The sequence below is a fragment of the Pseudophryne corroboree genome, unplaced genomic scaffold (genome assembly GCF_028390025.1).
Source record: "Pseudophryne corroboree isolate aPseCor3 unplaced genomic scaffold, aPseCor3.hap2 scaffold_325, whole genome shotgun sequence".
NCBI lineage: Eukaryota > Metazoa > Chordata > Amphibia > Anura > Myobatrachidae > Pseudophryne > Pseudophryne corroboree.
The window spans coordinates 1,219-73,307 of record NW_026969934.1 but is presented as its reverse complement, the minus strand read 5'-3'; positions in this window follow the sequence as shown (position 1 = coordinate 73,307).

Genomic DNA, 72,089 nt, shown 5'->3' with positions numbered 1-72,089 from the left:
TCTCTAAGCCCCGGACCCATCGATTTTGGTCAAAAATGAAAATGTTAAAAGTGCCCCTCTTTCTGCTTTAAACTTTAGTTACCATCCCAAAATGAATCCCTGAGATGAAAAAAGTTGATTTCGGAGCATGATTTTTGAACAGGAGCTTCAACGGTTTTGGGGCATATGAGAAATTCCCTAAGCCCCGGACCTATCGATTTTGGTCAAAAATGAAAATTTTAAAAGTGCCCCTATTTCTGCTTTAAACTTTAGTTACCATCCCAAAATGAATCCCTGAGATGAAAAAAGTTGATTTCAGAGCATGATTTTTGAACAGGAGCTTCAACATTTTTGTGGCATATGAGAAATTCCCTAAGCCCCGGACCCATCGATTTTGGTCAAAAATTAAAATTTTAAAAGTGCCCCTATTTCTGCTTTAAACTTTAGTTACCATCCCAAAATGAATCCCTGAGATGAAAAAAGTTGATTTCGGAGCGTGATTTTTGAACAGGAGCTTCAACGGTTTTGGGGCATATGAGAAATTCCCTACGCCCCGGACCCATCGATTTTGGTCAAAAATGAAAATTTTAAAAGTGCCCCTATTTCTGCTTTAAACTTTAGTTACCATCCCAAAATGAATCCCTGAGATGAAAAAAGTTGATTTCGGAGCATGATTTTTGAACAGGAGCTTCAACGGTTTTGGGGCATATGAGAAATTCCCTAAGCCCCGGACCCATCGATTTTGGTCAAAAATGAAAATTTTAAAAGTGCCCCTATTTCTGCTTTAAACTTTAGTTACCATCCCAAAATGAATCCCTGAGATGAAAAAAGTTGATTTCGGAGCATGATTTTTGAACAGGAGCTTTAACGGTTTTGGGGCATATGAGAAATTCCCTAAGCCCCGGACCCATCGATTTTGGTCAAAACTGAAAATTTTAAAAGTGCCCCTATTTCTGCTTTAAACTTTAGTTACCATCCCAAAATGAATCCCTGAGATGAAAAAAGTTGATTTCGGAGCATGATTTTTGAACAGGAGCTTCAACGGTTTTGGGGCATATGAGAAATTCCCCAAGCCCCGGACCTATCGATTTTGGTCAAAAATGAAAATGTTAAAAGTGCCCCTATTTCTGCTTTAAATTTTAGATACCATCCCAAAATGAATCCCTGAGATGAAAAAAGTTGATTTTGGAGCATGATTTTTGAACAGGAGCTTCAACGGTTTTGGGGCATATGAGAAATTCCCTAAGCCCCGGACCCATCGATTTTGGTCAAAAATAAAAATTTTAAAAGTGCCCCTATATCTGCTTTAAACTTTTGTTACATCCCAAAATGAATCCCTGAGATGAAAAAAGTTGATTTTGGAGCATGATTTTTGAACAGGAGCTTCAACGGTTTTGTGGCATATGAGAAATTCCCTAAGCCCCGGACCCATCGATTTTGGTCAAAAATGAAAATGTTAAAAGTGCCCCTATTTCTGCTTTAAACTTTAGTTACCATCCCAAAATGAATCCCTGAGATGAAAAAAGTTGATTTCGGAGCATGATTTTTGAACAGGAGCTTCAACGGTTTTGGGGCATATGAGAAATTCCCTGCGCCCCGGACCCATCGATTTTGGTCAAAAATGAAAATTTTAAAAGTGCCCCTATTTCTGCTTTAAACTTTAGTTACCATCCCAAAATGAATCCCTGAGATGAAAAAAGTTGATTTCGGAGCATGATTTTTGAACAGGAGCTTCAACGGTTTTGGGGCATATGAGAAATTCCCTAAGCCCCGGACCCATCGATTTTGGTCAAAAATGAAAATTTTAAAAGTGCCCCTATTTCTGCTTTAAACTTTAGTTACCATCCCAAAATGAATCCCTGAGATGAAAAAAGTTGATTTCGGAGCATGATTTTTGAACAGGAGCTTCAACAGTTTTGGGGCATATGAGAAATTCCCTACGCCCCGGACCCATCGATTTTGGTCAAAAATGAAAATTTTAAAAGTGCCCCTATTTCTGCTTTAAACTTTAGTTACCATCCCAAAATGAATCCCTGAGATGAAAAAAGTTGATTTCGGAGCATGATTTTTGAACAGGAGCTTCAACGGTTTTGGGGCATATGAGAAATTCCCTAAGCCCCGGACCCATCGATTTTGGTCAAAAATGAAAATTTTAAAAGTGCCCCTATTTCTGCTTTAAACTTTAGTTACCATCCCAAAATGAATCCCTGAGATGAAAAAAGTTGATTTCGGAGCATAATTTTTGAACAGGAGCTTCAACGGTTTTGGGGCATATGAGAAATTCCCTAAGCCCCGGACCCATCGATTTTGGTCAAAAATGAAAAATTTTAAAGTGCCCCTATTTCTGCTTTAAACTTTAGTTACCATCCCAAAATGAATCCCTGAGATGAAAAAAGTTGATTTCGGAGCATGATTTTTGAACAGGAGCTTCAACGGTTTTGGGGCATATGAGAAATTCCCTAAGCCCCGGACCTATCGATTTTGGTCAAAAATGAAAATTTTAAAAGTGCCCCTATTTCTGCTTTAAATTTTAGATACCATCCCAAAATGAATCCCTGAGATGAAAAAAGTTGATTTTGGAGCATGATTTTTGAACAGGAGCTTCAACGGTTTTGGGGCATATGAGAAATTCCCTAAGCCCCGGACCCATCGATTTTGGTCAAAAATAAAAATTTTAAAAGTGCCCCTATTTCTGCTTTAAACTTTAGTTACCATCCCAAAATGAATCCCTGAGATGAAAAAAGTTGATTTCGGAGCATGATTTTTGAACAGGAGCTTTAACGGTTTTGGGGCATATGAGAAATTCCCTAAGCCCTGGACCCATCGATTTTGGTCAAAAATGAAAATTTTAAAAGTGCCCCTATTTCTGCTTTAAACTTTAGTTACCATCCCAAAATGAATCCCTGAGATGAAAAAAGTTGATTTCGGAGCATGATTTTTGAACAGGAGCTTCAACGGTTTTGGGGCATATAAGAAATTCCCTAAGCCCCGGACCCATCGATTTTGGTCAAAAATGAAAATTTTAAAAGTGCCCCTCTTTCTGCTTTAAACTTTAGTTACCATCCCAAAATGAATCCCTGAGATGAAAAAAGTTGATTTCGGAGCATGATTTTTGAACAGGAGCTTCAACGGTTTTGGGGCATATGAGAAATTCCCTAAGCCCCGGACCCATCGATTTTGGTCAAAAATGAAAATTTTAAAAGTGCCCCTATTTCTGCTTTAAACTTTAGTTACCATCCCAAAATGAATCCCTGAGATGAAAAAAGTTGATTTCGGAGCATGATTTTTGAACAGGAGCTTCAACGGTTTTGGGGCATATGAGAAATTCCCTAAGCCCCGGACCCATCGATTTTGGTCAAAAATGAAAATTTTAAAAGTGTCCCTATTTCTGCTTTAAACTTTAGTTACCATCCCAAAATGAATCCCTGAGATGAAAAAAGTTGATTTCGGAGCATGATTTTTGAACAGGAGCTTCAACGGTTTTGGGGCATATGAGAAATTCCCTAAGCCCCGGACCCATCGATTTTGGTCAAAAATGAAAATTTTAAAAGTGCCCCTATTTCTGCTTTAAACTTTAGTTACCATCCCAAAATGAATCCCTGAGATGAAAAAAGTTGATTTCGGAGCATGATTTTTGAACAGGAGCTTCAACGGTTTTGGGGCATATGAGAAATTCCCTAAGCCCCGGACCCATCGATTTTGGTCAAAAATGAAAATTTTAAAAGTGCCCCTATTTCTGCTTTAAACTTTAGTTACCATCCCAAAATGAATCCTTGAGATGAAAAAAGTTGATTTCGGAGCATGATTTTTGAACAGGAGCTTCAACGGTTTTGGGGCATATGAGAAATTCTCTAAGCCCCGGACCCATCGATTTTGGTCAAAAATGAAAATGTTAAAAGTGCCCCTCTTTCTGCTTTAAACTTTAGTTACCATCCCAAAATGAATCCCTGAGATGAAAAAAGTTGATTTCGGAGCATGATTTTTGAACAGGAGCTTCAACGGTTTTGGGGCATATGAGAAATTCCCTAAGCCCCGGACCTATCGATTTTGGTCAAAAATGAAAATTTTAAAAGTGCCCCTATTTCTGCTTTAAACTTTAGTTACCATCCCAAAATGAATCCCTGAGATGAAAAAAGTTGATTTCAGAGCATGATTTTTGAACAGGAGCTTCAACATTTTTGTGGCATATGAGAAATTCCCTAAGCCCCGGACCCATCGATTTTGGTCAAAAATTAAAATTTTAAAAGTGCCCCTATTTCTGCTTTAAACTTTAGTTACCATCCCAAAATGAATCCCTGAGATGAAAAAAGTTGATTTCGGAGCATGATTTTTGAACAGGAGCTTCAACGGTTTTGGGGCATATGAGAAATTCCCTACGCCCCGAACCCATCGATTTTGGTCAAAAATGAAAATTTTAAAAGTGCCCCTATTTCTGCTTTAAACTTTAGTTACCATCCCAAAATGAATCCCTGAGATGAAAAAAGTTGATTTCGGAGCATGATTTTTGAACAGGAGCTTCAACGGTTTTGGGGCATATGAGAAATTCCCTAAGCCCCGGACCCATCGATTTTGGTCAAAAATGAAAATTTTAAAAGTGCCCCTATTTCTGCTTTAAACTTTAGTTACCATCCCAAAATGAATCCCTGAGATGAAAAAAGTTGATTTCGGAGCATGATTTTTGAACAGGAGCTTTAACGGTTTTGGGGCATATGAGAAATTCCCTAAGCCCCGGACCCATCGATTTTGGTCAAAACTGAAAATTTTAAAAGTGCCCCTATTTCTGCTTTAAACTTTAGTTACCATCCCAAAATGAATCCCTGAGATGAAAAAAGTTGATTTCGGAGCATGATTTTTGAACAGGAGCTTCAACGGTTTTGGGGCATATGAGAAATTCCCTAAGCCCCGGACCCATCGATTTTGGTCAAAAATGAAAATTTTTAAAGTGCCCCTATTTCTGCTTTAAACTTTAGTTACCATCCCAAAATGAATCCCTGAGATGAAAAAAGTTGATTTCGGAGCATGATTTTTGAACAGGAGCTTCAACGGTTTTGGGGCATATGAGAAATTCCCTAAGCCCCGGACCTATCGATTTTGGTCAAAAATGAAAATTTTAAAAGTGCCCCTATTTCTGCTTTAAATTTTAGATACCATCCCAAAATGAATCCCTGAGATGAAAAAAGTTGATTTTGGAGCATGATTTTTGAACAGGAGCTTCAACGGTTTTGGGGCATATGAGAAATTCCCTAAGCCCCGGACCCATCGATTTTGGTCAAAAATAAAAATTTTAAAAGTGCCCCTATATCTGCTTTAAACTTTTGTTACCATCCCAAAATGAATCCCTGAGATGAAAAAAGTTGATTTTGGAGCATGATTTTTGAACAGGAGCTTCAACGGTTTTGTGGCATATGAGAAATTCCCTAAGCCCCGGACCCATCGATTTTGGTCAAAAATGAAAATGTTAAAAGTGCCCCTATTTCTGCTTTAAACTTTAGTTACCATCCCAAAATGAATCCCTGAGATGAAAAAAGTTGATTTCGGAGCATGATTTTTGAACAGGAGCTTCAACGGTTTTGGGGCATATGAGAAATTCCCTAAGCCCCGGACCCATCAATTTTGGTCAAAAATGAAAATTTTAAAAGTGCCCCTATTTCTGCTTTAAACTTTAGTTACCATCCCAAAATGAATCCCTGAGATGAAAAAAGTTGATTTCGGAGCATGATTTTTGAACAGGAGCTTCAATGGTTTTGGGGCATATGAGAAATTCCCTACGCCCCGGACCCATCGATTTTGGTCAAAAATGAAAATTTTAAAAGTGCCCCTATTTCTGCTTTAAACTTTAGTTACCATCCCAAAATGAATCCCTGAGATGAAAAAAGTTGATTTCGGAGCATGATTTTTGAACAGGAGCTTCAACGGTTTTGGGGCATATGAGAAATTCCCTAAGCCCCGGACCCATCGATTTTGGTCAAAAATGAAAATTTTAAAAGTGCCCCTATTTCTGCTTTAAACTTTAGTTACCATCCCAAAATGAATCCCTGAGATGAAAAAAGTTGATTTCGGAGCATGATTTTTGAACAGGAGCTTCAACGGTTTTGGGGCATATGAGAAATTCCCTACGCCCCGGACCCATCGATTTTGGTCAAAAATGAAAATTTTAAAAGTGCCCCTATTTCTGCTTTAAACTTTAGTTACCATCCCAAAATGAATCCCTGAGATGAAAAAAGTTGATTTCGGAGCATGATTTTTGAACAGGAGCTTCAACGGTTTTGGGGCATATGAGAAATTCCCTACGCCCCGGACCCATCGATTTTGGTCAAAAATGAAAATTTTAAAAGTGCCCCTATTTCTGCTTTAAACTTTAGTTACCATCCCAAAATGAATCCCTGAGATGAAAAAAGTTGATTTCGGAGCATGATTTTTGAACAGGAGCTTCAACGGTTTTGGGGCATATGAGAAATTCCCTAAGCCCCGGACCCATCGATTTTGGTCAAAAATGAAAATTTTAAAAGTGCCCCTATTTCTGCTTTAAACTTTAGTTACCATCCCAAAATGAATCCCTGAGATGAAAAAAGTTGATTTCGGAGCATGATTTTTGAACAGGAGCTTCAACGGTTTTGGGGCATATGAGAAATTCCCTAAGCCCCGGACCCATCGATTTTGGTCAAAAATGAAAATTTTTAAAGTGCCCCTATTTCTGCTTTAAACTTTAGTTACCATCCCAAAATGAATCCCTGAGATGAAAAAAGTTGATTTCGGAGCATGATTTTTGAACAGGAGCTTCAACGGTTTTGGGGCATATGAGAAATTCCCTAAGCCCCGGACCTATCGATTTTGGTCAAAAATGAAAATTTTAAAAGTGCCCCTATTTCTGCTTTAAACTTTAGTTACCATCCCAAAATGAATCCCTGAGATGAAAAAAGTTGATTTCGGAGCATGATTTTTGAACAGGAGCTTCAACGGTTTTGGGGCATATGAGAAATTCCCTAAGCCCCGGACCCATCGATTTTGGTCAAAAATGAAAATTTTAAAAGTGCCCCTATTTCTGCTTTAAACTTTAGTTACCATCCCAAAATGAATCCCTGAGATGAAAAAAGTTGATTTCGGAGCATGATTTTTGAACAGGAGCTTCAACGGTTTTGGGGCATATGAGAAATTCCCTAAGCCCCGGACCCATCGATTTTGGTCAAAAATGAAAATTTTTAAAGTGCCCCTATTTCTGCTTTAAACTTTAGTTACCATCCCAAAATGAATCCCTGAGATGAAAAAAGTTGATTTCGGAGCATGATTTTTGAACAGGAGCTTCAACGGTTTTGGGGCATATGAGAAATTCCCTAAGCCCCGGACCTATCGATTTTGGTCAAAAATGAAAATTTTAAAAGTGCCCCTATTTCTGCTTTAAATTTTAGATACCATCCCAAAATGAATCCCTGAGATGAAAAAAGTTGATTTTGGAGCATGATTTTTGAACAGGAGCTTCAACGGTTTTGGGGCATATGAGAAATTCCCTAAGCCCCGGACCCATCGATTTTGGTCAAAAATAAAAATTTTAAAAGTGCCCCTATATCTGCTTTAAACTTTTGTTACCATCCCAAAATGAATCCCTGAGATGAAAAAAGTTGATTTTGGAGCATGATTTTTGAACAGGAGCTTCAACGGTTTTGTGGCATATGAGAAATTCCCTAAGCCCCGGACCCATCGATTTTGGTCAAAAATGAAAATGTTAAAAGTGCCCCTATTTCTGCTTTAAACTTTAGTTACCATCCCAAAATGAATCCCTGAGATGAAAAAAGTTGATTTCGGAGCATGATTTTTGAACAGGAGCTTCAACGGTTTTGGGGCATATGAGAAATTCCCTAAGCCCCGGACCCATCGATTTTGGTCAAAAATGAAAATTTTAAAAGTGCCCCTATTTCTGCTTTAAACTTTAGTTACCATCCCAAAATGAATCCCTTAGATGAAAAAAGTTGATTTCGGAGCATGATTTTTGAACAGGAGCTTCAACGGTTTTGGGGCATATGAGAAATTCCCTAAGCCCCGGACCCATCGATTTTGGTCAAAAATGAAAATTTTAAAAGTGCCCCTATTTCTGCTTTAAACTTTAGTTACCATCCCAAAATGAATCCCTGAGATGAAAAAAGTTGATTTCGGAGCATGATTTTTGAACAGGAGCTTCAACGGTTTTGGGGCATATGAGAAATTCCCTAAGCCCCGGACCCATCGATTTTGGTCAAAAATGAAAATTTTAAAAGTGCCCCTATTTCTGCTTTAAACTTTAGTTACCATCCCAAAATGAATTCCTGAGATGAAAAAAGTTGATTTCGGAGCATGATTTTTGAACAGGAGCTTCAACGGTTTTGGGTCATATGAGAAATTCCCTACGCCCCGGACCCATCGATTTTGGTCAAAAATGAAAATTTTAAAAGTGCCCCTATTTCTGCTTTAAACTTTAGTTACCATCCCAAAATGAATCCCTGAGATGAAAAAAGTTGATTTCGGAGCATGATTTTTGAACAGGAGCTTCAACGGTTTTGGGGCATATGAGAAATTCCCTAAGCCCCGGACCCATCGATTTTGGTCAAAAATGAAAATTTTAAAAGTGCCCCTATTTCTGCTTTAAACTTTAGTTACCATCCCAAAATGAATCCCTGAGATGAAAAAAGTTGATTTCGGAGCATGATTTTTGAACAGGAGCTTCAACGGTTTTGGGGCATATGAGAAATTCCCTAAGCCCCGGACCCATCGATTTTGGTCAAAAATGAAAATTTTTAAAGTGCCCCTATTTCTGCTTTAAACTTTAGTTACCATCCCAAAATGAATCCCTGAGATGAAAAAAGTTGATTTCGGAGCATGATTTTTGAACAGGAGCTTCAACGGTTTTGGGGCATATGAGAAATTCCCTAAGCCCCGGACCTATCGATTTTGGTCAAAAATGAAAATTTTAAAAGTGCCCCTATATCTGCTTTAAACTTTTGTTACCATCCCAAAATGAATCCCTGAGATGAAAAAAGTTGATTTTGGAGCATGATTTTTGAACAGGAGCTTCAACGGTTTTGTGGCATATGAGAAATTCCCTAAGCCCCGGACCCATCGATTTTGGTCAAAAATGAAAATGTTAAAAGTGCCCCTATTTCTGCTTTAAACTTTAGTTACCATCCCAAAATGAATCCCTGAGATGAAAAAAGTTGATTTCGGAGCATGATTTTTGAACAGGAGCTTCAACGGTTTTGGGGCATATGAGAAATTCCCTAAGCCCCGGACCCATCGATTTTAGTCAAAAATGAAAATTTTAAAAGTGCCCCTATTTCTGCTTTAAACTTTAGTTACCATCCCAAAATGAATCCCTGAGATGAAAAAAGTTGATTTCGGAGCATGATTTTTGAACAGGAGCTTCAACGGTTTTGTGGCATATGAGAAATTCCCTAAGCCCCGGACCCATCGATTTTGGTCAAAAATGAAAATTTTAAAAGTGCCCCTATTTCTGCTTTAAACTTTAGTTACCATCCCAAAATGAATCCCTGAGATGAAAAAAGTTGATTTCGGAGCATGATTTTTGAACAGGAGCTTCAACGGTTTTGGGGCATATGAGAAATTCCCTAAGCCCCGGACCCATCGATTTTGGTCAAAAATGAAAATTTTAAAAGTGCCCCTATTTCTGCTTTAAACTTTAGTTACCATCCCAAAATGAATCCCTGAGATGAAAAAAGTTGATTTCGGAGCATGATTTTTGAACAGGAGCTTCAACGGTTTTGGGGCATATGAGAAATTCCCTAAGCCCCACACCCATCGATTTTGGTCAAAAATGAAAATTTTAAAAGTGCCCCTATTTCTGCTTTAAACTTTAGTTACCATCCCAAAATGAATCCCTGAGATGAAAAAAGTTGATTTCGGAGCATGATTTTTGAACAGGAGCTTCAACGGTTTTGGGGCATATGAGAAATTCCCTAAGCCCCGGACCCATCGATTTTGGTCAAAAATGAAAATTTTAAAAGTGCCCCTATTTCTGCTTTAAACTTTAGTTACCATCCCAAAATGAATCCCTGAGATGAAAAAAGTTGATTTCAGAGCATGATTTTTGAACAGGAGCTTCAACGGTTTTGTGGCATATGAGAAATTCCCTAAGCCCCGGACCCATCGATTTTGGTCAAAAATGAAAATGTTAAAAGTGCCCCTATTTCTGCTTTAAACTTTAGTTACCATCCCAAAATGAATCCCTGAGATGAAAAAAGTTGATTTCGGAGCATGATTTTTGAACAGGAGCTTCAACGGTTTTGGGGCAGATGAGAAATTCCCTAAGCCCCGGACCCATCGATTTTGGTCAAAAATGAAAATTTTAAAAGTGCCCCTATTTCTGCTTTAAACTTTAGTTACCATCCCAAAATGAATCCCTGAGATGAAAAAAGTTGATTTCGGAGCATGATTTTTGAACAGGAGCTTCAACGGTTTTGGGGCATATGAGAAATTCCCTAAGCCCCGGACCCATCGATTTTGGTCAAAAATGAAAATTTTAAAAGTGCCCCTATTTCTGCTTTAAACTTTAGTTACCATCCCAAAATGAATCCCTGAGATGAAAAAAGTTGATTTCAGAGCATGATTTTTGAACAGGAGCTTCAACGGTTTTGGGGCATATGAGAAAATCCCTAAGCCCCGGACCCATCGATTTTGTTCTAAAATGAAAATTTTAAAAGTGCCCCTATTTCTGCTTTAAACTTTAGTTACCATCCCAAAATGAATCCCTGACATGAAAAAAGTTGATTTCAGAGCATGATTTTTGAACAGGAGCTTCAATGGTTTTGTGGCATATGAGAAATTCCCTAAGCCCCGGACCCATCGATTTTGGTCAAAAATTAAAATTTTAAAAGTGCCCCTATTTCTGCTTTAAACTTTAGTTACCATCCCAAAATGAATCCCTGAGATGAAAAAAGTTGATTTCGGAGCATGATTTTTGAACAGGAGCTTCAACGGTTTTGGGGCATATGAGAAATTCCCTACGCCCCGGACCCATTGATTTTGGTCAAAAATGAAAATTTTAAAAGTGCCCCTATTTCTGCTTTAAACTTTAGTTACCATCCCAAAATGAATCCCTGAGATGAAAAAAGTTGATTTCGGAGCATGATTTTTGAACAGGAGCTTCAACGGTTTTGGGGCATATGAGAAATTCCCTAAGCCCCGGACCCATCGATTTTGGTCAAAAATGAAAATTTTAAAAGTGCCCCTATTTCTGCTTTAAACTTTAGTTACCATCCCAAAATGAATCCTTGAGATGAAAAAAGTTGATTTCGGAGCATGATTTTTGAACAGGAGCTTCAACGGTTTTGGGGCATATGAAAAATTCTCTAAGCCCCGGACCCATCGATTTTGGTCAAAAATGAAAATGTTAAAAGTGCCCCTCTTTCTGCTTTAAACTTTAGTTACCATCCCAAAATGAATCCCTGAGATGAAAAAAGTTGATTTCGGAGCATGATTTTTGAACAGGAGCTTCAACGGTTTTGGGGCATATGAGAAATTCCCTAAGCCCCGGACCCATCGATTTTGGTCAAAAATGAAAATGTTAAAAGTGCCCCTATTTCTGCTTTAAACTTTAGTTACCATCCCAAAATGAATCCCTGAGATGAAAAAAGTTGATTTCGGAGCATGATTTTTGAACAGGAGCTTCAACGGTTTTGGGGCATATGAGAAATTCCCTAAGCCCCGGACCCATCGATTTTAGTCAAAAATGAAAATTTTAAAAGTGCCCCTATTTCTGCTTTAAACTTTAGTTACCATCCCAAAATGAATCCCTGAGATGAAAAAAGTTGATTTCGGAGCATGATTTTTGAACAGGAGCTTCAACGGTTTTGTGGCATATGAGAAATTCCCTAAGCCCCGGACCCATCGATTTTGGTCAAAAATGAAAATTTTAAAAGTGCCCCTATTTCTGCTTTAAACTTTAGTTACCATCCCAAAATGAATCCCTGAGATGAAAAAAGTTGATTTCGGAGCATGATTTTTGAACAGGAGCTTCAACGGTTTTGGGGCATATGAGAAATTCCCTAAGCCCCGGACCCATCGATTTTGGTCAAAAATGAAAATTTTAAAAGTGCCCCTATTTCTGCTTTAAACTTTAGTTACCATCCCAAAATGAATCCCTGAGATGAAAAAAGTTGATTTCGGAGCATGATTTTTGAACAGGAGCTTCAACGGTTTTGGGGCATATGAGAAATTCCCTAAGCCCCACACCCATCGATTTTGGTCAAAAATGAAAATTTTAAAAGTGCCCCTATTTCTGCTTTAAACTTTAGTTACCATCCCAAAATGAATCCCTGAGATGAAAAAAGTTGATTTCGGAGCATGATTTTTGAACAGGAGCTTCAACGGTTTTGGGGCATATGAGAAATTCCCTAAGCCCCGGACCCATCGATTTTGGTCAAAAATGAAAATTTTAAAAGTGCCCCTATTTCTGCTTTAAACTTTAGTTACCATCCCAAAATGAATCCCTGAGATGAAAAAAGTTGATTTCAGAGCATGATTTTTGAACAGGAGCTTCAACGGTTTTGTGGCATATGAGAAATTCCCTAAGCCCCGGACCCATCGATTTTGGTCAAAAATGAAAATGTTAAAAGTGCCCCTATTTCTGCTTTAAACTTTAGTTACCATCCCAAAATGAATCCCTGAGATGAAAAAAGTTGATTTCGGAGCATGATTTTTGAACAGGAGCTTCAACGGTTTTGGGGCAGATGAGAAATTCCCTAAGCCCCGGACCCATCGATTTTGGTCAAAAATGAAAATTTTAAAAGTGCCCCTATTTCTGCTTTAAACTTTAGTTACCATCCCAAAATGAATCCCTGAGATGAAAAAAGTTGATTTCGGAGCATGATTTTTGAACAGGAGCTTCAACGGTTTTGGGGCATATGAGAAATTCCCTAAGCCCCGGACCCATCGATTTTGGTCAAAAATGAAAATTTTAAAAGTGCCCCTATTTCTGCTTTAAACTTTAGTTACCATCCCAAAATGAATCCCTGAGATGAAAAAAGTTGATTTCAGAGCATGATTTTTGAACAGGAGCTTCAACGGTTTTGGGGCATATGAGAAAATCCCTAAGCCCCGGACCCATCGATTTTGTTCTAAAATGAAAATTTTAAAAGTGCCCCTATTTCTGCTTTAAACTTTAGTTACCATCCCAAAATGAATCCCTGAGATGAAAAAAGTTGATTTCAGAGCATGATTTTTGAACAGGAGCTTCAACGGTTTTGCGGCATATGAGAAATTCCCTAAGCCCCGGACCCATCGATTTTGGTCAAAAATTTAAATTTTAAAAGTGCCCCTATTTCTGCTTTAAACTTTAGTTACCATCCCAAAATGAATCCCTGAGATGAAAAAAGTTGATTTCGGAGCATGATTTTTGAACAGGAGCTTCAACGGTTTTGTGGCATATGAGAAATTCCCTAAGCCCCGGACCCATCGATTTTGGTCAAAAATGAAAATTTTAAAAGTGCCCCTATTTCTGCTTTAAACTTTAGTTACCATCCCAAAATGAATCCCTGAGATGAAAAAAGTTGATTTCGGAGCATGATTTTTGAACAGGAGCTTCAACGGTTTTGGGGCATATGAGAAATTCCCTAAGCCCCGGACCCATCGATTTTGGTCAAAAATGAAAATTTTAAAAGTGCCCCTATTTCTGCTTTAAACTTTAGTTACCATCCCAAAATGAATCCTTGAGATGAAAAAAGTTGATTTCGGAGCATGATTTTTGAACAGGAGCTTCAACGGTTTTGGGGCATATGAGAAATTCTCTAAGCCCCGGACCCATCGATTTTGGTCAAAAATGAAAATGTTAAAAGTGCCCCTCTTTCTGCTTTAAACTTTAGTTACCATCCCAAAATGAATCCCTGAGATGAAAAAAGTTGATTTCGGAGCATGATTTTTGAACAGGAGCTTCAACGGTTTTGGGGCATATGAGAAATTCCCTAAGCCCCGGACCCATCGATTTTGGTCAAAAATGAAAATTTTAAAAGTGCCCCTATTTCTGCTTTAAACTTTAGTTACCATCCCAAAATGAATCCCTGAGATGAAAAAAGTTGATTTCGGAGCATGATTTTTGAACAGGAGCTTCAACGGTTTTGTGGCATATGAGAAATTCCCTAAGCCCCGGACCCATCGATTTTGGTCAAAAATGAAAATTTTAAAAGTGCCCCTATTTCTGCTTTAAACTTTAGTTACCATCCCAAAATGAATCCCTGAGATGAAAAAAGTTGATTTCGGAGCATTAATTTTGAACAGGAGCTTCAACGGTTTTGGGGCATATGAGAAATTCCCTAAGCCCTGGACCCATCGATTTTGGTCAAAAATGAAAATTTTAAAAGTGCCCCTATTTCTGCTTTAAACTTTAGTTACCATCCCAAAATGAATCCCTGAGATGAAAAAAGTTGATTTCGGAGCATGATTTTTGAACAGGAGCTTCAACGGTTTTGGGGCATATAAGAAATTCCCTAAGCCCCGGACCCATCGATTTTGGTCAAAAATGAAAATTTTAAAAGTGCCCCTATTTCTGCTTTAAACTTTAGTTACCATCCCAAAATGAATCCCTGAGATGAAAAAAGTTGATTTCAGAGCATGATTTTTGAACAGGAGCTTCAACGGTTTTGGGGCATATGAGAAAATCCCTAAGCCCCGGACCCATCGATTTTGTTCTAAAATGAAAATTTTAAAAGTGCCCCTATTTCTGCTTTAAACTTTAGTTACCATCCCAAAATGAATCCCTGAGATGAAAAAAGTTGATTTCAGAGCATGATTTTTGAACAGGAGCTTCAACGGTTTTGTGGCATATGAGAAATTCCCTAAGCCCAGGACCCATCGATTTTGGTCAAAAATTAAAATTTTAAAAGTGCCCCTATTTCTGCTTTAAACTTTAGTTACCATCCCAAAATGAATCCCTGAGATGAAAAAAGTTGATTTCGGAGCATGATTTTTGAACAGGAGCTTCAACGGTTTTGTGGCATATGAGAAATTCCCTAAGCCCCGGACCCATCGATTTTGGTCAAAAATGAAAATTTTAAAAGTGCCCCTATTTCTGCTTTAAACTTTAGTTACCATCCCAAAATGAATCCCTGAGATGAAAAAAGTTGATTTCGGAGCATGATTTTTGAACAGGAGCTTCAACGGTTTTTGGGGCATATGAGAAATTCCCTAAGCCCCGGACCCATCGATTTTGTTCAAAAATGAAAATTTTAAAAGTGCCCCTATTTCTGCTTTAAACTTTAGTTACCATCCCAAAATGAATCCTTGAGATGAAAAAAGTTGATTTCGGAGCATGATTTTTGAACAGGAGCTTCAACGGTTTTGGGGCATATGAGAAATTCTCTAAGCCCCGGACCCATCGATTTTGGTCAAAAATGAAAATGTTAAAAGTGCCCCTCTTTCTGCTTTAAACTTTAGTTACCATCCCAAAATGAATCCTTGAGTTGAAAAAAGTTGATTTCGGAGCATGATTTTTGAACAGGAGCTTCAACGGTTTTGGGGCATATGAGAAATTCTCTAAGCCCCGGACCCATCGATTTTGGTCAAAAATGAAAATTTTAAAAGTGCCCCTATTTCTGCTTTAAACTTTAGTTACCATCCCAAAATGAATCCCTGAGATGAAAAAAGTTGATTTCGGAGCATGAATTTTGAACAGGAGCTTCAACGGTTTTGGGGCATATGAGAAATTCCCTAAGCCCTGGACCCATCGATTTTGGTCAAAAATGAAAATTTTAAAAGTGCCCCTATTTCTGCTTTAAACTTTAGTTACCATCCCAAAATGAATCCCTGAGATGAAAAAAGTTGATTTCGGAGCATGATTTTTGAACAGGAGCTTCAACGGTTTTGGGGCATATAAGAAATTCCCTAAGCCCCGGACCCATCGATTTTGGTCAAAAATGAAAATTTTAAAAGTGCCCCTATTTCTGCTTTAAACTTTAGTTACCATCCCAAAATGAATCCCTGAGATGAAAAAAGTTGATTTCAGAGCATGATTTTTGAACAGGAGCTTCAACGGTTTTGGGGCATATGAGAAAATCCCTAAGCCCCGGACCCATCGATTTTGTTCTAAAATGAAAATTTTAAAAGTGCCCCTATTTCTGCTTTAAACTTTAGTTACCATCCCAAAATGAATCCCTGAGATGAAAAAAGTTGATTTCAGAGCATGATTTTTTAACAGGAGCTTCAACGGTTTTGTGGCATATGAGAAATTCCCTAAGCCCCGGACCCATCGATTTTGGTCAAAAATTAAAATTTTAAAAGTGCCCCTATTTCTACTTTAAACTTTAGTTACCATCCCAAAATGAATCCCTGAGATGAAAAAAGTTGATTTCGGAGCATGATTTTTGAACAGGAGCTTCAACGGTTTTGTGGCATATGAGAAATTCCCTAAGCCCCGGACCCATCGATTTTGGTCAAAAATGAAAATTTTAAAAGTGCCCCTATTTCTGCTTTAAACTTTAGTTACCATCCCAAAATGAATCCCTGAGATGAAAAAAGTTGATTTCGGAGCATGATTTTTGAACAGGAGCTTCAACGGTTTTGGGGCATATGAGAAATTCTCTAAGCCCCGGACCCATCGATTTTGGTCAAAAATGAAAATGTTAAAAGTGCCCCTCTTTCTGCTTTAAACTTTAGTTACCATCCCAAAATGAATCCCTGAGATGAAAAAAGTTGATTTCGGAGCATGATTTTTGAACAGGAGCTTCAACGGTTTTGGGGCATATGAGAAATTCCCTAAGCCCCGGACCCATCGATTTTGGTCAAAAATGAAAATTTTAAAAGTGCCCCTATTTCTGCTTTAAACTTTAGTTACCATCCCAAAATGAATCCCTGAGATGAAAAAAGTTGATTTCGGAGCATGATTTTTGAACAGGAGCTTCAACGGTTTTGGGGCATATGAGAAATTCCCTAAGCCCCGGACCCATCGATTTTGTTCTAAAATGAAAATTTTAAAAGTGCCCCTATTTCTGCTTTAAACTTTAGTTACCATCCCAAAATGAATCCCTGACATGAAAAAAGTTGATTTCAGAGCATGATTTTTGAACAGGAGCTTCAATGGTTTTGTGGCATATGAGAAATTCCCTAAGCCCCGGACCCATCGATTTTGGTCAAAAATTAAAATTTTAAAAGTGCCCCTATTTCTGCTTTAAACTTTAGTTACCATCCCAAAATGAATCCCTGAGATGAAAAAAGTTGATTTCGGAGCATGATTTTTGAACAGGAGCTTCAACGGTTTTGGGGCATATGAGAAATTCCCTACGCCCCGGACCCATTGATTTTGGTCAAAAATGAAAATTTTAAAAGTGCCCCTATTTCTGCTTTAAACTTTAGTTACCATCCCAAAATGAATCCCTGAGATGAAAAAAGTTGATTTCGGAGCATGATTTTTGAACAGGAGCTTCAACGGTTTTGGGGCATATGAGAAATTCCCTAAGCCCCGGACCCATCGATTTTGGTCAAAAATGAAAATTTTAAAAGTGCCCCTATTTCTGCTTTAAACTTTAGTTACCATCCCAAAATGAATCCTTGAGATGAAAAAAGTTGATTTCGGAGCATGATTTTTGAACAGGAGCTTCAACGGTTTTGGGGCATATGAGAAATTCTCTAAGCCCCGGACCCATCGATTTTGGTCAAAAATGAAAATGTTAAAAGTGCCCCTCTTTCTGCTTTAAACTTTAGTTACCATCCCAAAATGAATCCTTGAGATGAAAAAAGTTGATTTCGGAGCATGATTTTTGAACAGGAGCTTCAACGGTTTTGGGGCATATGAGAAATTCTCTAAGCCCCGGACCCATCGATTTTGGTCAAAAATGAAAATGTTAAAAGTGCCCCTCTTTCTTCTTTAAACTTTAGTTACCATCCCAAAATGAATCCTTGAGATGAAAAAAGTTGATTTCGGAGCATGATTTTTGAACAGGAGCTTCAACGGTTTTGGGGCATATGAGAAATTCTCTAAGCCCCGGACCCATCGATTTTGGTCAAAAATGAAAATTTTAAAAGTGCCCCTATTTCTGCTTTAAACTTTAGTTACCATCCCAAAATGAATCCCTGAGATGAAAAAAGTTGATTTCGGAGCATGAATTTTGAACAGGAGCTTCAACGGTTTTGGGGCATATGAGAAATTCCCTAAGCCCCGGACCCATCGATTTTGGTCAAAAATGAAAATTTTAAAAGTGCCCCTATTTCTGCTTTAAACTTTAGTTACCATCCCAAAATGAATCCCTGAGATGAAAAAAGTTGATTTCGGAGCATGATTTTTGAACAGGAGCTTCAACGGTTTTGGGGCATATAAGAAATTCCCTAAGCCCCGGACCCATCGATTTTGGTCAAAAATGAAAATTTTAAAAGTGCCCCTATTTCTGCTTTAAACTTTAGTTACCATCCCAAAATGAATCCCTGAGATGAAAAAAGTTGATTTCAGAGCATGATTTTTGAACAGGAGCTTCAACGGTTTTGGGGCATATGAGAAAATCCCTAAGCCCCGGACCCATCGATTTTGTTCTAAAATGAAAATTTTAAAAGTGCCCCTATTTCTGCTTTAAACTTTAGTTACCATCCCAAAATGAATCCCTGAGATGAAAAAAGTTGATTTCAGAGCATGATTTTTGAACAGGAGCTTCAACGGTTTTGTGGCATATGAGAAATTCCCTAAGCCCCGGACCCATCGATTTTGGTCAAAAATTAAAATTTTAAAAGTGCCCCTATTTCTACTTTAAACTTTAGTTACCATCCCAAAATGAATCCCTGAGATGAAAAAAGTTGATTTCGGAGCATGAATTTTGAACAGGAGCTTCAACGGTTTTGTGGCATATGAGAAATTCCCTAAGCCCCGGACCCATCGATTTTGGTCAAAAATGAAAATTTTAAAAGTGCCCCTATTTCTGCTTTAAACTTTAGTTACCATCCCAAAATGAATCCTTGAGATGAAAAAAGTTGATTTCGGAGCATGATTTTTGAACAGGAGCTTCAATGGTTTTGGGGCATATGAGAAATTCTCTAAGCCCCGGACCCATCGATTTTGGTCAAAAATGAAAATGTTAAAAGTGCCCCTCTTTCTGCTTTAAACTTTAGTTACCATCCCAAAATGAATCCCTGACATGAAAAAAGTTGATTTCAGAGCATGATTTTTGAACAGGAGCTTCAATGGTTTTGTGGCATATGAGAAATTCCCTAAGCCCCGGACCCATCGATTTTGGTCAAAAATTAAAATTTTAAAAGTGCCCCTATTTCTGCTTTAAACTTTAGTTACCATCCCAAAATGAATCCCTGAGATGAAAAAAGTTGATTTCGGAGCATGATTTTTGAACAGGAGCTTCAACGGTTTTGTGGCATATGAGAAATTCCCTAAGCCCCGGACCCATCGATTTTGGTCAAAAATGAAAATTTTAAAAGTGCCCCTATTTCTGCTTTAAACTTTAGTTACCATCCCAAAATGAATCCCTGAGATGAAAAAAGTTGATTTCGGAGCATGATTTTTTAACAGGAGCTTCAACGGTTTTGGGGCATATGAGAAATTCCCTAAGCCCTGGATCCATCGATTTTGGTCAAAAATGAAAATTTTAAAAGTGCCCCTATTTCTGCTTTAAACTTTAGTTACCATCCTAAAATGAATCACTGAGATGAAAAAAGTTGATTTCAGAGCATTATTTTTGAACAGGAGCTTCAACTGTTATGTGGCATATGAGAAATTCCCTAAGCCCCGGACCCATCGATTTTGGTCAAAAATGAAAATTTTAAAAGTGCCCCTATTTCTGCTTTAAACTTTAGTTACCATCCCAAAATGAATCCCTGAGATGAAAAAAGTTGATTTCGGAGCATGATTTTTGAACAGGAGCTTCAACGGGTTTGGGGCATATGAGAAATTCCCTAAGCCCCGGACCCATCGATTTTGGTCAAAAATGAAAATTTTAAAAGTGCCCCTATTTCTGCTTTAAACTTTAGTTACCATCCCAAAATGAATCCCTGAGATGAAAAAAGTTGATTTCGGAGCATGATTTTTGAACAGGAGCTTCAACGGTTTTGGGGCATATGAGAAATTCCCTAAGCCCCGGACCCATCGATTTTGGTCAAAAATGAAAATTTTAAAAGTGCCCCTATTTCTGCTTTAAACTTTAGTTACCATCCCAAAATGAATCCCTGAGATGAAAAAAGTTGATTTCGGAGCATGATTTTTAAACAGGAGCTTCAACGGTTTTGGGGCATATGAGAAATTCCCTAAGCCCCGGACCCATCGATTTTGGTCAAAAATGAAATTTTTTAAAGTGCCCCTATTTCTGCTTTAAACTTTAGTTACCATCCCAAAATGAATCCCTGAGATGAAAAAAGTTGATTTCGGAGCATGATTTTTGAACAGGAGCTTCAACGGTTTTGTGGCATATGAGAAATTCCCTAAGCCCCGGACCCATCGAATTTGGTCAAAAATGAAAATTTTAAAAGTGCCCCTATTTCTGCTTTAAACTTTAGTTACCATCCCAAAATGAATCCCTAAGATGAAAAAAGTTGATTTCAGAGCATGATTTTTGAACAGGAGCTTCAACTGTTTTGTGGCATATGAGAAATTCCCTAAGCCCCGGACCCATCAATTTTGGTCAAAAATGAAAATTTTAAAAGTGCCCCTATTTCTGCTTTAAACTTTAGTTACCATCCCAAAATGAATCCCTGAGATGAAAAAAGTTGATTTCGGAGCATGATTTTTGAACAGGAGCTTCAACGGTTTTGTGGCATATGAGAAATTCCCTAAGCCCCGGACCCATCGATTTTGGTCAAAAATGAAAATTTTAAAAGTGCCCCTATTTCTGCTTTAAACTTTAGTTACCATCCCAAAATGAATCCCTGAGATGAAAAAAGTTGATTTCGGAGCATGATTTTTTAACAGGAGCTTCAACGGTTTTGGGGCATATGAGAAATTCCCTAAGCCCTGGATCCATCGATTTTGGTCAAAAATGAAAATTTTAAAAGTGCCCCTATTTCTGCTTTAAACTTTAGTTACCATCCTAAAATGAATCACTGAGATGAAAAAAGTTGATTTCAGAGCATTATTTTTGAACAGGAGCTTCAACTGTTTTGTGGCATATGAGAAATTCCCTAAGCCCCGGACCCATCGATTTTGGTCAAAAATGAAAATTTTAAAAGTGCCCCTATTTCTGCTTTAAACTTTAGTTACCATCCCAAAATGAATCCCTGAGATTAAAAAAGTTGATTTCGGAGCATGATTTTTGAACAGGAGCTTCAACGGTTTTGTGGCATATGAGAAATTCCCTAAGCCCCGGACCAATCGATTTTGGTCAAAAATGAAAATTTTTAAAGTGCCTCTATTTCTGCTTTAAACTTTAGTTACCATCCCAAAATGAATCCCTGAGATGAAAAAAGTTGATTTCGGAGCATGATTTTTGAACAGGAGCTTCAACGGTTTTGTGGCATATGAGAAATTCCCTAAGCCCCGGACCCATCGATTTTGGTCAAAAATGAAAATTTTAAAAGTGCCCCTATTTCTGCTTTAAACTTTAGTTACCATCCCAAAATGAATCCCTGAGATGAAAAAAGTTGATTTCGGAGCATGATTTTTGAACAGGAGCTTCAACGGGTTTGGGGCATATGAGAAATTCCCTAAGCCCCGGACCCATCGATTTTGGTCAAAAATGAAAATTTTTAAAGTGCCCCTATTTCTGCTTTAAACTTTAGTTACCATCCCAAAATGAATCCCTGAGATGAAAAAAGTTGATTTCGGAGCATGATTTTTGAACAGGAGCTTCAACGGTTTTGTGGCATATGAGAAATTCCCTAAGCCCCGGACCCATCGATTTTGGTCAAAAATGAACATTTTAAAAGTGCCCCTATTTCTGCTTTAAACTTTAGTTACCATCCCAAAATGAATCCCTGAGATGAAAAAAGTTGATTTCGGAGCATGATTTTTGAACAGGAGCTTCAACGGATTTGGGGCATATGAGAAATTCCCTAAGCCCCGGACCCATAGATTTTGGTCAAAAATGAAAATTTTAAAAGTGCCCCTATTTCTGCTTTAAACTTTAGTTACCATCCCAAAATGAATCCCTGAGATGAAAAAAGTTGATTTCGGAGCATAATTTTTTAACAGGAGCTTCAACGGTTTTGGGGCATATGAGAAATTCCATAAGCCCCGGACCCATTGATTTTGGTCAAAAATGAAAATTTTAAAAGTGCCCCTATTTCTGCTTTAAACTTTAGTTACCATCCCAAAATGAATCCCTGAGATGAAAAAAGTTGATTTCGGAGCATGATTTTTGAACAGGAGCTTCAACGGGTTTGGGGCATATGAGAAATTCCCTAAGCCCCAGACCCATCGATTTTGGTCAAAAATGAAAATTTTAAAAGTGCCCCTATTTCTGCTTTAAACTTTAGTTACCATCCCAAAATGAATCCCTGAGATGAAAAAAGTTGATTTCGGAGCATGATTTTTGAACAGGAGCTTCAACGGTTTTGGGGCATATGAGAAATTCCCTAAGCCCCGGACCCATCGATTTTGGTCAAAAATGAAAATTTTAAAAGTGCCCCTATTTCTGCTTTAAACTTTAGTTACCATCCCAAAATGAATCCCTGAGATGAAAAAAGTTGATTTCGGAGCATGATTTTTGAACAGGAGCTTCAACGGGTTTGGGGCATATGAGAAATTCCCTAAGCCCCGGACCCATCTATTTTGGTCAAAAATGAAAATTTTAAAAGTGCCCCTATTTCTGCTTTAAACTTTAGTTACCATCCCAAAATGAATCCCTGAGATGAAAAAAGTTGATTTCGGAGCATGATTTTTGAACAGGAGCTTCAACGGTTTTGGGGCATATGAGAAATTCCCTAAGCCCCGGACCCATCGATTTTGGTCAAAAATGAAAATTTTAAAAGTGCCCCTATTTCTGCTTTAAACTTTAGTTACCATCCCAAAATGAATCCCTGAGATGAAAAAAGTTAATTTCGGAGCATGATTTTTGAACAGGAGCTTCAACGGTTTTGTGGCATATGAGAAATTCCCTAAGCCCCGGACCCATCGAATTTGGTCAAAAATGAAAATTTTAAAAGTGCCCCTATTTCTGCTTTAAACTTTAGTTACCATCCCAAAATGAATCCCTAAGATGAAAAAAGTTGATTTCAGAGCATGATTTTTGAACAGGAGCTTCAACTGTTTTGTGGCATATGAGAAATTCCCTAAGCCCCGGACCCATCGATTTTGGTCAAAAATGAAAATTTTAAAAGTGCCCCTATTTCTGCTTTAAACTTTAGTTACCATCCCAAAATGAATCCCTGAGATGAAAAAAGTTGATTTCGGAGCATGATTTTTGAACAGGAGCTTCAACGGTTTTGTGGCATATGAGAAATTCCCTAAGCCCCGGACCCATCGATTTTGGTCAAAAATGAAAATTTTAAAAGTGCCCCTATTTCTGCTTTAAACTTTAGTTACCATCCCAAAATGAATCCCTGAGATGAAAAAAGTTGATTTCGGAGCATGATTTTTGAACAGGAGCTTCAACGGTTTTGTGGCATATGAGAAATTCCCTAAGCCCCGGACCCATCGATTTTGGTCAAAAATGAAAATTTTAAAAGTGCCCCTATTTCTGCTTTAAACTTTAGTTACCATCCCAAAATGAATCCCTGAGATGAAAAAAGTTGATTTCGGAGCATGATTTTTTAACAGGAGCTTCAACGGTTTTGGGGCATATGAGAAATTCCATAAGCCCCGGACCCATCGATTTTGGTCAAAAATGAAAATTTTAAAAGTGCCCCTATTTCTGCTTTAAACTTTAGTTACCATCCCAAAATGAATCCCTGAGATGAAAAAAGTTGATTTCGGAGCATGATTTTTGAACAGGAGCTTCAACGGTTTTGGGGCATATGAGAAATTCCCTAAGCCCTGGATCCATCGATTTTGGTCAAAAATGAAAATTTTAAAAGTGCCCCTATTTCTGCTTTAAACTTTAGTTACCATCCTAAAATGAATCACTGAGATGAAAAAAGTTGATTTCAGAGCATGATTTTTGAACAGGAGCTTCAACTGTTTTGTGGCATATGAGAAATTCCCTAAGCCCCGGACCCATCGATTTTGGTCAAAAATGAAAATTTTAAAAGTGCCCCTATTTATTCTTTAAACTATAGTTACCATCCCAAAATGAATCCCTGAGATGAAAAAAGTTGATTTCGGAGCATGATTTTTGAACAGGAGCTTCAACGGTTTTGGGGCATATGAGAAATTCCCTAAGCCCTGGATCCATCGATTTTGGTCAAAAATGAAAATTTTAAAAGTGCCCCTATTTCTGCTTTAAACTTTAGTTACCATCCTAAAATGAATCACTGAGATGAAAAAAGTTGATTTCAGAGCATTATTTTTGAACAGGAGCTTCAACTGTTTTGTGGCATATGAGAAATTCCCTAAGCCCCGGACCCATCGATTTTGGTCAAAAATGAAAATTTTAAAAGTGCCCCTATTTCTGCTTTAAACTTTAGTTACCATCCCAAAATGAATCCCTGAGATTAAAAAAGTTGATTTCGGAGCATGATTTTTGAACAGGAGCTTCAACGGTTTTGTGGCATATGAGAAATTCCCTAAGCCACGGACCCATCGATTTTGGTCAAAAATGAAAATTTTAAAAGTGCCCCTATTTCTGCTTTAAACTTTAGTTACCATCCCAAAATGAATCCCTGAGATGAAAAAAGTTGATTTCGGAGCATGATTTTTGAACAGGAGCTTCAACGGGTTTGGGGCATATGAGAAATTCCCTAAGCCCCGGGCCCATCGATTTTGGTCAAAAATGAAAATTTTAAAAGTGCCCCTATTTCTGCTTTAAACTTTAGTTACCATCCCAAAATGAATCCCTGAGATGAAAAAAGTTGATTTCGGAGCATGATTTTTGAACAGGAGCTTCAACGGTTTTGGGGCATATGAGAAATTCCCTAAGCCCCGGACCAATCGATTTTGGTCAAAAATGAAAATTTTAAAAGTGCCCCTATTTCTGCTTTAAACTTTAGTTACCATCCCAAAATGAATCCCTGAGATGAAAAAAGTTAATTTCGGAGCATGATTTTTGAACAGGAGCTTCAACGGTTTTGGGGCATATGAGAAATTCCCTAAGCCCCGGACCCATCGATTTTGGTCAAAAATGAAAATTTTTAAAGTGCCCCTATTTCTGCTTTAAACTTTAGTTACCATCCCAAAATGAATCCCTGAGATGAAAAAAGTTGATTTCGGAGCATGATTTTTGAACAGGAGCTTCAACGGTTTTGTGGCATATGAGAAATTCCCTAAGCCCCGGACCCATCGAATTTGGTCAAAAATGAAAATTTTAAAAGTGCCCCTATTTCTGCTTTAAACTTTAGTTACCATCCCAAAATGAATCCCTAAGATGAAAAAAGTTGATTTCAGAGCATGATTTTTGAACAGGAGCTTCAACTGTTTTGTGGCATATGAGAAATTCCCTAAGCCCCGGACCCATCGATTTTGGTCAAAAATGAAAATTTTAAAAGTGCCCCTATTTCTGCTTTAAACTTTAGTTACCATCCCAAAATGAATCCCTGAGATGAAAAAAGTTGATTTCGGAGCATGATTTTTGAACAGGAGCTTCAACGGTTTTGTGGCATATGAGAAATTCCCTAAGCCCCGGACCCATCGATTTTGGTCAAAAATGAAAATTTTAAAAGTGCCCCTATTTCTGCTTTAAACTTTAGTTACCATCCCAAAATGAATCCCTGAGATGAAAAAAGTTGATTTCGGAGCATGATTTTTGAACAGGAGCTTCAACGGTTTTGTGGCATATGAGAAATTCCCTAAGCCCCGGACCCATCGATTTTGGTCAAAAATGAAAATTTTAAAAGTGCCCCTATTTCTGCTTTAAACTTTAGTTACCATCCCAAAATGAATCCCTGAGATGAAAAAAGTTGATTTCGGAGCATGATTTTTGAACAGGAGCTTCAACGGTTTTGGGGCATATGAGAAATTCCATAAGCCCCGGACCCATCGATTTTGGTCAAAAATGAAAATTTTAAAAGTGCCCCTATTTCTGCTTTAAACTTTAGTTACCATCCCAAAATGAATCCCTGAGATGAAAAAAGTTGATTTCGGAGCATGATTTTTGAACAGGAGCTTCAACGGTTTTGGGGCATATGAGAAATTCCCTAAGCCCTGGATCCATCGATTTTGGTCAAAAATGAAAATTTTAAAAGTGCCCCTATTTCTGCTTTAAACTTTAGTTACCATCCTAAAATGAATCACTGAGAAGAAAAAAGTTGATTTCAGAGCATGATTTTTGAACAGGAGCTTCAACTGTTTTGTGGCATATGAGAAATTCCCTAAGCCCCGGACCCATCGATTTTGGTCAAAAATGAAAATTTTAAAAGTGCCCCTATTTCTGCTTTAAACTATAGTTACCATCCCAAAATGAATCCCTGAGATGAAAAAAGTTGATTTCGGAGCATGATTTTTGAACAGGAGCTTCAACGGTTTTGGGGCATATGAGAAATTCCCTAAGCCCTGGATCCATCGATTTTGGTCAAAAATGAAAATTTTAAAAGTGCCCCTATTTCTGCTTTAAACTTTAGTTACCATCCTAAAATGAATCACTGAGATGAAAAAAGTTGATTTCAGAGCATTATTTTTGAACAGGAGCTTCAACTGTTTTGTGGCATATGAGAAATTCCCTAAGCCCCGGACCCATCGATTTTGGTCAAAAATGAAAATTTTAAAAGTGCCCCTATTTCTGCTTTAAACTTTAGTTACCATCCCAAAATGAATCCCTGAGATTAAAAAAGTTGATTTCGGAGCATGATTTTTGAACAGGAGCTTCAACGGTTTTGTGGCATATGAGAAATTCCCTAAGCCCCGGACCAATCGATTTTGGTCAAAAATGAAAATTTTTAAAGTGCCTCTATTTCTGCTTTAAACTTTAGTTACCATCCCAAAATGAATCCCTGAGATGAAAAAAGTTGATTTCGGAGCATGATTTTTGAACAGGAGCTTCAACGGTTTTGTGGCATATGAGAAATTCCCTAAGCCACGGACCCATCGATTTTGGTCAAAAATGAAAATTTTAAAAGTGCCCCTATTTCTGCTTTAAACTTTAGTTACCATCCCAAAATGAATCCCTGAGATGAAAAAAGTTGATTTCGGAGCATGATTTTTGAACAGGAGCTTCAACGGGTTTGGGGCATATGAGAAATTCCCTAAGCCCCGGACCCATCGATTTTGGTCAAAAATGAAAATTTTTAAAGTGCCCCTATTTCTGCTTTAAACTTTAGTTACCATCCCAAAATGAATCCCTGAGATGAAAAAAGTTGATTTCGGAGCATGATTTTTGAACAGGAGCTTCAACGGTTTTGTGGCATATGAGAAATTCCCTAAGCCCCGGACCCATCGAATTTGGTCAAAAATGAAAATTTTAAAAGTGCCCCTATTTCTGCTTTAAACTTTAGTTACCATCCCAAAATGAATCCCTGAGATGAAAAAAGTTGATTTCGGAGCATGATTTTTGAACAGGAGCTTCAACGGTTTTGTGGCATATGAGAAATTCCCTAAGCCCCGGACCCATCGATTTTGGTCAAAAATGAACATTTTAAAAGTGCCCCTATTTCTGCTTTAAACTTTAGTTACCATCCCAAAATGAATCCCTGAGATGAAAAAAGTTGATTTCGGAGCATGATTTTTGAACAGGAGCTTCAACGGATTTGGGGCATATGAGAAATTCCCTAAGCCCCGGACCCATCGATTTTGGTCAAAAATGAAAATTTTAAAAGTGCCCCTATTTCTGCTTTAAACTTTAGTTACCATCCCAAAATGAATCCCTGAGATGAAAAAAGTTGATTTCGGAGCATGATTTTTTAACAGGAGCTTCAACGGTTTTGGGGCATATGAGAAATTCCATAAGCCCCGGACCCATCGATTTTGGTCAAAAATGAAAATTTTAAAAGTGCCCCTATTTCTGCTTTAAACTTTAGTTACCATCCCAAAATGAATCCCTGAGATGAAAAAAGTTGATTTCGGAGCATGATTTTTGAACAGGAGCTTCAACGGTTTTGTGGCATATGAGAAATTCCCTAAGCCCCGGACCCATCGATTTTGGTCAAAAATGAAAATTTTAAAAGTGCCCCTATTTCTGCTTTAAACTTTAGTTACCATCCCAAAATGAATCCCTGAGATGAAAAAAGTTGATTTCGGAGCATGATTTTTGAACAGGAGCTTCAACGGGTTTGGGGCATATGAGAAATTCCCTAAGCCCCAGACCCATCGATTTTGGTCAAAAATGAAAATTTTAAAAGTGCCCCTATTTCTGCTTTAAACTTTAGTTACCATCCCAAAATGAATCCCTGAGATGAAAAAAGTTGATTTCGGAGCATGATTTTTGAACAGGAGCTTCAACGGTTTTGGGGCATATGAGAAATTCCCTAAGCCCCGGACCCATCGATTTTGGTCAAAAATGAAAATTTTAAAAGTGCCCCTATTTCTGCTTTAAACTTTAGTTACCATCCCAAAATGAATCCCTGAGATGAAAAAAGTTGATTTCGGAGCATGATTTTTGAACAGGAGCTTCAACGGGTTTGGGGCATATGAGAAATTCCCTAAGCCCCAGACCCATCGATTTTGGTCAAAAATGAAAATTTTAAAAGTGCCCCTATTTCTGCTTTAAACTTTAGTTACCATCCCAAAATGAATCCCTGAGATGAAAAAAGTTGATTTCGGAGCATGATTTTTGAACAGGAGCTTCAACGGTTTTGGGGCATATGAGAAATTCCCTAAGCCCCGGACCAATCGATTTTGGTCAAAAATGAAAATTTTAAAAGTGCCCCTATTTCTGCTTTAAACTTTAGTTACCATCCCAAAATGAATCCCTGAGATGAAAAAAGTTAATTTCGGAGCATGATTTTTGAACAGGAGCTTCAACGGTTTTGGGGCATATGAGAAATTCCCTAAGCCCCGGACCCATCGATTTTGGTCAAAAATGAAAATTTTTAAAGTGCCCCTATTTCTGCTTTAAACTTTAGTTACCATCCCAAAATGAATCCCTGAGATGAAAAAAGTTGATTTCGGAGCATGATTTTTGAACAGGAGCTTCAACGGTTTTGTGGCATATGAGAAATTCCCTAAGCCCCGGACCCATCGAATTTGGTCAAAAATGAAAATTTTAAAAGTGCCCCTATTTCTGCTTTAAACTTTAGTTACCATCCCAAAATGAATCCCTAAGATGAAAAAAGTTGATTTCAGAGCATGATTTTTGAACAGGAGCTTCAACTGTTTTGTGGCATATGAGAAATTCCCTAAGCCCCGGACCCATCGATTTTGGTCAAAAATGAAAATTTTAAAAGTGCCCCTATTTCTGCTTTAAACTTTAGTTACCATCCCAAAATGAATCCCTGAGATGAAAAAAGTTGATTTCGGAGCATGATTTTTGAACAGGAGCTTCAACGGTTTTGTGGCATATGAGAAATTCCCTAAGCCCCGGACCCATCGATTTTGGTCAAAAATGAAAATTTTAAAAGTGCCCCTATTTCTGCTTTAAACTTTAGTTACCATCCCAAAATGAATCCCTGAGATGAAAAAAGTTGATTTCGGAGCATGATTTTTGAACAGGAGCTTCAACGGTTTTGTGGCATATGAGAAATTCCCTAAGCCCCGGACCCATCGATTTTGGTCAAAAATGAAAATTTTAAAAGTGCCCCTATTTCTGCTTTAAACTTTAGTTACCATCCCAAAATGAATCCCTGAGATGAAAAAAGTTGATTTCGGAGCATGATTTTTTAACAGGAGCTTCAACGGTTTTGGGGCATATGAGAAATTCCATAAGCCCCGGACCCATCGATTTTGGTCAAAAATGAAAATTTTAAAAGTGCCCCTATTTCTGCTTTAAACTTTAGTTACCATCCCAAAATGAATCCCTGAGATGAAAAAAGTTGATTTCGGAGCATGATTTTTAAACAGGAGCTTCAACGGTTTTGGGGCATATGAGAAATTCCCTAAGCCCTGGATCCATCGATTTTGGTCAAAAATGAAAATTTTAAAAGTGCCCCTATTTCTGCTTTAAACTTTAGTTACCATCCTAAAATGAATCACTGAGATGAAAAAAGTTGATTTCAGAGCATGATTTTTGAACAGGAGCTTCAACTGTTTTGTGGCATATGAGAAATTCCCTAAGCCCCGGACCCATCGATTTTGGTCAAAAATGAAAATTTTAAAAGTGCCCCTATTTCTGCTTTAAACTATAGTTACCATCCCAAAATGAATCCCTGAGATGAAAAAAGTTGATTTCGGAGCATGATTTTTGAACAGGAGCTTCAACGGTTTTGGGGCATATGAGAAATTCCCTAAGCCCTGGATCCATCGATTTTGGTCAAAAATGAAAATTTTAAAAGTGCCCCTATTTCTGCTTTAAACTTTAGTTACCATCCCAAAATGAATCCCTGAGATGAAAAAAGTTGATTTCGGAGCATGATTTTTGAACAGGAGCTTCAACGATTTTGTGGCATATGAGAAATTCCCTAAGCCCCGGACCCATCGATTTTGGTCAAAAATGAAAATTTTAAAAGTGCCCCTATTTCTGCTTTAAACTTTAGTTACCATCCCAAAATGAATCCCTGAGATGAAAAAAGTTGATTTCGGAGCATGATTTTTGAACAGGAGCTTCAACGGGTTTGGGGCATATGAGAAATTCCCTAAGCCCCGGACCCATCGATTTTGGTCAAAAATGAAAATTTTAAAAGTGCCCCTATTTCTGCTTTAAACTTTAGTTACCATCCCAAAATGAATCCCTGAGATGAAAAAAGTTGATTTCGGAGCATGATTTTTGAACAGGAGCTTCAACGGTTTTGTGGCATATGAGAAATTCCCTAAGCCCCGGACCCATCGATTTTGGTCAAAAATGAAAATTTTAAAAGTGCCCCTATTTCTGCTTTAAACTTTAGTTACCATCCCAAAATGAATCCCTGAGATGAAAAAAGTTGATTTCGGAGCATGATTTTTTAACAGGAGCTTCAACGGTTTTGGGGCATATGAGAAATTCCATAAGCCCCGGACCCATCGATTTTGGTCAAAAATGAAAATTTTAAAAGTGCCCCTATTTCTGCTTTAAACTTTAGTTACCATCCCAAAATGAATCCCTGAGATGAAAAAAGTTGATTTCGGAGCATGATTTTTGAACAGGAGCTTCAACGGTTTTGGGGCATATGAGAAATTCCCTAAGCCCTGGATCCATCGATTTTGGTCAAAAATGAAAATTTTAAAAGTGCCCCTATTTCTGCTTTAAACTTTAGTTACCATCCTAAAATGAATCACTGAGATGAAAAAAGTTGATTTCAGAGCATGATTTTTGAACAGGAGCTTCAACTGTTTTGTGGCATATGAGAAATTCCCTAAGCCCCGGACCCATCGATTTTGGTCAAAAATGAAAATTTTAAAAGTGCCCCTATTTCTGCTTTAAACTATAGTTACCATCCCAAAATGAATCCCTGAGATGAAAAAAGTTGATTTCGGAGCATGATTTTTGAACAGGAGCTTCAACGGTTTTGGGGCATATGAGAAATTCCCTAAGCCCTGGATCCATCGATTTTGGTCAAAAATGAAAATTTTAAAAGTGCCCCTATTTCTGCTTTAAACTTTAGTTACCATCCCAAAATGAATCCCTGAGATGAAAAAAGTTGATTTCGGAGCATGATTTTTGAACAGGAGCTTCAACGATTTTGTGGCATATGAGAAATTCCCTAAGCCCCGGACCCATCGATTTTGGTCAAAAATGAAAATTTTAAAAGTGCCCATATTTCTGCTTTAAACTTTAGTTACCATCCCAAAATGAATCCCTGAGATGAAAAAAGTTGATTTCGGAGCATGATTTTTGAACAGGAGCTTCAACGGGTTTGGGGCATATGAGAAATTCCCTAAGCCCCGGACCCATCGATTTTGGTCAAAAATGAAAATTTTTAAAGTGCCCCTATTTCTGCTTTAAACTTTAGTTACCATCCCAAAATGAATCCCTGAGATGAAAAAAGTTGATTTCGGAGCATGATTTTTGAACAGGAGCTTCAACGGTTTTGTGGCATATGAGAAATTCCCTAAGCCCCGGACCCATCGAATTTGGTCAAAAATGAAAATTTTAAAAGTGCCCCTATTTCTGCTTTAAACTTTAGTTACCATCCCAAAATGAATCCCTGAGATGAAAAAAGTTGATTTCGGAGCATGATTTTTTAACAGGAGCTTCAACGGTTTTGGGGCATATGAGAAATTCCATAAGCCCCGGACCCATCGATTTTGGTCAAAAATGAAAATTTTAAAAGTGCCCCTATTTCTGCTTTAAACTTTAGTTACCATCCCAAAATGAATCCCTGAGATGAAAAAAGTTGATTTCGGAGCATGATTTTTGAACAGGAGCTTCAACGGTTTTGGGGCATATGAGAAATTCCCTAAGCCCTGGATCCATCGATTTTGGTCAAAAATGAAAATTTTAAAAGTGCCCCTATTTCTGCTTTAAACTTTAGTTACCATCCTAAAATGAATCACTGAGATGAAAAAAGTTGATTTCAGAGCATGATTTTTGAACAGGAGCTTCAACTGTTTTGTGGCATATGAGAAATTCCCTAAGCCCCGGACCCATCGATTTTGGTCAAAAATGAAAATTTTAAAAGTGCCCCTATTTCTGCTTTAAACTATAGTTACCATCCCAAAATGAATCCCTGAGATGAAAAAAGTTGATTTCGGAGCATGATTTTTGAACAGGAGCTTCAACGGTTTTGGGGCATATGAGAAATTCCCTAAGCCCTGGATCCATCGATTTTGGTCAAAAATGAAAATTTTAAAAGTGCCCCTATTTCTGCTTTAAACTTTAGTTACCATCCCAAAATGAATCCCTGAGATGAAAAAAGTTGATTTCGGAGCATGATTTTTGAACAGGAGCTTCAACGATTTTGTGGCATATGAGAAATTCCCTAAGCCCCGGACCCATCGATTTTGGTCAAAAATGAAAATTTTAAAAGTGCCCCTATTTCTGCTTTAAACTTTAGTTACCATCCCAAAATGAATCCCTGAGATGAAAAAAGTTGATTTCGGAGCATGATTTTTGAACAGGAGCTTCAACGGGTTTGGGGCATATGAGAAATTCCCTAAGCCCCGGACCCATCGATTTTGGTCAAAAATGAAAATTTTTAAAGTGCCCCTATTTCTGCTTTAAACTTTAGTTACCATCCCAAAATGAATCCCTGAGATGAAAAAAGTTGATTTCGGAGCATGATTTTTGAACAGGAGCTTCAACGGTTTTGTGGCATATGAGAAATTCCCTAAGCCCCGGACCCATCGAATTTGGTCAAAAATGAAAATTTTAAAAGTGCCCCTATTTCTGCTTTAAACTTTAGTTACCATCCCAAAATGAATCCCTGAGATGAATAAAGTTGATTTCGGAGCATGATTTTTGAACAGGAGCTTCAACGGGTTTGGGGCATATGAGAAATTCCCTAAGCCCCGGACCCATCGATTTTGGTCAAAAATGAACATTTTAAAAGTGCTCCTATTTCTGCTTTAAACTTTAGTTACCATCCCAAAATGAATCCCTGAGATGAAAAAAGTTGATTTCGGAGCATGATTTTTGAACAGGAGCTTCAACGGGTTTGGGGCATATGAGAAATTCCCTAAGCTTTGGACCCATCGATTTTAGTCAAAAATGAAAATTTTTAAAGTGCCCCTATTTCTGCTTTAAACTTTAGTTACCATCCCAAAATGAATCCCTGAGATGAAAAAAGTTGATTTCGGAGCATGATTTTTGAACAGGAGCTTCAACGGTTTTGTGGCATATGAGAAATTCCCTAAGCCCCGGACCCATCGAATTTGGTCAAAAATGAAAATTTTAAAAGTGCCCCTATTTCTGCTTTAAACTTTAGTTACCATCCCAAAATGAATCCCTGAGATGAAAAAAGTTGATTTCGGAGCATGATTTTTGAACAGGAGCTTCAACGGTTTTGTGGCATATGAGAAATTCCCTAAGCCCCGGACCCATCGATTTTGGTCAAAAATGAACATTTTAAAAGTGCCCCTATTTCTGCTTTAAACTTTAGTTACCATCCCAAAATGAATCCCTGAGATGAAAAAAGTTGATTTCGGAGCATGATTTTTGAACAGGAGCTTCAACGGATTTGGGGCATATGAGAAATTCCCTAAGCCCCGGACCCATCGATTTTGGTCAAAAATGAAAATTTTAAAAGTGCCCCTATTTCTGCTTTAAACTTTAGTTACCATCCCAAAATGAATCCCTGAGATGAAAAAAGTTGATTTCGGAGCATGATTTTTTAACAGGAGCTTCAACGGTTTTGGGGCATATGAGAAATTCCATAAGCCCCGGACCCATCGATTTTGGTCAAAAATGACAATTTTAAAAGTGCCCCTATTTCTGCTTTAAACTTTAGTTACCATCCCAAAATGAATCCCTGAGATGAAAAAAGTTGATTTCGGAGCATGATTTTTGAACAGGAGCTTCAACGGGTTTGGGGCATATGAGAAATTCCCTATGCCCCGGACCCATCGATTTTGGTCAAAAATGAAAATTTTAAAAGTGCCCCTATTTCTGCTTTAAACTTTAGTAACCATCCCAAAATGAATCCCTGAGATGAAAAAAGTTGATTTCGGAGCATGATTTTTGAACAGGAGCTTCAACGGTTTTGGGGCATATGAGAAATTCCCTAAGCCCCGGACCCATCGATTTTGGTCAAAAATGAAAATTTTAAAAGTGCCCCTATTTCTGCTTTAAACTTTAGTTACCATCCCAAAATGAATCCCTGAGATGAAAAAAGTTGATTTCGGAGCATGATTTTTGAACAGGAGCTTCAACGGGTTTGGGGCATATGAGAAATTCCCTAAGCCCCGGACCCATCGATTTTGGTCAAAAATGAAAATTTTAAAAGTGCCCCTATTTCTGCTTTAAACTTTAGTTACCATCCCAAAATGAATCCCTGAGATGAAAAAAGTTGATTTCGGAGCATGATTTTTGAACAGGAGCTTCAACGGTTTTGGGGCATATGAGAAATTCCCTAAGCCCCGGACCCATCGATTTTGGTCAAAAATGAAAATTTTAAAAGTGCCCCTATTTCTGCTTTAAACTTTAGTTACCATCCCAAAATGAATCCCTGAGATGAAAAAAGTTGATTTCGGAGCATGATTTTTGAACAGGAGCTTCAACGGTTTTGGGGCATATGAGAAATTCCCTAAGCCCCGGACCCATCGATTTTGGTCAAAAATGAAAATTTTTAAAGTGCCCCTATTTCTGCTTTAAACTTTAGTTACCATCCCAAAATGAATCCCTGAGATGAAAAAAGTTGATTTCGGAGCATGATTTTTGAACAGGAGCTTCAACGGTTTTGTGGCATATGAGAAATTCCCTAAGCCCCGGACCCATCGAATTTGGTCAAAAATGAAAATTTTAAAAGTGCCCCTATTTCTGCTTTAAACTTTAGTTACCATCCCAAAATGAATCCCTAAGATGAAAAAAGTTGATTTCAGAGCATGATTTTTGAACAGGAGCTTCAACTGTTTTGTGGCATATGAGAAATTCCCTAAGCCCCGGACCCATCAATTTTGGTCAAAAATGAAAATTTTAAAAGTGCCCCTATTTCTGCTTTAAACTTTAGTTACCATCCCAAAATGAATCCCTGAGATGAAAAAAGTTGATTTCGGAGCATGATTTTTGAACAGGAGCTTCAACGGTTTTGTGGCATATGAGAAATTCCCTAAGCCCCGGACCCATCGATTTTGGTCAAAAATGACAATTTTAAAAGTGCCCCTATTTCTGCTTTAAACTTTAGTTACCATCCCAAAATGAATCCCTGAGATGAAAAAAGTTGATTTCGGAGCATGATTTTTGAACAGGAGCTTCAACGGGTTTGGGGCATATGAGAAATTCCCTATGCCCCGGACCCATCGATTTTGGTCAAAAATGAAAATTTTAAAAGTGCCCCTATTTCTGCTTTAAACTTTAGTTACCATCCCAAAATGAATCCCTGAGATGAAAAAAGTTGATTTCGGAGCATGATTTTTGAACAGGAGCTTCAACGGTTTTGGGGCATATGAGAAATTCCCTAAGCCCCGGACCCATCGATTTTGGTCAAAAATGAAAATTTTAAAAGTGCCCCTATTTCTGCTTTAAACTTTAGTTACCATCCCAAAATGAATCCCTGAGATGAAAAAAGTTGATTTCGGAGCATGATTTTTGAACAGGAGCTTCAACGGGTTTGGGGCATATGAGAAATTCCCTAAGCCCCGGACCCATCGATTTTGGTCAAAAATGAAAATTTTAAAAGTGCCCCTATTTCTGCTTTAAACTTTAGTTACCATCCCAAAATGAATCCCTGAGATGAAAAAAGTTGATTTCGGAGCATGATTTTTGAACAGGAGCTTCAACGGTTTTGGGGCATATGAGAAATTCCCTAAGCCCCGGACCCATCGATTTTGGTCAAAAATGAAAATTTTAAAAGTGCCCCTATTTCTGCTTTAAACTTTAGTTACCATCCCAAAATGAATCCCTGAGATGAAAAAAGTTGATTTCGGAGCATGATTTTTGAACAGGAGCTTCAACGGTTTTGGGGCATATGAGAAATTCCCTAAGCCCCGGACCCATCGATTTTGGTCAAAAATGAAAATTTTTAAAGTGCCCCTATTTCTGCTTTAAACTTTAGTTACCATCCCAAAATGAATCCCTGAGATGAAAAAAGTTGATTTCGGAGCATGATTTTTGAACAGGAGCTTCAACGGTTTTGTGGCATATGAGAAATTCCCTAAGCCCCGGACCCATCGAATTTGGTCAAAAATGAAAATTTTAAAAGTGCCCCTATTTCTGCTTTAAACTTTAGTTACCATCCCAAAATGAATCCCTAAGATGAAAAAAGTTGATTTCAGAGCATGATTTTTGAACAGGAGCTTCAACTGTTTTGTGGCATATGAGAAATTCCCTAAGCCCCGGACCCATCAATTTTGGTCAAAAATGAAAATTTTAAAAGTGCCCCTATTTCTGCTTTAAACTTTAGTTACCATCCCAAAATGAATCCCTGAGATGAAAAAAGTTGATTTCGGAGCATGATTTTTGAACAGGAGCTTCAACGGTTTTGTGGCATATGAGAAATTCCCTAAGCCCCGGACCCATCGATTTTGGTCAAAAATGAAAATTTTAAAAGTGCCCCTATTTCTGCTTTAAACTTTAGTTACCATCCCAAAATGAATCCCTGAGATTAAAAAAGTTGATTTCGGAGCATGATTTTTGAACAGGAGCTTCAACGGTTTTGTGGCATATGAGAAATTCCCTAAGCCCCGGACCAATCGATTTTGGTCAAAAATGAAAATTTTTAAAGTGCCTCTATTTCTGCTTTAAACTTTAGTTACCATCCCAAAATGAATCCCTGAGATGAAAAAAGTTGATTTCGGAGCATGATTTTTGAACAGGAGCTTCAACGGTTTTGTGGCATATGAGAAATTCCCTAAGCCCCGGACCCATCGATTTTGGTCAAAAATGAAAATTTTAAAAGTGCCCCTATTTCTGCTTTAAACTTTAGTTACCATCCCAAAATGAATCCCTGAGATGAAAAAAGTTGATTTCGGAGCATGATTTTTGAACAGGAGCTTCAACGGTTTTGTGGCATATGAGAAATTCCCTAAGCCCCGGACCAATCGATTTTGGTCAAAAATGAAAATTTTTAAAGTGCCTCTATTTCTGCTTTAAACTTTAGTTACCATCCCAAAATGAATCCCTGAGATGAAAAAAGTTGATTTCGGAGCATGATTTTTGAACAGGAGCTTCAACGGTTTTGTGGCATATGAGAAATTCCCTAAGCCCCGGACCCATCGATTTTGGTCAAAAATGAAAATTTTAAAAGTGCCCCTATTTCTGCTTTAAACTTTAGTTACCATCCCAAAATGAATCCCTGAGATGAAAAAAGTTGATTTCGGAGCATGATTTTTGAACAGGAGCTTCAACGGTTTTGGGGCATATGAGAAATTCCCTAAGCCCCGGACCCATCGATTTTGGTCAAAAATGAAAATTTTAAAAGTGCCCCTATTTCTGCTTTAAACTTTAGTTACCATCCCAAAATGAATCCCTGAGATGAAAAAAGTTGATTTCGGAGCATGATTTTTGAACAGGAGCTTCAACGGGTTTGGGGCATATGAGAAATTCCCTAAGCCCCGGACCCATCGATTTTGGTCAAAAATGAAAATTTTAAAAGTGCCCCTATTTCTGCTTTAAACTTTAGTTACCATCCCAAAATGAATCCCTGAGATGAAAAAAGTTGATTTCGGAGCATGATTTTTGAACAGGAGCTTCAACGGGTTTGTGGCATATGAGAAATTCCCTAAGCCCCGGACCCATCGATTTTGGTCAAAAATGAAAATTTTAAAAGTGCCCCTATTTCTGCTTTAAACTTTAGTTACCATCCCAAAATGAATCCCTGAGATTAAAAAAGTTGATTTCGGAGCATGATTTTTGAACAGGAGCTTCAACGGTTTTGTGGCATATGAGAAATTCCCTAAGCCCTGGACCAATCAATTTTGGTCAAAAATGAAAATTTTTAAAGTGCCTCTATTTCTGCTTTAAACTTTAGTTACCATCCCAAAATGAATCCCTGAGATGAAAAAAGTTGATTTCGGAGCATGATTTTTGAACAGGAGCTTCAACGGTTTTGTGGCATATGAGAAATTCCCTAAGCCCCGGACCCATCGATTTTGGTCAAAAATGAAAATTTTAAAAGTGCCCCTATTTCTGCTTTAAACTTTAGTTACCATCCCAAAATGAATCCCTGAGATGAAAAAAGTTGATTTCGGAGTATGATTTTTGAACAGGAGCTTCAAAAGGTTTGGGGCATATGAGAAATTCCCTAAGCCCCGGACCCATCGATTTTGGTCAAAAATGAAAATTTTTAAAGTGCCCCTATTTCTGCTTTAAACTTTAGTTACCATCCCAAAATGAATCCCTGAGATGAAAAAAAGTTGATTTCGGAGCATGATTTTTGAACAGGAGCTTCAACGGTTTTGTGGCATATGAGAAATTCCCTAAGCCCCGGACCCATCGAATTTGGTCAAAAATGAAAATTTTAAAAGTGCCCCTATTTCTGCTTTAAACTTTAGTTACCATCCCAAAATGAATCCCTGAGATGAAAAAAGTTGATTTCGGAGCATGATTTTTGAACAGGAGCTTCAACGGTTTTGTGGCATATGAGAAATTCCCTAAGCCCCGGACCCATCGATTTTGGTCAAAAATGAACATTTTAAAAGTGCCCCTATTTCTGCTTTAAACTTTAGTTACCATCCCAAAATGAATCCCTGAGATGAAAAAAGTTGATTTCGGAGCATGATTTTTGAACAGGAGCTTCAACGGTTTTGTGGCATATGAGAAATTCCCTAAGCCCCGGACCCATCGATTTTGGTCAAAAATGAAAATTTTAAAAGTGCCCCTATTTCTGCTTTAAACTTTAGTTACCATCCCAAAATGAATCCCTGAGATGAAAAAAGTTGATTTCGGAGCATGATTTTTTAACAGGAGCTTCAACGGTTTTGGGGCATATGAGAAATTCCCTAAGCCCTGGATCCATCGATTTTGGTCAAAAATGAAAATTTTAAAAGTGCCCCTATTTCTGCTTTAAACTTTAGTTACCATCCTAAAATGAATCACTGAGATGAAAAAAGTTGATTTCAGAGCATTATTTTTGAACAGGAGCTTCAACTGTTTTGTGGCATATGAGAAATTCCCTAAGCCCCGGACCCATCGATTTTGGTCAAAAATGAAAATTTTAAAAGTGCCCCTATTTCTGCTTTAAACTTTAGTTACCATCCCAAAATGAATACCTGAGATTAAAAAAGTTGATTTCGGAGCATGATTTTTGAACAGGAGCTTCAACGGTTTTGTGGCATATGAGAAATTCCCTAAGCCCCGGACCAATCGATTTTGGTCAAAAATGAAAATTTTTAAAGTGCCTCTATTTCTGCTTTAAACTTTAGTTACCATCCCAAAATGAATCCCTGAGATGAAAAAAGTTGATTTCGGAGCATGATTTTTGAACAGGAGCTTCAACGGTTTTGTGGCATATGAGAAATTCCCTAAGCCCCGGACCCATCGATTTTGGTCAAAAATGAACATTTTAAAAGTGCCCCTATTTCTGCTTTAAACTTTAGTTACCATCCCAAAATGAATCCCTGAGATGAAAAAAGTTGATTTCGGAGCATGATTTTTGAACAGGAGCTTCAACGGATTTGGGGCATATGAGAAATTCCCTAAGCCCCGGACCCATCGATTTTGGTCAAAAATGAAAATTTTAAAAGTGCCCCTATTTCTGCTTTAAACTTTAGTTACCATCCCAAAATGAATCCCTGAGATGAAAAAAGTTGATTTCGGAGCATGATTTTTTAACAGGAGCTTCAACGGTTTTGGGGCATATGAGAAATTCCATAAGCCCCGGACCCATCGATTTTGGTCAAAAATGAAAATTTTAAAAGTGCCCCTATTTCTGCTTTAAACTTTAGTTACCATCCCAAAATGAATCCCTGAGATGAAAAAAGTTGATTTCGGAGCATGATTTTTGAACAGGAGCTTCAACGGGTTTGGGGCATATGAGAAATTCCCTAAGCCCCGGACCCATCGATTTTGGTCAAAAATGAAAATTTTAAAAGTGCCCCTATTTCTGCTTTAAACTTTAGTTACCATCCCAAAATGAATCCCTGAGATGAAAAAAATTGATTTCAGAGCATGATTTTTGAACAGGAGCTTCAACGGTTTTGGGGCATATGAGAAATTCCCTAAGCCCCGGACCCATCGATTTTGGTCAAAAATGAAAATTTTAAAAGTGCCCCTATTTCTGCTTTAAACTTTAGTTACCATCCCAAAATGAATCCCTGAGATGAAAAAAGTTGATTTCGGAGCATGATTTTTGAACAGGAGCTTCAACGGGTTTGGGGCATATGAGAAATTCCCTAAGCCCCGGACCCATCGATTTTGGTCAAAAATGAAAATTTTAAAAGTGCCCCTATTTCTGCTTTAAACTTTAGTTACCATCCCAAAATGAATCCCTGAGATGAAAAAAAGTTGATTTCGGAGCATGATTTTTGAACAGGAGCTTCAACGGTTTTGTGGCATATGAGAAATTCCCTAAGCCCCGGACCCATCGAATTTGGTCAAAAATGAAAATTTTAAAAGTGCCCCTATTTCTGCTTTAAACTTTAGTTACCATCCCAAAATGAATCCCTGAGATGAAAAAAGTTGATTTCGGAGCATGATTTTTGAACAGGAGCTTCAACGGTTTTGTGGCATATGAGAAATTCCCTAAGCCCCGGACCCATCGATTTTGGTCAAAAATGAACATTTTTAAAGTGCCCCTATTTCTGCTTTAAACTTTAGTTACCATCCCAAAATGAATCCCTGAGATGAAAAAAAGTTGATTTCGGAGCATGATTTTTGAACAGGAGCTTCAACGGTTTTGTGGCATATGAGAAATTCCCTAAGCCCCGGACCCATCGATTTTGGTCAAAAATGAAAATTTTAAAAGTGCCCCTATTTCTGCTTTAAACTTTAGTTACCATCCCAAAATGAATCCCTGAGATGAAAAAAGTTGATTTCGGAGCATGATTTTTTAACAGGAGCTTCAACGGTTTTGGGGCATATGAGAAATTCCCTAAGCCCTGGATCCATCGATTTTGGTCAAAAATGAAAATTTTAAAAGTGCCCCTATTTCTGCTTTAAACTTTAGTTACCATCCTAAAATGAATCACTGAGATGAAAAAAGTTGATTTCAGAGCATTATTTTTGAACAGGAGCTTCAACTGTTTTGTGGCATATGAGAAATTCCCTAAGCCCCGGACCCATCGATTTTGGTCAAAAATGAAAATTTTAAAAGTGCCCCTATTTCTGCTTTAAACTTTAGTTACCATCCCAAAATGAATACCTGAGATTAAAAAAGTTGATTTCGGAGCATGATTTTTGAACAGGAGCTTCAACGGTTTTGTGGCATATGAGAAATTCCCTAAGCCCCGGACCAATCGATTTTGGTCAAAAATGAAAATTTTTAAAGTGCCTCTATTTCTGCTTTAAACTTTAGTTACCATCCCAAAATGAATCCCTGAGATGAAAAAAGTTGATTTCGGAGCATGATTTTTGAACAGGAGCTTCAACGGTTTTGTGGCATATGAGAAATTCCCTAAGCCCCGGACCCATCGATTTTGGTCAAAAATGAACATTTTAAAAGTGCCCCTATTTCTGCTTTAAACTTTAGTTACCATCCCAAAATGAATCCCTGAGATGAAAAAAGTTGATTTCGGAGCATGATTTTTGAACAGGAGCTTCAACGGATTTGGGGCATATGAGAAATTCCCTAAGCCCCGGACCCATCGATTTTGGTCAAAAATGAAAATTTTAAAAGTGCCCCTATTTCTGCTTTAAACTTTAGTTACCATCCCAAAATGAATCCCTGAGATGAAAAAAGTTGATTTCGGAGCATGATTTTTTAACAGGAGCTTCAACGGTTTTGGGGCATATGAGAAATTCCATAAGCCCCGGACCCATCGATTTTGGTCAAAAATGAAAATTTTAAAAGTGCCCCTATTTCTGCTTTAAACTTTAGTTACCATCCCAAAATGAATCCCTGAGATGAAAAAAGTTGATTTCGGAGCATGATTTTTGAACAGGAGCTTCAACGGGTTTGGGGCATATGAGAAATTCCCTAAGCCCCGGACCCATCGATTTTGGTCAAAAATGAAAATTTTAAAAGTGCCCCTATTTCTGCTTTAAACTTTAGTTACCATCCCAAAATGAATCCCTGAGATGAAAAAAATTGATTTCAGAGCATGATTTTTGAACAGGAGCTTCAACGGTTTTGGGGCATATGAGAAATTCCCTAAGCCCCGGACCCATCGATTTTGGTCAAAAATGAAAATTTTAAAAGTGCCCCTATTTCTGCTTTAAACTTTAGTTACCATCCCAAAATGAATCCCTGAGATGAAAAAAGTTGATTTCGGAGCATGATTTTTGAACAGGAGCTTCAACGGGTTTGGGGCATATGAGAAATTCCCTAAGCCCCGGACCCATCGATTTTGGTCAAAAATGAAAATTTTAAAAGTGCCCCTATTTCTGCTTTAAACTTTAGTTACCATCCCAAAATGAATCCCTGAGATGAAAAAAGTTGATTTCGGAGCATGATTTTTGAACAGGAGCTTCAACGGTTTTGGGGCATATGAGAAATTCCCTAAGCCCCGGACCCATCGATTTTGGTCAAAAATGAAAATTTTAAAAGTGCCCCTATTTCTGCTTTAAACTTTAGTTACCATCCCAAAATGAATCCCTGAGATGAAAAAAGTTAATTTCGGAGCATGATTTTTGAACAGGAGCTTCAACGGTTTTGGGGCATATGAGAAATTCCCTAAGCCCCGGACCCATCGATTTTGGTCAAAAATGAAAATTTTTAAAGTGCCCCTATTTCTGCTTTAAACTTTAGTTACCATCCCAAAATGAATCCCTGAGATGAAAAAAGTTGATTTCGGAGCATGATTTTTGAACAGGAGCTTCAACGGTTTTGTGGCATATGAGAAATTCCCTAAGCCCCGGACCCATCGAATTTGGTCAAAAATGAAAATTTTAAAAGTGCCCCTATTTCTGCTTTAAACTTTAGTTACCATCCCAAAATGAATCCCTAAGATGAAAAAAGTTGATTTCAGAGCATGATTTTTGAACAGGAGCTTCATCTGTTTTGTGGCATATGAGAAATTCCCTAAGCCCCGAACCCATCAATTTTGGTCAAAAATGAAAATTTTAAAAGTGCCCCTATTTCTGCTTTAAACTTTAGTTACCATCCCAAAATGAATCCCTGAGATGAAAAAAGTTGATTTCGGAGCATGATTTTTGAACAGGAGCTTCAACGGTTTTGTGGCATATGAGAAATTCCCTAAGCCCCGGACCCATCGATTTTGGTCAAAAATGAAAATTTTAAAAGTGCCCCTATTTCTGCTTTAAACTTTAGTTACCATCCCAAAATGAATCCCTGAGATGAAAAAAGTTGATTTCGGAGCATGATTTTTTAACAGGAGCTTCAACGGTTTTGGGGCATATGAGAAATTCCATAAGCCCCGGACCCATCGATTTTGGTCAAAAATGAAAATTTTAAAAGTGCCCCTATTTCTGCTTTAAACTTTAGTTACCATCCCAAAATGAATCCCTGAGATGAAAAAAGTTGATTTCGGAGCATGAATTTTGAACAGGAGCTTCAACGGTTTTGGGGCATATGAGAAATTCCCTAAGCCCTGGATCCATCGATTTTGGTCAAAAATGAAAATTTTAAAAGTGCCCCTATTTCTGCTTTAAACTTTAGTTACCATCCTAAAATGAATCACTGAGATGAAAAAAGTTGATTTCAGAGCATGATTTTTGAACAGGAGCTTCAACTGTTTTGTGGCATATGAGAAATTCCCTAAGCCCCGGACCCATCGATTTTGGTCAAAAATGAAAATTTTAAAAGTGCCCCTATTTCTGCTTTAAACTATAGTTACCATCCCAAAATGAATCCCTGAGATGAAAAAAGTTGATTTCGGAGCATGATTTTTGAACAGGAGCTTCAACGGTTTTGGGGCATATGAGAAATTCCCTAAGCCCTGGATCCATCGATTTTGGTCAAAAATGAAAATTTTAAAAGTGCCCCTATTTCTGCTTTAAACTTTAGTTACCATCCCAAAATGAATCCCTGAGATGAAAAAAGTTGATTTCGGAGCATGATTTTTGAACAGGAGCTTCAACGGTTTTGGGGCATATGAGAAATTCCCTAAGCCCCGGACCCATCGATTTTGGTCAAAAATGAAAATTTAAAAGTGCCCTTATTTCTGCTTTAAACTTTAGTTACCATCCCAAAATGAATCCCTGAGATGAAAAAGTTGATTTCGGAGCATGATTTTTGAACAGGAGCTTCAACGGTTTTGGGGCATATGAGAAATTCCATAAGCCCTGGATCCATCGATTTTGGTCAAAAATGAAAATTTTAAAAGTGCCCCTATTTCTGCTTTAAACTTTAGTTACCATCCTAAAATGAATCACTGAGATGAAAAAAGTTGATTTCAGAGCATGATTTTTGAACAGGAGCTTCAACGGTTTTGTGGCATATGAGAAATTCCCCTAAGCCCCGGACCCATCGATTTTGGTCAAAAATGAAAATTTTAAAAGTGCCCCTATTTCTGCTTTAAACTTTAGTTACCATCCCAAAATGAATCCCTGAGATTAAAAAAGTTGATTTCGGAGCATGATTTTTGAACAGGAGCTTCAACGGTTTTGTGGCATATGAGAAATTCCCTAAGCCCCGGACCAATCGATTTTGGTCAAAAATGAAAATTTTAAAAGTGCCCCTATTTCTGCTTTAAAGTTTAGTTACCATCCCAAAATGAATCCCTGAGATGAAAAAAGTTGATTTCGGAGCATGATTTTTGAACAGGAGCTTCAACGGGTTTGGGGCATATGAGAAATTCCCTAAGTCCCGGACCCATCGATTTTGGTCAAAAATGAAAATTTTAAAAGTGCCCCTATTTCTGCTTTAAACTTTAGTTACCATCCCAAAATGAATCCCTGAGATGAAAAAAGTTGATTTCGGAGCATGATTTTGAACAGGAGCTTCAACGGTTTTGTGGCATATGAGAAATTCCCTAAGCCCCGGACCATCGATTTTGGTCAAAAATGAAAATTTTAAAAGTGCCCCTATTTCTGCTTTAAACTTTAGTTACCATCCCAAAATGAATCCCTGAGATGAAAAAAGTTGATTTCGGAGCATGATTTTTGAACAGGAGCTTCAACGGATTTGGGGCATATGAGAAATTCCCTAAGCCCTGGACCCATCGATTTTGGTCAAAAATGATAATTTTAAAAGTGCCCCTATTTCTGCTTTAAACTTTAGTTTACCATCCCAAAATGAATCCCTGAGATGAAAAAAGTTGATTTCGGAGCATGATTTTTGAACAGGAGCTTCAACGGTTTTGGGGCATATGAGAAATTCCATAAGCCCCGGACCCATCGATTTTGGTCAAAAATGAAAATTTTAAAAGTGCCCCTATTTCTGCTTTAAACTTTAGTTACCATCCCAAAATGAATCCCTGAGATGAAAAAAGTTGATTTCGGAGCATGATTTTTGAACAGGAGCTTCAACGGATTTGGGGCATATGAGAAATTCCCTAAGCCCTGGATCCATCGATTTTGGTCAAAAATGAAAATTTTAAAAGTGCCCCTATTTCTGCTTTAGACTTTAATTACCATCCTAAAATGAATCCCTGAGATGAAAAAAGTTGATTTCAGAGCATGATTTTTGAACAGGAGCTTCAACTGTTTTGTGGCATATGAGAAATTCCCTAAGCCCCGGACCCATCGATTTTGGTCAAAAATGAAAATTTTAAAAGTGCCCTATTTCTGCTTTAAACTTTAGTTACCATCCCAAAATGAATCCCTGAGATGAAAAAAGTTGATTTCGGAGCATGATTTTTGAACAGGAGCTTCAACGGTTTTGTGGCATATGAGAAATTCCCTAAGCCCCGGACCCATCGATTTTGGTCAAAAATGAAAATTTTAAAAGTGCCCCTATTTCTGCTTTAAACTTTAGTTACCATCCCAAAATGAATCCCTGAGATGAAAAAAGTTGATTTCGGAGCATGATTTTTGAACAGGAGCTTCAACGGATTTGGGGCATATGAGAAATTCCCTAAGCCCCGGACCCATCGATTTTGGTCAAAAATGAAATTTTAAAAGTGCCCCTATTTCTGCTTTAAACTTTAGTTACCATCCCAAAATGAATCCCTGAGATGAAAAAAGTTGATTTCGGAGCATGATTTTTGAACAGGAGCTTCAACGGTTTTGGGGCATATGAGAAATTCCCTAAGCCCCGGACCCATCGATTTTGGTCAAAAATGAAAATTTTAAAAGTGCCCTTATTTCTGCTTTAAACTTTAGTTACCATCCCAAAATGAATCCCTGAGATGAAAAAAGTTGATTTCGGAGCATGATTTTTGAACAGGAGCTTCAACGGTTTTGGGGCATATGAGAAATTCCATAAGCCCTGGATCCATCGATTTTGGTCAAAAATGAAAATTTTAAAAGTGCCCCTATTTCTGCTTTAAACTTTAGTTACCATCCTAAAATGAATCACTGAGATGAAAAAAGTTGATTTCAGAGCATGATTTTTGAACAGGAGCTTCAACGGTTTTGTGGCATATGAGAAATTCCCTAAGCCCCGGACCCATCGATTTTGGTCAAAAATGAAAATTTTAAAAGTGCCCCTATTTCTGCTTTAAACTTTAGTTACCATCCCAAAATGAATCCCTGAGATTAAAAAAGTTGATTTCGGAGCATGATTTTTGAACAGGAGCTTCAACGGTTTTGTGGCATATGAGAAATTCCCTAAGCCCCCGGACCAATCGATTTTGGTCAAAAATGAAAATTTTAAAAGTGCCCCTATTTCTGCTTTAAAGTTTAGTTACCATCCCAAAATGAATCCCTGAGATGAAAAAAGTTGATTTCGGAGCATGATTTTTGAACAGGAGCTTCAACGGGTTTGGGGCATATGAGAAATTCCCTAAGTCCCGGACCCATCGATTTTGGTCAAAAATGAAAATTTTAAAAGTGCCCCTATTTCTGCTTTAAACTTTAGTTACCATCCCAAAATGAATCCCTGAGATGAAAAAAGTTGATTTCGGAGCATGATTTTTGAACAGGAGCTTCAACGGTTTTGTGGCATATGAGAAATTCCCTAAGCCCCGGACCCATCGATTTTGGTCAAAAATGAAAATTTTAAAAGTGCCCCTATTTCTGCTTTAAACTTTAGTTACCATCCCAAAATGAATCCCTGAGATGAAAAAAGTTGATTTCGGAGCATGATTTTTGAACAGGAGCTTCAACGGATTTGGGGCATATGAGAAATTCCCTAAGCCCTGGACCCATCGATTTTGGTCAAAAATGATAATTTTAAAAGTGCCCCTATTTCTGCTTTAAACTTTAGTTACCATCCCAAAATGAATCCCTGAGATGAAAAAAGTTGATTTCGGAGCATGATTTTTGAACAGGAGCTTCAACGGTTTTGGGGCATATGAGAAATTCCATAAGCCCCGGACCCATCGATTTTGGTCAAAAATGAAAATTTTAAAAGTGCCCCTATTTCTGCTTTAAACTTTAGTTACCATCCCAAAATGAATCCCTGAGATGAAAAAAGTTGATTTCGGAGCATGATTTTTGAACAGGAGCTTCAACGGATTTGGGGCATATGAGAAATTCCCTAAGCCCTGGATCCATCGATTTTGGTCAAAAATGAAAATTTTAAAAGTGCCCCTATTTCTGCTTTAGACTTTAATTACCATCCTAAAATGAATCCCTGAGATGAAAAAAGTTGATTTCAGAGCATGATTTTTGAACAGGAGCTTCAACTGTTTTGTGGCATATGAGAAATTCCCTAAGCCCCGGACCCATCGATTTTGGTCAAAAATGAAAATTTTAAAAGTGCCCCTATTTCTGCTTTAAACTTTAGTTACCATCCCAAAATGAATCCCTGAGATGAAAAAAGTTGATTTCGGAGCATGATTTTTGAACAGGAGCTTCAACGGTTTTGTGGCATATGAGAAATTCCCTAAGCCCCGGACCCATCGATTTTGGTCAAAAATGAAAATTTTAAAAGTGCCCCTATTTCTGCTTTAAACTTTAGTTACCATCCCAAAATGAATCCCTGAGATGAAAAAAGTTGATTTCGGAGCATGATTTTTGAACAGGAGCTTCAACGGTTTTGGGGCATATGAGAAATTCCCTAAGCCCTGGATCCATCGATTTTGGTCAAAAATGAAAATTTTAAAAGTGCCCCTATTTCTGCTTTAAACTTTAGTTACCATCCTAAAATGAATCACTGAGATGAAAAAAGTTGATTTCAGAGCATGATTTTTGAACAGGAGCTTCAACGGTTTTGTGGCATATGAGAAATTCCCTAAGCCCCGGACCCATCGATTTTGGTCAAAAATGAAAATTGTAAAAGTGCCCCTATTTCTGCTTTAAACTTTAGTTACCATCCCAAAATGAATCCCTGAGATTAAAAAAGTTGATTTCGGAGCATGATTTTTGAACAGGAGCTTCAACGGTTTTGTGGCATATGAGAAATTCCCTAAGCCCCGGACCAATCGATTTTGGTCAAAAATGAAAATTTTAAAAGTGCCCCTATTTCTGCTTTAAAGTTTAGTTACCATCCCAAAATGAATCCCTGAGATGAAAAAAGTTGATTTCGGAGCATGATTTTTGAACAGGAGCTTCAACGGGTTTGGGGCATATGAGAAATTCCCTAAGCCCCGGACCCATCGATTTTGGTCAAAAATGAAAATTTTAAAAGTGCCCCTATTTCTGCTTTAAACTTTAGTTACCATCCCAAAATGAATCCCTGAGATGAAAAAAGTTGATTTCGGAGCATGATTTTTGAACAGGAGCTTCAATGGTTTTGTGGCATATGAGAAATTCCCTAAGCCCCGGACCCATCGATTTTGGTCAAAAATGAAAATTTTAAAAGTGCCCCTATTTCTGCTTTAAACTTTAGTTACCATCCCAAAATGAATCCCTGAGATGAAAAAAGTTGATTTCGGAGCATGATTTTTGAACAGGAGCTTCAACGGATTTGGGGCATATGAGAAATTCCCTAAGCCCCGGACCCATCGATTTTGGTCAAAAATGAAAATTTTAAAAGTGCCCCTATTTCTGCTTTAAACTTTAGTTACCATCCCAAAATGAATCCCTGAGATGAAAAAAGTTGATTTCGGAGCATGATTTTTGAACAGGAGCTTCAACGGTTTTGGGGCATATGAGTAATTCCATAAGCCCCGGACCCATCGATTTTGGTCAAAAATGAAAATTTTAAAAGTGCCCCTATTTCTGCTTTAAACTTTAGTTACCATCCCAAAATGAATCCCTGAGATGAAAAAAGTTGATTTCGGAGCATGATTTTTGAACAGGAGCTTCAACGGATTTGGGGCATATGAGAAATTCCCTAAGCCCCGGACCCATCGATTTTGGTCAAAAATGAAAATTTTAAAAGTGCCCCTATTTCTGCTTTAAACTTTAGTTACCATCCCAAAATGAATCCCTGAGATGAAAAAAGTTGATTTCGGAGCATGATTTTTGAACAGGAGCTTCAACGGATTTGGGGCATATGAGAAATTCCCTAAGCCCCGGACCCATCGATTTTGGTCAAAAATGAAAATTTTAAAAGTGCCCCTATTTCTGCTTTAAACTTTAGTTACCATCCCAAAATGAATCCCTGAGATGAAAAAAGTTGATTTCGGAGCATGATTTTTGAACAGGAGCTTCAACGGTTTTGGGGCATATGAGAAATTCCCTAAGCCCCGGACCCATCGATTTTGGTCAAAAATGAAAATTTTAAAAGTGCCCTTATTTCTGCTTTAAACTTTAGTTACCATCCCAAAATGAATCCCTGAGATGAAAAAAGTTGATTTCGGAGCATGATTTTTGAACAGGAGCTTCAACGGTTTTGGGGCATATGAGAAATTCCATAAGCCCTGGATCCATCGATTTTGGTCAAAAATGAAAATTTTAAAAGTGCCCCTATTTCTGCTTTAAACTTTAGTTACCATCCTAAAATGAATCACTGAGATGAAAAAAGTTGATTTCAGAGCATGATTTTTGAACAGGAGCTTCAACGGTTTTGTGGCATATGAGAAATTCCCTAAGCCCCGGACCCATCGATTTTGGTCAAAAATGAAAATTTTAAAAGTGCCCCTATTTCTGCTTTAAACTTTAGTTACCATCCCAAAATGAATCCCTGAGATTAAAAAAGTTGATTTCGGAGCATGATTTTTGAACAGGAGCTTCAACGGTTTTGTGGCATATGAGAAATTCCCTAAGCCCCGGACCAATCGATTTTGGTCAAAAATGAAAATTTTAAAAGTGCCCCTATTTCTGCTTTAAAGTTTAGTTACCATCCCAAAATGAATCCCTGAGATGAAAAAAGTTGATTTCGGAGCATGATTTTTGAACAGGAGCTTCAACGGGTTTGGGGCATATGAGAAATTCCCTAAGTCCCGGACCCATCGATTTTGGTCAAAAATGAAAATTTTAAAAGTGCCCCTATTTCTGCTTTAAACTTTAGTTACCATCCCAAAATGAATCCCTGAGATGAAAAAAGTTGATTTCGGAGCATGATTTTTGAACAGGAGCTTCAACGGTTTTGTGGCATATGAGAAATTCCCTAAGCCCCGGACCCATCGATTTTGGTCAAAAATGAAAATTTTAAAAGTGCCCCTATTTCTGCTTTAAACTTTAGTTACCATCCCAAAATGAATCCCTGAGATGAAAAAAGTTGATTTCGGAGCATGATTTTTGAACAGGAGCTTCAACGGATTTGGGGCATATGAGAAATTCCCTAAGCCCTGGACCCATCGATTTTGGTCAAAAATGAAAATTTTAAAAGTGCCCCTATTTCTGCTTTAAACTTTAGTTACCATCCCAAAATGAATCCCTGAGATGAAAAAAGTTGATTTCGGAGCATGATTTTTGAACAGGAGCTTCAACGGTTTTGGGGCATATGAGAAATTCCATAAGCCCCGGACCCATCGATTTTGGTCAAAAATGAAAATTTTAAAAGTGCCCCTATTTCTGCTTTAAACTTTAGTTACCATCCCAAAATGAATCCCTGAGATGAAAAAAGTTGATTTCGGAGCATGATTTTTGAACAGGAGCTTCAACGGATTTGGGGCATATGAGAAATTCCCTAAGCCCTGGATCCATCGATTTTGGTCAAAAATGAAAATTTTAAAAGTGCCCCTATTTCTGCTTTAAACTTTAGTTACCATCCTAAAATGAATCACTGAGATGAAAAAAGTTGATTTCAGAGCATGATTTTTGAACAGGAGCTTCAACGGTTTTGTGGCATATGAGAAATTCCCTAAGCCCCGGACCCATCGATTTTGGTCAAAAATGAAAATTGTAAAAGTGCCCCTATTTCTGCTTTAAACTTTAGTTACCATCCCAAAATGAATCCCTGAGATTAAAAAAGTTGATTTCGGAGCATGATTTTTGAACAGGAGCTTCAACGGTTTTGTGGCATATGAGAAATTCCCTAAGCCCCGGACCCATCGATTTTGGTCAAAAATGAAAATTTTAAAAGTGCCCCTATTTCTGCTTTAAAGTTTAGTTACCATCCCAAAATGAATCCCTGAGATGAAAAAAGTTGATTTCGGAGCATGATTTTTGAACAGGAGCTTCAACGGGTTTGGGGCATATGAGAAATTCCCTAAGCCCCGGACCCATCGATTTTGGTCAAAAATGAAAATTTTAAAAGTGCCCCTATTTCTGCTTTAAACTTTAGTTACCATCCCAAAATGAATCCCTGAGATGAAAAAAGTTGATTTCGGAGCATGATTTTTGAACAGGAGCTTCAATGGTTTTGTGGCATATGAGAAATTCCCTAAGCCCCGGACCCATCGATTTTGGTCAAAAATGAAAATTTTAAAAGTGCCCCTATTTCTGCTTTAAACTTTAGTTACCATCCCAAAATGAATCCCTGAGATGAAAAAAGTTGATTTCGGAGCATGATTTTTGAACAGGAGCTTCAACGGATTTGGGGCATATGAGAAATTCCCTAAGCCCCGGACCCATCGATTTTGGTCAAAAATGAAAATTTTAAAAGTGCCCCTATTTCTGCTTTAAACTTTAGTTACCATCCCAAAATGAATCCCTGAGATGAAAAAAGTTGATTTCGGAGCATGATTTTTGAACAGGAGCTTCAACGGTTTTGGGGCATATGAGAAATTCCATAAGCCCCGGACCCATCGATTTTGGTCAAAAATGAAAATTTTAAAAGTGCCCCTATTTCTGCTTTAAACTTTAGTTACCATCCCAAAATGAATCCCTGAGATGAAAAAAGTTGATTTCGGAGCATGATTTTTGAACAGGAGCTTCAACGGATTTGGGGCATATGAGAAATTCCCTAAGCCCTGGATCCATCGATTTTGGTCAAAAATGAAAATTTTAAAAGTGCCCCTATTTCTGCTTTAGACTTTAATTACCATCCTAAAATGAATCCCTGAGATGAAAAAAGTTGATTTCAGAGCATGATTTTTGAACAGGAGCTTCAACTGTTTTGTGGCATATGAGAAATTCCCTAAGCCCCGGACCCATCGATTTTGGTCAAAAATGAAAATTTTAAAAGTGCCCCTATTTCTGCTTTAAACTTTAGTTACCATCCCAAAATGAATCCCTGAGATGAAAAAAGTTGATTTCGGAGCATGATTTTTGAACAGGAGCTTCAACGGTTTTGTGGCATATGAGAAATTCCCTAAGCCCCGGACCCATCGATTTTGGTCAAAAATGGAAATTTTAAAAGTGCCCCTATTTCTGCTTTAAACTTTAGTTACCATACCAAAATGAATCCCTGAGATGAAAAAAGCTGATTTCGGAGCATGATTTTTGAGCAGGAGCTTCAACGGTTTTGTGGCATATGAGAAATTCCCTAAGCCCCGGACCCATCGATTTTGGTCTAAAATGAAAATTTTAAAAGTGCCCCTATTTCTGCTTTAAACTTTAGTTACCATCCCAAAATGAATCCCTGAGATGAAAAAAGTTGATTTTGGAGCATGATTTTTGAACAGGAGCTTCAATGGTTTTGTGGCATATGAGAAATTCCCTAAGCCCCGGACCCATCGATTTTGGTCAAAAATGAAAATTTTAAAAGTGCCCCTATTTCTGCTTTAAACTTTAGTTACCATCCCAAAATGAATCCCTGAGATGAAAAAAGTTGATTTCGGAGCATGATTTTTGAACAGGAGCTTCAACGGGTTTGGGGCATATGAGAAATTCCCTAAGCCCCGGACCCATCGATTTTGGTCAAAAATGAAAATTTTTAAAGTGCCCCTATTTCTGCTTTAAACTTTAGTTACCATCCCAAAATGAATCCCTGAGATGAAAAAAGTTGATTTCGGAGCATGATTTTTGAACAGGAGCTTCAACGGTTTTGTGGCATATGAGAAATTCCCTAAGCCCCGGACCCATCGAATTTGGTCAAAAATGAAAATTTTAAAAGTGCCCCTATTTCTGCTTTAAACTTTAGTTACCATCCCAAAATGAATCCCTAAGATGAAAAAAGTTGATTTCAGAGCATGATTTTTGAACAGGAGCTTCAACTGTTTTGTGGCATATGAGAAATTCCCTAAGCCCCGGACCCATCGATTTTGGTCAAAAATGAAAATTTTAAAAGTGCCCCTATTTCTGCTTTAAACTTTAGTTACCATCCCAAAATGAATCCCTGAGATGAAAAAAGTTGATTTCGGAGCATGATTTTTGAACAGGAGCTTCAATGGTTTTGTGGCATATGAGAAATTCCCTAAGCCCCGGACCCATCGATTTTGGTCAAAAATGAAAATTTTAAAAGTGCCTCTATTTCTGCTTTAAACTTTAGTTACCATCCCAAAATGAATCCCTGAGATGAAAAAAGTTGATTTCGGAGCATGATTTTTGAACAGGAGCTTCAACGGTTTTGTGGCATATGAGAAATTCCCTAAGCCCCGGACCCATCGATTTTGGTCAAAAATGAAAATTTTAAAAGTGCCCCTATTTCTGCTTTAAACTTTAGTTACCATCCCAAAATGAATCCCTGAGATGAAAAAAGTTGATTTCGGAGCATGATTTTTGAACAGGAGCTTCAACGGTTTTGTGGCATATGAGAAATTCCCTAAGCCCCGGACCCATCGAATTTGGTCAAAAATGAAAATTTTAAAAGTGCCCCTATTTCTGCTTTAAACTTTAGTTACCATCCCAAAATGAATCCCTAAGATGAAAAAAGTTGATTTCAGAGCATGATTTTTGAACAGGGGCTTCAACTGTTTTGTGGCATATGAGAAATTCCCTAAGCCCCGGACCCATCGATTTTGGTCAAAAATGAAAATTTTAAAAGTGCCCCTATTTCTGCTTTAAACTTTAGTTACCATCCCAAAATGAATCCCTGAGATGAAAAAAGTTGATTTCGGAGCATGATTTTTGAACAGGAGCTTCAACGGGTTTGGGGCATATGAGAAATTCCCTAAGCCCCGGACCCATCGATTTTGGTCAAAAATGAAAATTTTTAAAGTGCCCCTATTTCTGCTTTAAACTTTAGTTACCATCCCAAAATGAATCCCGGAGATGAAAAAAGTTGATTTCGGAGCATGATTTTTGAACAGGAGCTTCAACGGTTTTGTGGCATATGAGAAATTCCCTAAGCCCCGGACCCATCGAATTTGGTCAAAAATGAAAATTTTAAAAGTGCCCCTATTTCTGCTTTAAACTTTAGTTACCATCCCAAAATGAATCCCGGAGATGAAAAAAGTTGATTTCGGAGCATGATTTTTGAACAGGAGCTTCAACGGTTTTGTGGCATATGAGAAATTCCCTAAGCCCCGGACCCATCGAATTTGGTCAAAAATGAAAATTTTAAAAGTGCCCCTATTTCTGCTTTAAACTTTAGTTACCATCCCAAAATGAATCCCTGAGATGAAAAAAGTTGATTTCGGAGCATGATTTTTGAACAGGAGCTTCAACGGTTTTGTGGCATATGAGAAATTCCCTAAGCCCCGGACCCATCGATTTTGGTCAAAAATGAACATTTTAAAAGTGCCCCTATTTCTGCTTTAAACTTTAGTTACCATCCCAAAATGAATCCCTGAGATGAAAAAAGTTGATTTCGGAGCATGATTTTTGAACAGGAGCTTCAACGGATTTGGGGCATATGAGAAATTCCCTAAGCCCCGGACCCATCGATTTTGGTCAAAAATGAAAATTTTAAAAGTGCCCCTATTTCTGCTTTAAACTTTAGTTACCATCCCAAAATGAATCCCTGAGATGAAAAAAGTTGATTTCGGAGCATGATTTTTGAACAGGAGCTTCAACTGTTTTGTGGCATATGAGAAATTCCCTAAGCCCCGGACCCATCGAATTTGGTCAAAAATGAAAATTTTAAAAGTGCCCCTATTTCTGCTTTAAACTTTAGTTACCATCCCAAAATGAATCCCTAAGATGAAAAAAGTTGATTTCAGAGCATGATTTTTGAACAGGAGCTTCAACTGTTTTGTGGCATATGAGAAATGCCCTAAGCCCCGGACCCATCAATTTTGGTCAAAAATGAAAATTTTAAAAGTGCCCCTATTTCTGCTTTAAACTTTAGTTACCATCCCAAAATGAATCCCTGAGATGAAAAAAGTTGATTTCGGAGCATGATTTTTGAACAGGAGCTTCAACGGTTTTGTGGCATATGAGAAATTCCCTAAGCCCCGGACCCATCGATTTTGGTCAAAAATGAAAATTTTAAAAGTGCCCCTATTTCTGCTTTAAACTTTAGTTACCATCCCAAAATGAATCCCTGAGATGAAAAAAGTTGATTTCGGAGCATGATTTTTGAACAGGAGCTTCAACGGGTTTGGGGCATATGAGAAATTCCCTAAGCCCCGGACCCATCGATTTTGGTCAAAAATGAAAATTTTTAAAGTGCCCCTATTTCTGCTTTAAACTTTAGTTACCATCCCAAAATGAATCCCTGAGATGAAAAAAGTTGATTTCGGAGCATGATTTTTGAACAGGAGCTTCAACGGTTTTGTGGCATATGAGAAATTCCCTAAGCCCCGGACCCATCGAATTTGGTCAAAAATGAAAATTTTAAAAGTGCCCCTATTTCTGCTTTAAACTTTAGTTACCATCCCAAAATGAATCCCTGAGATGAAAAAAGTTGATTTCGGAGCATGATTTTTGAACAGGAGCTTCAACGGTTTTGTGGCATATGAGAAATTCCCTAAGCCCCGGACCCATCGATTTTGGTCAAAAATGAACATTTTAAAAGTGCCCCTATTTCTGCTTTAAACTTTAGTTACCATCCCAAAATGAATCCCTGAGATGAAAAAAGTTGATTTCGGAGCATGATTTTTGAACAGGAGCTTCAACGGTTTTGTGGCATATGAGAAATTCCCTAAGCCCCGGACCCATCGAATTTGGTCAAAAATGAAAATTTTAAAAGTGCCCCTATTTCTGCTTTAAACTTTAGTTACCATCCCAAAATGAATCCCTGAGATGAAAAAAGTTGATTTCGGAGCATGATTTTTGAACAGGAGCTTCAACGGTTTTGTGGCATATGAGAAATTCCCTAAGCCCCGGACCCATCGATTTTGGTCAAAAATGAAAATTTTAAAAGTGCCCCTATTTCTGCTTTAAACTTTAGTTACCATCCCAAAATGAATCCCTAAGATGAAAAAAGTTGATTTCAGAGCATGATTTTTGAACAGGAGCTTCAACTGTTTTGTGGCATATGAGAAATTCCCTAAGCCCCGGACCCATCAATTTTGGTCAAAAATGAAAATTTTAAAAGTGCCCCTATTTCTGCTTTAAACTTTAGTTACCATCCCAAAATGAATCCCTGAGATGAAAAAAGTTGATTTCGGAGCATGATTTTTGAACAGGAGCTTCAACGGTTTTGTGGCATATGAGAAATTCCCTAAGCCCCGGACCCATCGATTTTGGTCAAAAATGAAAATTTTAAAAGTGCCCCTATTTCTGCTTTAAACTTTAGTTACCATCCCAAAATGAATTCCTAAGATGAAAAAAGTTGATTTCAGAGCATGATTTTTGAACAGGAGCTTCAACTGTTTTGTGGCATATGAGAAATTCCCTAAGCCCCGGACCCATCAATTTTGGTCAAAAATGAAAATTTTAAAAGTGCCCCTATTTCTGCTTTAAACTTTAGTTACCATCCCAAAATGAATCCCTGAGATGAAAAAAGTTGATTTCGGAGCATGATTTTTGAACAGGAGCTTCAACGGTTTTGTGGCATATGAGAAATTCCCTAAGCCCCGGACCCATCGATTTTGGTCAAAAATGAAAATTTTAAAAGTGCCCCTATTTCTGCTTTAAACTTTAGTTACCATCCCAAAATGAATCCCTGAGATTAAAAAAGTTGATTTCGGAGCATGATTTTTGAACAGGAGCTTCAACGGTTTTGTGGCATATGAGAAATTCCCTAAGCCCCGGACCAATCGATTTTGGTCAAAAATGAAAATTTTTAAAGTGCCTCTATTTCTGCTTTAAACTTTAGTTACCATCCCAAAATGAATCCCTGAGATGAAAAAAGTTGATTTCGGAGCATGATTTTTGAACAGGAGCTTCAACGGTTTTGTGGCATATGAGAAATTCCCTAAGCCCCGGACCCATCGATTTTGGTCAAAAATGAAAATTTTAAAAGTGCCCCTATTTCTGCTTTAAACTTTAGTTACCATCCCAAAATGAATCCCTGAGATGAAAAAAGTTGATTTCGGAGCATGATTTTTGAACAGGAGCTTCAACGGGTTTGGGGCATATGAGAAATTCCCTAAGCCCCGGACCCATCGATTTTGGTCAAAAATGAAAATTTTTAAAGTGCCCCTATTTCTGCTTTAAACTTTAGTTACCATCCCAAAATGAATCCCTGAGATGAAAAAAGTTGATTTCGGAGCATGATTTTTGAACAGGAGCTTCAACGGTTTTGTGGCATATGAGAAATTCCCTAAGCCCCGGACCCATGGAATTTGGTCAAAAATGAAAATTTTAAAAGTGCCCCTATTTCTGCTTTAAACTTTAGTTACCATCCCAAAATGAATCCCTGAGATGAAAAAAGTTGATTTCGGAGCATGATTTTTGAACAGGAGCTTCAACGGTTTTGGGGCATATGAGAAATTCCCTAAGCCCTGGATCCATCAATTTTGGTCAAAAATGAAAATTTTAAAAGTGCCCCTATTTCTGCTTTAAACTTTAGTTACCATCCTAAAATGAATCACTGAGATGAAAAAAGTTGATTTCAGAGCATTATTTTTGAACAGGAGCTTCAACTGTTTTGTGGCATATGAGAAATTCCCTAAGCCCCGGACCCATCGATTTTGGTCAAAAATGAAAATTTTAAAAGTGCCCCTATTTCTGCTTTAAACTTTAGTTACCATCCCAAAATGAATCCCTGAGATTAAAAAAGTTGATTTCGGAGCATGATTTTTGAACAGGAGCTTCAACGGTTTTGTGGCATATGAGAAATTCCCTAAGCCCCGGACCAATCGATTTTGGTCAAAAATGAAAATTTTTAAAGTGCCTCTATTTCTGCTTTAAACTTTAGTTACCATCCCAAAATGAATCCCTGAGATGAAAAAAGTTGATTTCGGAGCATGATTTTTGAACAGGAGCTTCAACGGTTTTGTGGCATATGAGAAATTCCCTAAGCCCCGGACCCATCGATTTTGGTCAAAAATGAAAATTTTAAAAGTGCCCCTATTTCTGCTTTAAACTTTAGTTACCATCCCAAAATGAATCCCTGAGATGAAAAAAGTTGATTTCGGAGCATGATTTTTGAACAGGAGCTTCAACGGGTTTGGGGCATATGAGAAATTCCCTAAGCCCCGGACCCATCGATTTTGGTCAAAAATGAAAATTTTTAAAGTGCCCCTATTTCTGCTTTAAACTTTAGTTACCATCCCAAAATGAATCCCGGAGATGAAAAAAGTTGATTTCGGAGCATGATTTTTGAACAGGAGCTTCAACGGTTTTGTGGCATATGAGAAATTCCCTAAGCCCCGGACCCATCGAATTTGGTCAAAAATGAAAATTTTAAAAGTGCCCCTATTTCTGCTTTAAACTTTAGTTACCATCCCAAAATGAATCCCTGAGATGAAAAAAGTTGATTTCGGAGCATGATTTTTGAACAGGAGCTTCAACGGTTTTGTGGCATATGAGAAATTCCCTAAGCCCCGGACCCATCGATTTTGGTCAAAAATGAACATTTTAAAAGTGCCCCTATTTCTGCTTTAAACTTTAGTTACCATCCCAAAATGAATCCCTGAGATGAAAAAAGTTGATTTCGGAGCATGATTTTTGAACAGGAGCTTCAACGGATTTGGGGCATATGAGAAATTCCCTAAGCCCCGGACCCATCGATTTTGGTCAAAAATGAAAATTTTAAAAGTGCCCCTATTTCTGCTTTAAACTTTAGTTACCATCCCAAAATGAATCCCTGAGATGAAAAAAGTTGATTTCGGAGCATGATTTTTGAACAGGAGCTTCAACGGTTTTGGGGCATATGAGAAATTCCCTAAGCCCCGGACCCATCGATTTTGGTCAAAAATGAAAATTTTAAAAGTGCCCCTATTTCTGCTTTAAACTTTAGTTACCATCCCAAAATGAATCCCTGAGATGAAAAAAGTTGATTTCGGAGCATGATTTTTGAACAGGAGCTTCAACGGGTTTGGGGCATATGAGAAATTCCCTAAGCCCCGGACCCATCGATTTTGGTCAAAAATGAAAATTTTAAAAGTGCCCCTATTTCTGCTTTAAACTTTAGTTACCATCCCAAAATGAATCCCTGAGATGAAAAAAGTTGATTTCGGAGCATGATTTTTGAACAGGAGCTTCAACGGTTTTGGGGCATATGAGAAATTCCCTAAGCCCCGGACCCATCGATTTTGGTCAAAAATGAAAATTTTAAAAGTGCCCCTATTTCTGCTTTAAACTTTAGTTACCATCCCAAAATGAATCCCTGAGATGAAAAAAGTTAATTTCGGAGCATGATTTTTGAACAGGAGCTTCAACGGATTTGGGGCATATGAGAAATTCCCTAAGCCCCGAACCCATCGATTTTGGTCAAAAATGAAAATTTTTAAAGTGCCCCTATTTCTGCTTTAAACTTTAGTTACCATCCCAAAATGAATCCCTGAGATGAAAAAAGTTGATTTCGGAGCATGATTTTTGAACAGGAGCTTCAACGGTTTTGTGGCATATGAGAAATTCCCTAAGCCCCGGACCCATCGAATTTGGTCAAAAATGAAAATTTTAAAAGTGCCCCTATTTCTGCTTTAAACTTTAGTTACCATCCCAAAATGAATCCCTGAGATGAAAAAAGTTGATTTCAGAGCATGATTTTTGAACAGGAGCTTCAACGGGTTAGGGGCATATGAGGAATTCCCTAAGCCCCGGACCCATCGATTTTGGTCAAAAATGAAAATTTTAAAAGTGCCCCTATTTCTGCTTTAAACTTTAGTTACCATCCCAAAATGAATCCCTGAGATGAAAAAAGTTGATTTCGGAGCATGATTTTTGAACAGGAGCTTCAACGGTTTTGTGGCATATGAGAAATTCCCTAAGCCCCGGACCCATCGATTTTGGTCAAAAATGAAAATTTTAAAAGTGCCCCTATTTCTGCTTTAAACTTTAGTTACCATCCCAAAATGAATCCCTGAGATGAAAAAAGTTGATTTCGGAGCATGATTTTTGAACAGGAGCTTCAACGGGTTTGGGGCATATGAGAAATTCCCTAAGCCCCGGACCCATCGATTTTGGTCAAAAATGAAAATTTTAAAAGTGCCCCTATTTCTGCTTTAAACTTTAGTTACCATCCCAAAATGAATCCCTGAGATGAAAAAAGTTGATTTCGGAGTATGATTTTTGAACAGGAGCTTCAACGGTTTTGGGGCATATGAGAAATTCCCTAAGCCCCGGACCCATCGATTTTGGTCAAAAATGAAAATTTTAAAAGTGCCCCTATTTCTGCTTTAAACTTTAGTTACCATCCCAAAATGAATCCCTGAGATGAAAAAAGTTGATTTCGGAGCATGATTTTTGAACAGGAGCTTCAACGGTTTTGGGGCATATGAGAAATTCCATAAGCCCCGGACCCATCGATTTTGGTCAAAAATGAAAATTTTAAAAGTGCCCCTATTTCTGCTTTAAACTTTAGTTACCATCCCAAAATGAATCCCTGAGATGAAAAAAGTTGATTTCGGAGCATGATTTTTGAACAGGAGCTTCAACGGGTTTGGGGCATATGAGGAATTCCCTAAGCCCCGGACCCATCGATTTTGGTCAAAAATGAAAATTTTAAAAGTGCCCCTATTTCTGCTTTAAACTTTAGTTACCATCCCAAAATGAATCCCTGAGATGAAAAAAGTTGATTTCGGAGCATGATTTTTGAACAGGAGCTTCAACGGTTTTGGGGCATATGAGAAATTCCCTAAGCCCCGGACCCATCGATTTTGGTCAAAAATGAAAATTTTAAAAGTGCCCCTATTTCTGCTTTAAACTTTAGTTACCATCCCAAAATGAATCCCTGAGATGAAAAAAGTTGATTTCGGAGCATGATTTTTGAACAGGAGCTTCAACGGGTTTGGGGCATATGAGAAATTCCCTAAGCCCCGGACCCATCGATTTTGGTCAAAAATGAAAATTTTAAAAGTGCCCCTATTTCTGCTTTAAACTTTAGTTACCATCCCAAAATGAATCCCTGAGATGAAAAAAGTTGATTTCGGAGCATGATTTTTGAACAGGAGCTTCAACGGTTTTGGGGCATATGAGAAATTCCATAAGCCCCGGACCCATCGATTTTGGTCAAAAATGAAAATTTTAAAAGTGCCCCTATTTCTGCTTTAAACTTTAGTTACCATCCCAAACTGAATCCCTGAGATGAAAAAAGTTGATTTCGGAGCATGATTTTTGAACAGGAGCTTCAACGGGTTTGGGGCATATGAGAAATTCCCTAAGCCCCGGACCCATCGATTTTGGTCAAAAATGAAAATTTTAAAAGTGCCCCTATTTCTGCTTTAAACTTTAGTTACCATCCCAAAATGAATCCCTGAGATGAAAAAAGTTGATTTCGGAGCATGATTTTTGAACAGGAGCTTCAACGGTTTTGGGGCATATGAGAAATTCCCTAAGCCCCGGACCCATCGATTTTGGTCAAAAATGAAAATTTTAAAAGTGCCCCTATTTCTGCTTTAAACTTTAGTTACCATCCCAAAATGAATCCCTGAGATGAAAAAAGTTGATTTCGGAGCATGATTTTTGAACAGGAGCTTCAACGGTTTTGGGGCATATGAGAAATTCCCTAAGCCCTGGACCCATCGATTTTGGTCAAAAATGAAAATTTTAAAAGTGCCCCTATTTCTGCTTTAAACTTTAGTTACCATCCTAAAATGAATCACTGAGATGAAAAAAGTTGATTTCAGAGCATGATTTTTGAACAGGAGCTTCAACTGTTTTGTGGCATATGAGAAATTCCCTAAGCCCCGGACCCATCGATTTTGGTCAAAAATGAAAATTTTAAAAGTGCCCCTATTTCTGCTTTAAACTTTAGTTACCATCCCAAAATGAATCCCTGAGATTAAAAAAGTTGATTTCGGAGCATGATTTTTGAACAGGAGCTTCAACGGTTTTGTGGCATATGAGAAATTCCCTAAGCCCCGGACCAATCGATTTTGGTCAAAAATGAAAATTTTAAAAGTGCCCCTATTTCTGCTTTAAACTTTAGTTACCATCCCAAAATGAATCCCTGAGATGAAAAAAGTTGATTTCGGAGCATGATTTTTGAACAGGAGCTTCAACGGATTTGGGGCATATGAGAAATTCCATAAGCCCCGGACCCATCGATTTTGGTCAAAAATGAAAATTTTAAAAGTGCCCCTATTTCTGCTTTAAACTTTAGTTACCATCCCAAAATGAATCCCTGAGATGAAAAAAGTTGATTTCGGAGCATGATTTTTTAACAGGAGCTTCAACGGTTTTGGGGCATATGAGAAATTCCATAAGCCCCGGACCCATCGATTTTGGTCAAAAATGAAAATTTTTAAAAGTGCCCCTATTTCTGCTTTAAACTTTAGTTACCATCCCAAAATGAATCCCTGAGATGAAAAAAGTTGATTTCGGAGCATGATTTTTGAACAGGAGCTTCAACGGTTTTGGGGCATATGAGAAATTCCCTAAGCCCTGGATCCATCGATTTTGGTCAAAAATGAAAATTTTAAAAGTGCCCCTATTTCTGCTTTAAACTTTAGTTACCATCCTAAAATGAATCACTGAGATGAAAAAAGTTGATTTCAGAGCATGATTTTTGAACAGGAGCTTCAACTGTTTTGTGGCATATGAGAAATTCCCTAAGCCCCGGACCCATCGATTTTGGTCAAAAATGAAAATTTTAAAAGTGCCCCTATTTCTGCTTTAAACTTTAGTTACCATCCCAAAATGAATCCCTGAGATGAAAAAAGTTGATTTCGGAGCATGATTTTTGAACAGGAGCTTCAACGGGTTTGGGGCATATGAGAAATTCCCTAAGCCCCGGACCCATCGATTTTGGTCAAAAATGAAAATTTTTAAAGTGCCCCTATTTCTGCTTTAAACTTTAGTTACCATCCCAAAATGAATCCCTGAGATGAAAAAAGTTGATTTCGGAGCATGATTTTTGAACAGGAGCTTCAACGGTTTTGTGGCATATGAGAAATTCCCTAAGCCCCGGACCCATCGAATTTGGTCAAAAATGAAAATTTTAAAAGTGCCCCTATTTCTGCTTTAAACTTTAGTTACCATCCCAAAATGAATCCCTAAGATGAAAAAAGTTGATTTCAGAGCATGATTTTTGAACAGGAGCTTCAACTGTTTTGTGGCATATGAGAAATTCCCTAAGCCCCGGACCCATCGATTTTGGTCAAAAATGAAAATTTTAAAAGTGCCCCTATTTCTGCTTTAAACTTTAGTTACCATCCCAAAATGAATCCCTGAGATGAAAAAAGTTGATTTCGGAGCATGATTTTTGAACAGGAGCTTCAATGGTTTTGTGGCATATGAGAAATTCCCTAAGCCCCGGACCCATCGATTTTGGTCAAAAATGAAAATTTTAAAAGTGCCTCTATTTCTGCTTTAAACTTTAGTTACCATCCCAAAATGAATCCCTGAGATGAAAAAAGTTGATTTCGGAGCATGATTTTTGAACAGGAGCTTCAACGGTTTTGTGGCATATGAGAAATTCCCTAAGCCCCGGACCCATCGATTTTGGTCAAAAATGAAAATTTTAAAAGTGCCCCTATTTCTGCTTTAAACTTTAGTTACCATCCCAAAATGAATCCCTGAGATGAAAAAAGTTGATTTCGGAGCATGATTTTTGAACAGGAGCTTCAACGGTTTTGTGGCATATGAGAAATTCCCTAAGCCCCGGACCCATCGAATTTGGTCAAAAATGAAAATTTTAAAAGTGCCCCTATTTCTGCTTTAAACTTTAGTTACCATCCCAAAATGAATCCCTAAGATGAAAAAAGTTGATTTCAGAGCATGATTTTTGAACAGGGGCTTCAACTGTTTTGTGGCATATGAGAAATTCCCTAAGCCCCGGACCCATCGATTTTGGTCAAAAATGAAAATTTTAAAAGTGCCCCTATTTCTGCTTTAAACTTTAGTTACCATCCCAAAATGAATCCCTGAGATGAAAAAAGTTGATTTCGGAGCATGATTTTTGAACAGGAGCTTCAACGGGTTTGGGGCATATGAGAAATTCCCTAAGCCCCGGACCCATCGATTTTGGTCAAAAATGAAAATTTTTAAAGTGCCCCTATTTCTGCTTTAAACTTTAGTTACCATCCCAAAATGAATCCCGGAGATGAAAAAAGTTGATTTCGGAGCATGATTTTTGAACAGGAGCTTCAACGGTTTTGTGGCATATGAGAAATTCCCTAAGCCCCGGACCCATCGAATTTGGTCAAAAATGAAAATTTTAAAAGTGCCCCTATTTCTGCTTTAAACTTTAGTTACCATCCCAAAATGAATCCCGGAGATGAAAAAAGTTGATTTCGGAGCATGATTTTTGAACAGGAGCTTCAACGGTTTTGTGGCATATGAGAAATTCCCTAAGCCCCGGACCCATCGAATTTGGTCAAAAATGAAAATTTTAAAAGTGCCCCTATTTCTGCTTTAAACTTTAGTTACCATCCCAAAATGAATCCCTGAGATGAAAAAAGTTGATTTCGGAGCATGATTTTTGAACAGGAGCTTCAACGGTTTTGTGGCATATGAGAAATTCCCTAAGCCCCGGACCCATCGATTTTGGTCAAAAATGAACATTTTAAAAGTGCCCCTATTTCTGCTTTAAACTTTAGTTACCATCCCAAAATGAATCCCTGAGATGAAAAAAGTTGATTTCGGAGCATGATTTTTGAACAGGAGCTTCAACGGATTTGGGGCATATGAGAAATTCCCTAAGCCCCGGACCCATCGATTTTGGTCAAAAATGAAAATTTTAAAAGTGCCCCTATTTCTGCTTTAAACTTTAGTTACCATCCCAAAATGAATCCCTGAGATGAAAAAAGTTGATTTCGGAGCATGATTTTTGAACAGGAGCTTCAACTGTTTTGTGGCATATGAGAAATTCCCTAAGCCCCGGACCCATCGAATTTGGTCAAAAATGAAAATTTTAAAAGTGCCCCTATTTCTGCTTTAAACTTTAGTTACCATCCCAAAATGAATCCCTAAGATGAAAAAAGTTGATTTCAGAGCATGATTTTTGAACAGGAGCTTCAACTGTTTTGTGGCATATGAGAAATGCCCTAAGCCCCGGACCCATCAATTTTGGTCAAAAATGAAAATTTTAAAAGTGCCCCTATTTCTGCTTTAAACTTTAGTTACCATCCCAAAATGAATCCCTGAGATGAAAAAAGTTGATTTCGGAGCATGATTTTTGAACAGGAGCTTCAACGGTTTTGTGGCATATGAGAAATTCCCTAAGCCCCGGACCCATCGATTTTGGTCAAAAATGAAAATTTTAAAAGTGCCCCTATTTCTGCTTTAAACTTTAGTTACCATCCCAAAATGAATCCCTGAGATGAAAAAAGTTGATTTCGGAGCAGGATTTTTGAACAGGAGCTTCAACGGTTTTGTGGCATATGAGAAATTCCCTAAGCCCCGGACCCATCGATTTTGGTCAAAAATGAAAATTTTAAAAGTGCCCCTATTTCTGCTTTAAACTTTAGTTACCATCCCAAAATGAATCCCTGAGATGAAAAAAGTTGATTTCGGAGCATGATTTTTGAACAGGAGCTTCAACGGGTTTGGGGCATATGAGAAATTCCCTAAGCCCCGGACCCATCGATTTTGGTCAAAAATGAAAATTTTTAAAGTGCCCCTATTTCTGCTTTAAACTTTAGTTACCATCCCAAAATGAATCCCTGAGATGAAAAAAGTTGATTTCGGAGCATGATTTTTGAACAGGAGCTTCAACGGTTTTGTGGCATATGAGAAATTCCCTAAGCCCCGGACCCATCGAATTTGGTCAAAAATGAAAATTTTAAAAGTGCCCCTATTTCTGCTTTAAACTTTAGTTACCATCCCAAAATGAATCCCTGAGATGAAAAAAGTTGATTTCGGAGCATGATTTTTGAACAGGAGCTTCAACGGTTTTGTGGCATATGAGAAATTCCCTAAGCCCCGGACCCATCGATTTTGGTCAAAAATGAACATTTTAAAAGTGCCCCTATTTCTGCTTTAAACTTTAGTTACCATCCCAAAATGAATCCCTGAGATGAAAAAAGTTGATTTCGGAGCATGATTTTTGAACAGGAGCTTCAACGGTTTTGTGGCATATGAGAAATTCCCTAAGCCCCGGACCCATCGAATTTGGTCAAAAATGAAAATTTTAAAAGTGCCCCTATTTCTGCTTTAAACTTTAGTTACCATCCCAAAATGAATCCCTGAGATGAAAAAAGTTGATTTCGGAGCATGATTTTTGAACAGGAGCTTCAACGGTTTTGTGGCATATGAGAAATTCCCTAAGCCCCGGACCCATCGATTTTGGTCAAAAATGAAAATTTTAAAAGTGCCCCTATTTCTGCTTTAAACTTTAGTTACCATCCCAAAATGAATCCCTAAGATGAAAAAAGTTGATTTCAGAGCATGATTTTTGAACAGGAGCTTCAACTGTTTTGTGGCATATGAGAAATTCCCTAAGCCCCGGACCCATCAATTTTGGTCAAAAATGAAAATTTTAAAAGTGCCCCTATTTCTGCTTTAAACTTTAGTTACCATCCCAAAATGAATCCCTGAGATGAAAAAAGTTGATTTCGGAGCATGATTTTTGAACAGGAGCTTCAACGGTTTTGTGGCATATGAGAAATTCCCTAAGCCCCGGACCCATCGATTTTGGTCAAAAATGAAAATTTTAAAAGTGCCCCTATTTCTGCTTTAAACTTTAGTTACCATCCCAAAATGAATTCCTAAGATGAAAAAAGTTGATTTCAGAGCATGATTTTTGAACAGGAGCTTCAACTGTTTTGTGGCATATGAGAAATTCCCTAAGCCCCGGACCCATCAATTTTGGTCAAAAATGAAAATTTTAAAAGTGCCCCTATTTCTGCTTTAAACTTTAGTTACCATCCCAAAATGAATCCCTGAGATGAAAAAAGTTGATTTCGGAGCATGATTTTTGAACAGGAGCTTCAACGGTTTTGTGGCATATGAGAAATTCCCTAAGCCCCGGACCCATCGATTTTGGTCAAAAATGAAAATTTTAAAAGTGCCCCTATTTCTGCTTTAAACTTTAGTTACCATCCCAAAATGAATCCCTGAGATTAAAAAAGTTGATTTCGGAGCATGATTTTTGAACAGGAGCTTCAACGGTTTTGTGGCATATGAGAAATTCCCTAAGCCCCGGACCAATCGATTTTGGTCAAAAATGAAAATTTTTAAAGTGCCTCTATTTCTGCTTTAAACTTTAGTTACCATCCCAAAATGAATCCCTGAGATGAAAAAAGTTGATTTCGGAGCATGATTTTTGAACAGGAGCTTCAACGGTTTTGTGGCATATGAGAAATTCCCTAAGCCCCGGACCCATCGATTTTGGTCAAAAATGAAAATTTTAAAAGTGCCCCTATTTCTGCTTTAAACTTTAGTTACCATCCCAAAATGAATCCCTGAGATGAAAAAAGTTGATTTCGGAGCATGATTTTTGAACAGGAGCTTCAACGGGTTTGGGGCATATGAGAAATTCCCTAAGCCCCGGACCCATCGATTTTGGTCAAAAATGAAAATTTTTAAAGTGCCCCTATTTCTGCTTTAAACTTTAGTTACCATCCCAAAATGAATCCCTGAGATGAAAAAAGTTGATTTCGGAGCATGATTTTTGAACAGGAGCTTCAACGGTTTTGTGGCATATGAGAAATTCCCTAAGCCCCGGACCCATGGAATTTGGTCAAAAATGAAAATTTTAAAAGTGCCCCTATTTCTGCTTTAAACTTTAGTTACCATCCCAAAATGAATCCCTGAGATGAAAAAAGTTGATTTCGGAGCATGATTTTTGAACAGGAGCTTCAACGGTTTTGGGGCATATGAGAAATTCCCTAAGCCCTGGATCCATCAATTTTGGTCAAAAATGAAAATTTTAAAAGTGCCCCTATTTCTGCTTTAAACTTTAGTTACCATCCTAAAATGAATCACTGAGATGAAAAAAGTTGATTTCAGAGCATTATTTTTGAACAGGAGCTTCAACTGTTTTGTGGCATATGAGAAATTCCCTAAGCCCCGGACCCATCGATTTTGGTCAAAAATGAAAATTTTAAAAGTGCCCCTATTTCTGCTTTAAACTTTAGTTACCATCCCAAAATGAATCCCTGAGATTAAAAAAGTTGATTTCGGAGCATGATTTTTGAACAGGAGCTTCAACGGTTTTGTGGCATATGAGAAATTCCCTAAGCCCCGGACCAATCGATTTTGGTCAAAAATGAAAATTTTTAAAGTGCCTCTATTTCTGCTTTAAACTTTAGTTACCATCCCAAAATGAATCCCTGAGATGAAAAAAGTTGATTTCGGAGCATGATTTTTGAACAGGAGCTTCAACGGTTTTGTGGCATATGAGAAATTCCCTAAGCCCCGGACCCATCGATTTTGGTCAAAAATGAAAATTTTAAAAGTGCCCCTATTTCTGCTTTAAACTTTAGTTACCATCCCAAAATGAATCCCTGAGATGAAAAAAGTTGATTTCGGAGCATGATTTTTGAACAGGAGCTTCAACGGGTTTGGGGCATATGAGAAATTCCTAAGCCCCGGACCCATCGATTTTGGTCAAAAATGAAATTTTTAAAGTGCCCCTATTTCTGCTTTAAACTTTAGTTACCATCCAAAATGAATCCCGGAGATGAAAAAAGTTGATTTCGGAGCATGATTTTTGAACAGGAGCTTCAACGGTTTTGTGGCATATGAGAAATTCCCTAAGCCCCGGACCCATCGAATTTGGTCAAAAATGAAAATTTTAAAAGTGCCCCTATTTCTGCTTTAAACTTTAGTTACCATCCCAAAATGAATCCCTGAGATGAAAAAAGTTGATTTCGGAGCATGATTTTTGAACAGGAGCTTCAACGGTTTTGTGGCATATGAGAAATTCCCTAAGCCCCGGACCCATCGATTTTGGTCAAAAATGAACATTTTAAAAGTGCCCCTATTTCTGCTTTAAACTTTAGTTACCATCCCAAAATGAATCCCTGAGATGAAAAAAGTTGATTTCGGAGCATGATTTTTGAACAGGAGCTTCAACGGATTTGGGGCATATGAGAAATTCCCTAAGCCCCGGACCCATCGATTTTGGTCAAAAATGAAAATTTTAAAAGTGCCCCTATTTCTGCTTTAAACTTTAGTTACCATCCCAAAATGAATCCCTGAGATGAAAAAAGTTGATTTCGGAGCATGATTTTTGAACAGGAGCTTCAACGGTTTTGGGGCATATGAGAAATTCCCTAAGCCCCGGACCCATCGATTTTGGTCAAAAATGAAAATTTTAAAAGTGCCCCTATTTCTGCTTTAAACTTTAGTTACCATCCCAAAATGAATCCCTGAGATGAAAAAAGTTGATTTCGGAGCATGATTTTTGAACAGGAGCTTCAACGGGTTTGGGGCATATGAGAAATTCCCTAAGCCCCGGACCCATCGATTTTGGTCAAAAATGAAAATTTTAAAAGTGCCCCTATTTCTGCTTTAAACTTTAGTTACCATCCCAAAATGAATCCCTGAGATGAAAAAAGTTGATTTCGGAGCATGATTTTTGAACAGGAGCTTCAACGGTTTTGGGGCATATGAGAAATTCCCTAAGCCCCGGACCCATCGATTTTGGTCAAAAATGAAAATTTTAAAAGTGCCCCTATTTCTGCTTTAAACTTTAGTTACCATCCCAAAATGAATCCCTGAGATGAAAAAAGTTAATTTCGGAGCATGATTTTTGAACAGGAGCTTCAACGGATTTGGGGCATATGAGAAATTCCCTAAGCCCCGAACCCATCGATTTTGGTCAAAAATGAAAATTTTAAAGTGCCCCTATTTCTGCTTTAAACTTTAGTTACCATCCCAAAATGAATCCCTGAGATGAAAAAAGTTGATTTCGGAGCATGATTTTTGAACAGGAGCTTCAACGGTTTTGTGGCATATGAGAAATTCCCTAAGCCCCGGACCCATCGAATTTGGTCAAAAATGAAAATTTTAAAAGTGCCCCTATTTCTGCTTTAAACTTTAGTTACCATCCCAAAATGAATCCCTGAGATGAAAAAAGTTGATTTCAGAGCATGATTTTTGAACAGGAGCTTCAACGGGTTTGGGGCATATGAGGAATTCCCTAAGCCCCGGACCCATCGATTTTGGTCAAAAATGAAAATTTTAAAAGTGCCCCTATTTCTGCTTTAAACTTTAGTTACCATCCCAAAATGAATCCCTGAGATGAAAAAAGTTGATTTCGGAGCATGATTTTTGAACAGGAGCTTCAACGGTTTTGTGGCATATGAGAAATTCCCTAAGCCCCGGACCCATCGATTTTGGTCAAAAATGAAAATTTTAAAAGTGCCCCTATTTCTGCTTTAAACTTTAGTTACCATCCCAAAATGAATCCCTGAGATGAAAAAAGTTGATTTCGGAGCATGATTTTTGAACAGGAGCTTCAACGGGTTTGGGGCATATGAGAAATTCCCTAAGCCCCGGACCCATCGATTTTGGTCAAAAATGAAAATTTTAAAAGTGCCCCTATTTCTGCTTTAAACTTTAGTTACCATCCCAAAATGAATCCCTGAGATGAAAAAAGTTGATTTCGGAGTATGATTTTTGAACAGGAGCTTCAACGGTTTTGGGGCATATGAGAAATTCCCTAAGCCCCGGACCCATCGATTTTGGTCAAAAATGAAAATTTTAAAAGTGCCCCTATTTCTGCTTTAAACTTTAGTTACCATCCCAAAATGAATCCCTGAGATGAAAAAAGTTGATTTCGGAGCATGATTTTTGAACAGGAGCTTCAACGGTTTTGGGGCATATGAGAAATTCCATAAGCCCCGGACCCATCGATTTTGGTCAAAAATGAAAATTTTAAAGTGCCCC